Consider the following 60,948-nt stretch of genomic DNA (forward strand, 5'->3'; position numbering starts at 1 on the left):
AGCCCCCTCCACTCTCAAAGCTGGTCAGTCAGGCAGCTTGACTGTGAGGCCTTTCTTTCCAGGCCTTGAGGAAAGAACCAAAGGAAGCTGCCTCCATTCATGCCTGCAGTGTTTCTGAACAAAGGGGCCTGTGTGCGCGGCCACAGCAGTGTCTCTAGACCGGAGCACGGGCCTTGCGTGGTGCGTCGGGCTGGAGCGCCAGCAGCAGGGCTGATGGTGTGTGCTGGAATACAGATTGCCGCCAAGCCTAGGGGCAGTGCCCATAGTGTGGGGGGGCCCGGTGTTGGCAGCCTGACATTCGGCTGTCAACAGCTCGCAGGCCTGTTTGCTGCATGGCCAACATCCTGTTCGGTGATTTGACAAGAGTCCCAGGCCCTCTTTGCATATCAGAACTGGGGGCTCCGTGTCCCGGGCAGGGGATGACTGCATCTGGTCAACTGCGGGGTTCTCTGCCATTGATCAGTCACTTGCTGGGCTCAGAAAATGCAGCTGGAGACTCTGGGAGAGCCCTCTCCGTACTGCCCTTCAGCCACAGACTCTCCCTGTGAAGTGGGGGTTCATTATTCACGGACAGACTCTGGTATCTGTTACAAGACTCTGCCTCGAAAAGGGCTGAAATACTTCACCAGATTCTAATAAAGATAAACAAAATCTGATGGTATCTTCCTTTATTTTCTAAACAATCCCCACCCCAAGAATAATAATTGTGACATGACTCTGGGACCCAGTCCAAAGGGCCCTGACCAAGGTAACTGGCATGCATCTTACGTAGCTTCTCCTTTAATCCACCTTCAGTGGATTTACATGAGCAGCTTGCCTAAGGGAGCCCGGACTCGTACATGTTAGGGTTTGCTGTTCACTCGTAGGCCGCACTCATAAAACTGTGAGTGGGGTAAGTACGTCTCTTCTGATTACTTCTGTGGGTCCTTCCAGCTCTCTTGCATCCCTGCTTCCCCTGACGCCTCCGTCTTCTCCCCATTCATCAAACTTCCTTCATCTCCTAGCTGGACCCAGTGGCTCATAGGTCTCACCGGATCCCTCAGTGCCCCCCAACTCTGACCAAGCCAAATATGGACTTGGATGTACAGAAATTCTCACTGCTGTTGTCTTTGCTCTATCTTTGAGACTGAACACTCCTGGGGAAATGGACACTCCTGTATAGGCTACACCACCACAAGTTCACCGCCCCTGGCCTCCTCAGGCCCTCATGCTGCCCATGTCGCCTTTCCCTGTCCTTGAAGAGCTTGCATCTCTGGGCTCCCAGGTGACCACTCTGAGTCTTCCAACACTCTCACCAAAGCTACTCAACCTTTATTACGTCACACTAAGCAGATAAACTTGCCTCCAACTTCAAGGTCATCAAGCTCATTCTGCTACTTCCCACCTGCTTCGTACAAACAGCTCCACAGTGCATGCCCATCTTCACCTTCTGTGTCACAGGTGTGCCCCTTTCTGTGCCCTTTACTGTCTCCCTTGATGCCAACTCACACACTTTGATCTTATCCCTTGTTCCATTTTTTAAATTTCTTTCTTTATTTAAATTAAATTTAAAAAATAAAAGAAATAAAATAAAACAAATAAATTCAATTTAGGAAACACATAGTGTATTATTAGTTTCAGGGGTAGAATTTAGTGATTCATCAGTTGCATGTAACACCCAGTGCTCATTATATCACGTGCCATCCTTAATGCCCATCACCCAGTTACCCCTTCCCCCACTCCCCATGCCCTCCAGACACCCTCAGTTTTTTCCTGATTAAGAGTCTGTTATGGTTTGTCTCCCTCTCTTGTTTTATTTTTCCAACTCTTACCCTATGATTCTTTGTTTCTTAAATTTCACATATGAGTGAAATCATATAATAATTATCTTTCTCTGTCCACAATAGACAAACTATGGAAAGAGCCCAGATTGTCTATTGGCAGATGAATTGATAAGGAAGATGTGTTGTATATATGCAATGGAATACTATTCAGCCATCAAAAAATGAAATCTTGTCATTTGCAATGATGTGGATGGAACTAGAGGGTATTATGCTAAACAAAATGAGTCAATCCCCTGTGTCATTTTGATAAAATCTCTTCTACCTCCCTTTAAGTTTCTAAATTACTCAAGTTTCATACTGCATGTCTTCCTCCAGTCACTCCGGACTTCTTGCTGTCTACACATCCATTCATCCTCAGCTCTTTGTCCTCTGGTTTCCATTCCCACCACCACAATACTAACACTGCTGTCTCTGAGTGGCCAGCAACTTCCCTGACAGAAAATTGAAAAGACTAGCTGCAGTCTTTTCCTTACTAGAACTTTCTGAGGCATTTAAAAATATGGGGGCCCTTCTTTGAAGTGTCATGATTCCTTAACCTCCACATGTTACATTCTCTGTTTCTCCACTGTCCCTTGGAAAAGCCTCCTCCCCCTCCTCTGTCAGAGGTGCGTGGGTGTTCTCCAGGATTCTTTTCTGACTCATGGCTCATCTTGCTCTGCCACACCCACTCCCTGGTGAAGCTTATTCTCTCTTATGGGATGCACAGGGAACTCCCAAATCTCTCTTTATAACCAAGATCTTTACCCCTAGCTTCTATCTCTCACAGGCACCACTGATTCAGTATTTCAAGAGTGGCAATTGGGGGCAATTTTTTTGTTAAACCACCTCTTTCTCACCTTGCTGAAGGCACCGTGGCCTCCCTTGCAATGGTGGGGATGTTGCTACCCTACTCCTCTATACTCAGCCACTGCAATCATTAAGACCCTCCAGTATCCCTCAAACTTACCCCTTCTCTTCCTGCTATCCCTATTACCATTTTCTCACTTGGCCCAACACTACAGCCTCCTGGACGTTTGGCCCATTTGCAACCCTTACTATCTTCTACCTAGCTGCTGGAGTGACCCTTTTGAAAGGCAAAACTAGACTTGTCAAGTCCCTGCTTAAGACTCTTCCATCATTGCTCTCTGGTTTGGACTCTGCAGGTCGTAAAGAACCTCTGTCACCAGAGGGCTGATCCTTCTGTGCGGCCTTGAGCTTTCTGCTCTAGCACCAAACTGCAAGTGTTGTCTCTGGTTTCCGCATGTGTCCAGTCCACCTCCTCCTTTGCCCACTCATCATCTCTTCACTTGGCTGGCTCTTATTCCTTAGGACCAATTAGGTGCCTTTTCTTTATTCCTCCTCCATAGCCATGTCATATGGGTTCCCATAATACCCTGAGCCAACCCAATGGGTTGGATTCTGTGCCCCAAATTGGTAGTTGAAGTCCTAGCCCCCAGTTCCTCAGAACGGGATCTTATTTGTGAATAAGGTCATTACAGATGCATTTAGTTAAGATGGTATTATACTAGAGTAGGGTATAATCCAATATCACTAGTGTCCTTATAAAAAGGGAAAGTTTGGACAAAGACACACACACACAGGATGGAATACTGTGTGATGATGAAGGCAGAGATTGGGACGATGCTTCTACAAGCCAAGGAATACCAAAGATTGCCAGCAAACCATCAAAAGCTAAGGGAGAGGCCTGAAGCAGATTCTCCCTCACAGGCCCATAGGAATCAACCTGGCTGACACCTTGATCTCACACTTTTAGCCTCCAGAGCAGTGAAACAATACATTTCTGTTGTTTAAACGACCCAGTTTGTGGCACTTTATTATGGCAAGTTAAGGCAGCCCTAGGAAACAAATACACCCACCATCATACTATTGTATTGTATTGTCATTAACTGCTTGTGTCCCTCACTCCCCACTGTAAGCTTCCTAAGGGCAGGAGAATTGTCTTATTCATCCTTACATCCCCAGTGCCAAAAACAGCATCTTACAGCATAAAAAGACTCAAATATTTGGTAGAAGAACTAATGAAAGCACAACCTTCCCAGAAAGTCAGATGAGCTGCAGACTAAGAAGCTTTTTTGTACCTCAGTTCCTTACATTTCTTTTTAATTCCAATGGATTATTGTTGAACATCCATGTCTTCCTGTTCCCCATGGGTGAATATGCTGGTGATTCTCTGGTTGGCCTTCCGAGGAATGTTGTGCCCTTTACTGCCCATTTCATGCTAATGGCTTTAGGTCCTGTTGTGCAGTCATCTGTCCAGCTTCCAGCTCTCACTAGATTCTGACCACTCTTCTCTGTCCCCTCATCCCTTCAGGCCTAGAGATGATCAGGAACTTTATTTCTTGTTGTTGCCTTAATTTTGCCCAGTCCTCTGGAAATAGTTTCTCCATTTAGCTCTGGTGAACCATCTGTTTCCTGCCAGGACCCTGAGGAATACCATCAGTAGGCAGGCACGTGACAATAAACATGGTGCAAAAATAATTGCTTGGTTTTTAAAAAATAATCTTTTTAATCCCATTGCTTAATTCCCTTCCAGTTCTGTTTTTAAGGCATCACATGCCTAGCATTTTTACATAAAGCCTGCTATTTGACCTCATCTATGCATTTGACTAAATATAGAAAGTGTTTAGTTTAATTTGGCATTTTATTGAATACCTGCAGTTTTCTAGGCACAGTGATGGGCATTAGAAATCCAAAGTGGAAAAAGTCCTGTTTCTGCTCAAGAAGACCCAGAGGTTAGTGGGAGAGACAGACATGTCATTGACAGAGCATGGGGCTGTGGGACCACCAAGGAGAGCACTGTGCCTGGCATTGGGCCAAGTTTCCACACCTGCATTAATATTGAACTATGGATTATCTCCTCGCAATCTATACATTTTAGAATAAACTGGTCCTTTGACATCAGTCACTTTTCATAAAATCATATTCAATTTTTTTCATCAGAGAGATGCCTTCTGATGGCCAAATACACACAAGATAATCATTTATCATGTTTTGGGGTCAAACTTCTACCTTATATTTTCTCTTTACCTGACATTATAGGTCCCATGTATTAGAAAGAACTTTAAATGATCACCTGGAACCAGCAAGTCCCAATTCTGGATGATCAATGAGAATGACTCTTAAAAACAGAAGTTCCCTAGACTCATAGCTATTTGCTGAAACAGAACCCCGAGGCAGGAGAGGAAGCTGGGGGGAGAGGACACCTAGAGATCAAGACTTTTTCTCTTTGAAACCCTTGTAATGATTTTGATGTTCAATCTGGTTGGGAACCATTGTTTTGGATTAGCTCTTATTTACAAAAACTGTAATTTTAGATCAAGGATTTTCTAAATGTCTTGCTTGACCATCCAAGTGTATGGCACTGGCATACAAATGTATCAAAGGGATATAATTGAAAGTCCAAAAATAAGCTTTTACATTTATCATCAATTGATTTTCTACAAGGATGTCAAGACTATCTCATGGGGAAAAGAATAGCCTTTTTAAAAAATGATGCTGGGACAACTGGATGTCCACATATAAAAGAATGAGGTTGGATCTTTACCTCACACCACATATGAAAGTTAACTCAAATGGATCAATGATATAAATGTAAGAGCTAATAAAACTCTAAGAAGAAAACATGGGCATACATTTTTGTGACCTTGGAGTAGACATTGTGATCCTGGGTTAGATATGACATTGAATGCTCAAGAAATATAAGAAAAATAGATAAATTGGACTTCATCAAATTAAAAATTCTTACACATCAAAAGGCTATCAAGAGAATGAAAAGATAACACATAGAATGAGAGAAAATATTTGCAGATCATATATCTGATAAGATTAATATCCAGAATACGTAAAGAACTACATTCAACAACAACAAAATATCCAAACAACCAATTAAAAAAATGAGTAAAGCACTCAAATAAACTTTTTTTCCAAGGAAGATACATAAATGTTCAATAAGCACATGTAAATATGTTCAACATCACTAGTCATTACAGACATAAAAATCAAGACCACAAGGACTTATGACTTCACACCTAGTAGGATAGCTATAATAAAAAAGATGGAAAATAATAAGGTTGATGTGGTTATGGGGAAATTGGAACCCTCATACATTGCTGATGGGGAATGTAAAATGGTTAAGCAGCTGTGAAAAACATTTTTGGCATTTACTCATGACCCATGAGAATTAGGAACATGCGTCCATACAATGACATGTATACAAGTGTTCAAATCAGCATTATTCACCCTAGCCAAAGAGTGCAAACAATCCAAATGATCAACTGATGGATGGATAAAGAAAATGTGGTATATCCATACAATGGAATATTACTCAGCCATAAAAAGGAATGAAGTATGTACGGATGCATGCTACAGTATGGGTGATACTTGAAAACATTATGCTAAATGAAAGAAGCCAGTAACAGAAGACCATATATTGTATGATTCTATTTATAGGAAATATTCAGACTAGACAAATCCCCAGACCAGAAAGTAGTTTAGTGATTGCCAAGGGCTGGAGGGAGAGATAAATGGCAGGGTGACAGCTAATGTGGATGTGGATGTGGATACAGTTTTTTTTCTAGGATGATAAAAACGTTTTGGAATTAGATGGTGGTGATGGTTACACAACTTGGTGAATATACTACAAAACAGCTGAATTATACAGTTTTAAAGAATGAATTTCATTATATCTCAGTTTTTAAAGTTAATTAATTTAAAAAACTACCTGAGCATTTAGGGCCCAGGAATTTGCATTTGAAACAAATCTTCAAAATGATACTTAGGCACATTGAGGTTTGAAAACCACAGCATCTCATTTATATCACTTTATCTACTGAAAATTTGAAGAATCTAACTATTAAAAACCAAAATAAACAAAAAGCAAAAACCAGGGCATAGAAAGTGGTCACTTTATATTAAATATTAAACAAATATTTAGCTGCTGCCTACTGTGTAACAGATAACATGCTGGGCCCAGTGAGCTAGTCATATAGGTGTTTAGAGTCCAGGAGGGCAGCGGACCTGCAAACAGTTACAGTACAACAGGACAACCGGGACATCTGCCTTAATAGAGGTTTGTATAGAGTAGGGCAAGGTCAATAAGGAGCCCCAGAGCTGGCCTAGAGTTGTCAAAGGATGAGATAGTATTTGAGTTTAGGCTCAAGCTCTAGATGCCCAGAAAGGTGGAAGAGAGTATGAAAGAGGGACAGGAGGGCTTTCCAGGCAGAGGAATAGCACGTACAAAGGCACAAAGGTTTGGGGGAGTTTGGTATACAAAAGCAACTAAAATACCAGGTTAAAACAAAATGCCCAATAGAAGAGGCAGGAGAGGGATCCCTGGGTGGAGCAGCAGTTTGGCGCCTGCCTTTGGCCGGGGGCGTGATCCTGGGGACCCGGGATCGAGTCCCACATCGGGCTCCCGGTGCATGGAGCCTGCTTCTCCCTCTGCCTGTGTCTCTGCCTCTCTCTCTCTCTCTCTCTCTCTCTCTCTCTCTCTCTGTGACTATCATAAATAAATAAAGAAAAAAATATTAAAAAAAAAAAAAGAAGAGGCAGGAGAGAAAGCAGAGAGTTAATCAGTCAAGGAGGAGCCATTGGAGGATTTAGAAAAACAGGACACCAGTCCTAGTTTGGGAAGATCAATCTGATAGCAGGATGAGAGACTGGACCAGAGGAAACAGGGAGCTGAGAAGCAGGTGGGAGGAAAGCTTTGTCTGAAATGCTCAAAGCCCAAACTAGGGCAGTAGAAGGGAGAGGCAAGTGATTAATTCTATACTTATTTAGGAAGGGGCACATATAGACACTGGAGATAGATGAAATGCCTTGTAGGAGGTTTAGCAGCATCCCTGGCCTCTGCTCACTAGATGCTAGGAGTGCCTCCTCAGTTGTGAAAGACAAAAATATCTCCATAAATCTCCTGGAATGCAAAATCTGAAGGACAAAATCTGGTCCAGTTGAGAACCACTGGCCTAGGTTATCTGAATCCTGCAATGGGGTGTATAGTTGCATCAGCCTCAAGGTGAGCTTTCCATGCAAGGTGTTTTTGAGTGCCTAGTCGGTAGGAAGCTAGGCTTCCACTGAGCTTACACAACTGGCCGTGTGACCATTTTTATGCTTGTCTGTCAGTCAATGTCTGTGAGGCAGAATTTGGTCTGAGACATGCTCTGATTGTGAGGTTGTTGGGGAAAGGGACTTACAGCCCTTATTATCCTCTCTCATTTGAGAGATGCCATTAGCTACTCAGTACAGAGTAATTGTGACCAACGAACCTAAGTTTGGTCAGTTTGCAACTGAGTTGTCAAAGATGGTTTGCTGTCTTCTGGTTGGATGGGTGATGCCATTCGCTGATATAGAGAATCCCCAAAAGAGTGCTCATGGCTCAGGACAAGAAAGAAGATTCGAGCAGAGCTAGCTCCAGGATTGGGAAATTTTAGAATGCACAGAATGAATTTCTTCTGGGTTTCTCAAGTGATGGGTCTATAGGAATTCTCACCCCAAACCCCCATGGGCCTATAATCATCACAGTGTGACTCAAGCATGGCTCCTGCTAGCTTTCATGCCAGGCAGATTCTCTCAACAGAGTTCCACTTTACATTGTTTTAAAATTTCATTTATTTATTCATGAGAGACAGAGAGAGAGAGAGAGGTAGAGACACAGGCAGAGGGAGAAGCAGGCTCCATGCAGGGTGCCTGATGTGGGACCCAATCCCTGGACTCCAGGACCACGACCTGGGCCGAAGGCGGTGCTAAACCACTGAGCCAACTGGGCTGTCCAAGGGTTCCACTTTGATAGCCATGGTTCCCAGATTACAGTCACAGAATGTCTGAGTGTGAAAGGACCTTAGAGATATCTCAGCTGTCATCATTTACTACAGTTCTATGCCCCATATCAGCTAATGTGCAATCTCTCCACATCTGTCTGCCTCTGCCACCACCCTGATCCACGCCACTGTCATCTTCTACCTCCTACAAGCCTTGTTCCTCCATTGAACTCTAGTTATAGGGGCTTCTTTTTGGTTTAAAAGCTCTTTGGCCCTTAGAGCTTCCTCATCTGGAGGCTTTAGGACTTTGATGGTCTCTTTTCTAGGAATGCCTTTCTCCAGGTCTCTCCATGGCTGCCTTCTTCTCATCCATCAGGTTCAGCAGGATGATGCATTCTCAGAGAGGCCTCACTTGCCTTCTCTGCCTAGAGTAGCTCCTGGTAGCTGCACCCTCACTGTCATATCACCTTCTTACTCCTGTGCTACCACTTTCACAGTAGTAAATTACCTTGTGTGTTGATTGCTTGCTCTTCTCTCTAAAATGCAAGATCGTTGAGAGCAAGGGATGGCCCAGATCTTGGTCAGCATTTTATCTCACATGGCCTGACATGTGCCAGGTACTCAGCTGATATTCAATTGATATTTGGTGAATAGATGAGTGAACTTTATGGCTTGTGTCAGAATAAATCTATTTGACTTGTTAGATGCACATTGATGGCCAAAACAAGATCTCTCTGAATCCTTGTCTTCACCAGAAGTTGAGAACTTTGTCTTTACCAACTACGTGAAGGCCTACTTGTCAGTGTCCAATTATTTTAGAGCACCCCACCCATCCCACCACAGCACAAAAGAATGGAGATGTCCTTGGTTAAGGACTTCCAGTTAGACTTCTTAAAATTGTTGCTCCTGTCACTGTAGTTCTTCTTTTTCTCTCCCTCTCTTGCGCTCTCTCTCTCTCTCTCTCTCTCTGGCTTGTTCCTGAAAAGTTACGTGTTAATTGTATAGTTTAACATAGAATCCTTCTTCCTGTTAACTTCTAGAGTAAATTCAGAAGTTCTAAAGGCTCTGATTGGCTGCACTTGAGCTCTTGGCCTCTTTGTAAAATGATTAATGATCTGTAAACAAACACTTACATAGGCTGGCTAAAGTACCTGCTATTTAGAGGCCCCTTGTGGTGAATCCTTTTTGCAAATGGAAGAACTATCAGGTTTATCTCGTCTGTAAATATGGATTTTCCCATTTTGGAAGCTGTGTTGGCTATACCTGCCCCATTTATATGTATCCAAAACATGCTGCTTCCACCTCTCCCTCCTTTTACCTGATCATTCCATCCATTCAGCATGCTTTTATTGAGCACCTACTATGTGCCACAGAGATTCACAAAACAGTCCCTGCTCTCTGTGATGCACCATGTGTTAGGGGAAATGGACACAGTAATTATCACAATACAGTCTGATGTAAGGAAAGAGCCCTTAGTTAAACCCCAGGATATCGGGGAATACTTTCATGACAATCCTTGAGCTTTTCAGGGGAAGATGAGTGGCAGGTAGCCAAGTAGATGGAAGGTGAGGGTCAGCTAGGGCAAAGAAATTTTACATTCAAAGGCATGGAGGTGTGAGAGATAGTGTGAGAGAGAATAGCTCCATTCAAGTGTGAGTGTGGAACACTAAAGGGCTGAGCTAGGAGAATAAACAGCACCAACATAGAGGAATTTGCTCTTAAGGTGATGGAGGACCATCAACAGGTGTTACACAGGACACTTAAGAGGCCATGGACAAACCCGCACTGCTAAAAGATTACTTAGGCAGTGTGTCAGATAAAGGGCAATATATTAGTGGCAGAGGGAACTATCAGAGGACATTATTTTAGTCCACTTGGGCTACTGTAACAGAATGCATGGAGTGGTTTATAAATGACAAGCATTTCTCACAGGTCTGGAGGTCAGGATGTCCAAGATCAAGGTGCCAGCAGATTTGGTGTCTGATGAAAGCTTACTCCGTCATTGACCATTGTCTTCTCCATGTAACCTCACATGGAGAAAGAAGTGAGCTAGCTTTCCAGAATCTCTTTCATAAGCCACTAATCCCATTCATGTGGGCTCTGCCCTCATCACATAATCACCACCCAAAGCCTACCTTATAATACAGTTGCATGGGAAGTTGGGATTTCAACATACGCATTTTCTGGTGGGGGTGGGGCGGGGCACAAACATTCAGAGCCAAGCACACATCACAGTTATTCATGCAAAAAATAAGGAGTCATTGAGCCAGAGATTTTTACCTTTGGATATAGTGGCACTTGGGGAGGGACATCCATGCTGGGCTTTGGAAAATCTAAAGACTCTTTTATGAAGAATATGTTGTTTCCATGCATGTTTTCCTGAGAAGACGACCCATTGCTTTTATTAAATTTACAAAGGGATCCATGATACTGAAAACAAGGTCACAGCAGCGAAGATGGAGAAATTAAGTGCAACAGGAGAGAGACTTAGGAGGATACACTAAGAAACATGAAAGATGGGATATGGGTGGAGAGAATAAGTAGGGGATGCTTCAGGCCAAGCTTCTGGCTTGGGCTATGACTGGGAAAATCATGCACTTTTTACCTAGAATCCTGGAGAAAGCACAGTTAGGGGGCAGCAGATAAGAGAGAAGAAGGAGATAAATAAATCATTTGTTCATCAATTATTTATTGAGTTCTTACTTTGTCTCAAGTATTGTTCTAGGTGCTGGGGATTCAGCTAAATAAACTTATATTCTAGTGAACAGGATAAACAGAAATAAACACATTCATGTAATGTCATGGTAACTACTTTGAAGCAAAATAAAGCAGGGGAAGGGGATAAGGATATTATTTTGACAGGCTGGTGGGAGAGGCTTCTGTGAGCAGCTGGTATTTCAGTAGAAAACTTAGTGAGGTGGGGAAGAGAGTTTTGTGGCTTTTCCAGCTGGGTCAATAGCATTTCAGGCAGAGCCCTGTGATAAGTACATACTTGGCGTATTGGAGGAACTTCAAGTTTGTATTGAGCAGAATGAGTCATGAGAAAAGTCTAAATAATGGGGTAGACAAGGGAGCTAGAGGTTATTAGACCATTTAGATCTGGAAGACCATAATAATTATGGATTTTTTTTTTCTAAATGCAACGGCAACCCTTTGAAGAACACTAAGTAGGGGGAAAGATCCAACTTCATTTTGGGACATGTTGTGTTTGAAAGGCTCTGTGAGGGATGCCTGGGTGGCTCAGCAGTTGGGCATCTCCCTTCGGCTCAAGGCTTGATCCCAGAGTCCCACATCGAGCTCCCTGCGAGGAGCCTGCTTCTCCTTCTGCTTGTGTCTCTGCCTTTCTTTCTCTGTGTCTCTCATGAATAAATAAATAAAATCTTAAAAAAAAATGAAAGGCTCTGTGAGACATCCTGGTGAAGGGATGCAATAAGGATTGGATATGAAGCTGCAAGGACCATGGATTTAGGATATATTGGTGAGAGTCATCATCATGCAGGGGAAACCATGTGCATGGATGACTTTGCCCTAGAATGTTGTAGAATGTGAAGACATCAACAGTTAAGAGGTAGAGAGAAGAGAAAGAATTTATGAAGAAGCTTAAAAAGGAGTGGCCAGAGAAGATGCAAAAAACTAGGGAAGTGGGAGCGTTCAAAGTAATGAGGAGAGATTTTGAAGGTTGATAGTCTCAGATGCTGCAGACAGAGTAAAATAAGGCCCAACAAGTATGCTTTGTATTTTTCAGTCTATAACAGTGCAGAGGGATTAGAAGTGGGAGGATTACAGTGGGCTAAAGAATAACTAAGCAGTCATGACTCAGTGGAGACATCAATCCCAGTTGACAGGCCTGGCTCAGACACATTAATGTGTACACTTTCTTGGCCATGCCCATCAGGCTGATGGCCAAGCTGTGGGCCTGATTATCAAGAAGACAGAACCAAAATATCTCATGCCAAGTGGTGGACCAATAGGCAAATTAGAAGGTTGTAGTGATGGAGTATGGGTAGCCTGGGAAACACAAGACCAGAAAGCTTCTAATAAAGAAGAGTCAATGGAAGAGTAAGGGTCTAAAACTCTTTATTAATCTTGAAGTGTAGGTAAAGTGGGTGTAACAAGCTAGAGGACTATAAGAATAGGAGTCTGAGGTCTAGGGAGATACAGGAGTTACAGATTCAAAAGGTGACAAGGGGAAAAGCTGAGGGTGTAATTTTAGGAAAATATGGGAAAAATGGAGCAGAGATGAGGTTCCCTGGCTTCAAGGAGAGAAAAAATAATTCTGCTAATGTAGGCTGATGACTGTAGGCTAGTAGACCACAAACATAACCAATCTATGGTTTATCTAAACAATTTAGTAATCTCAAGGAGCATTTTTTTAATGGATTGAAATAGAATTAAACAGAAATTATCTGAATGCATAATTCTTAATAAAATAAAAATGTTTCAAGAAACTTTTGTTTTAAGTGTGTATGTGTGTGCGTGTACTGGATCAAAATATAAAATGTGTTTATTATTGCGGGTCGTGACAAAGAAAGATTGACACTAAGATGATATGAGCTCCAAAGCAGAACTTTCGCAGGAAGGTGGAAAAGTTGTGGAAGATGAGACAGGAAATCTCAGCCTGAGCTTCTTGTGGTCTGAGCCACATGGAGTCCAGGAGAACGGACAAGAATCCAGAGGTAGACCTACATGAATAGTGGATATTTGTCCTGGACATGCCAATAAAGGAAGCCATTTCTCTAAGCTCTGGAGGTTCTAAGAACTGAACGCTCCAGAACAAGGTATGATCATTACAGATAGTATGACTTGGTGGTTTAGGCTTGAGTTTACAATAGCCAGGAAACATAAACAATCAATTAAATGCTCTTATTTTGAGGAAGACTCAAGTTTTAGCTTAAATTTAACTGTGTCAAAACATCCCAAATCTGCTGATGCAGCTCTGTGAATGTTGCCTTGGTTTCTTAGAGGCTTCACCTTCAGAGTGTTGTATAAGCAGAGAGGCTGAATGTTGATTTTTCCCTCTTGGCTTAAATTTCGTTTGACTTTTCCCTTTGAGAGTCCTTAATATCTACCACTCTCCCTTTTATTCTATTTTGTCCCTGTACTGTGAAAATTTGTCTGTAGTTATGAACCTGGGGACCAAAGGACTAAATACCGGGGGTGAGTTACAAGAATGAAAACAAGAAAGAATGGGTCTTAGATTTCCCAAACATGGAATCCCTGGTGTTTGCAGGTGCACTGTGTAGCAGAAACTGACTGCTATTCCGAAAATCCATTTCCAGTTCCTGCTTAACAGATCGTTTTCCCAGCTTCCTTTGCCATTAGGTACAACCATATGACTAAATTTTAGCCAATGGAGTGTGGAGATAGAGGTGAGAAGTGTGCCTTCCTGCTTCCCCCATCTGTAGGCTGGAAGTCGATGCCAGGTCAGACTTGGGAGCTTCACGCTGAAGATGGTAAAGCCTCAGCCAGCCAGAGCCTGGAAGGACCCCTTTCACATCTCTTCCATCTCCAATTTTTTGGACTTCCTGTGAATGAGAAAGAAATATCTTCTTTGGGGTTTTTTCTGTTATAGCAGCTTGTATTACCTGGGCTACTCCACCTGGCTCTAGAGCATACTTAGTTGATCAACTCCGGTCAAAACTGGATATCCACGTTCATTTGTAGTTTGCCTTTGGAGCTGAAACAAATTGGTGAGTTCATTTTCTCTCTCCACAGAGGCTGAGCCTAGTGTTTTGAAAACAAGCTATCTTAGTTCAGTTTTTATTTTAATTTGAGTTTTTATTTTCTCTCTGTCATGGAAAAAGCAGGCAGTCCTCCCTGCCTCCCCAACCCCAACGAAGTCCAGAGCAGATACTCAGTAAATATTGCTCAGCTGTTTGTTGAATTTTGCTTTAAGACATTATTTTCCCTCACTTTTGGAAATCCTCAACTTAATTTACAACTGTGGGCCAAGCCAACAGTTAGTGGAAATGCCCAGGGATTATAAATACTAGTCACCACACAGTAGGCAATGCAAAATGGCAGGCGCTGCGCTAGACATTAGGCATGCATTATCATGAATCTCGTAGCCCTGCAAGGTGAGCATCAGTACTTCGTTTAGTGATTTTGAAACAGAACCTGAGAATAACTACAGGACTTACCAACATCACGCAGCCTGTGATTGTTTGGAGCCAAGATTCAGAATCAGACACAACTAGCTCCAAAGCCTATTCTTGATACATTTGAATTCCAATATGTGCTTTTCAGTGGCTTATCTTAAATGTCTGCTCATTCCTTTCTTCTTCTTTCCTTTGATACCAATTTTCCTGGCTCTGCTCATTGACTGGCTAACACAGTGTGCCCTCAATTCAGCCAGGGCCACTTAATTTTGACAGAGGAAATAGAACTCGAGCCATTCAGTGCCGGGAGCTTCAGGCCTGCCTTGCTGGGTATTAGGATATATAAATGTTTGTGTAATTCCTCTGGCAAACATAGGAGCATGGACTGCTCACTTTAAAAGAGTAACAGGCATCCCCTCTCGGGCTCCTCCATGTCTGTCTGGCAAAGTAAGCCTATTGGTGCAGTTCTTGAAGGTTCTTGAGGTCATGTACCACATTGGAGAAGAACTTTGCACCCCGTCCTCCCCTCAGGCCTTGCCAAGGCCTGAAACCCACCATGCATCTGTTGAATGAGTTGCCGAGCTTACATTTGATCACAATTTCTATTAAAAAAAGGGTGGGGGTGTGCAAGCTGAGTAAGCAAAAGCCAAGGCTACCAAGAGGCACACTTTGGTGGGAAGAAGGAAGAAGGAGGAGCTGATAGATTGCTTTTCTGAGGTTGAAATCAAGGCATTCTGGATTGCTACCAAATAGCCTTGGTCATGTTTCTGGACTACAGACATCTGGCTTTCTTTCCAACACCCCTTCTCACCTCAGGCAAGTTTCTTAACTCCCCGGGAATAACATTGTGTCCATGGGTGAGAGCCTGTTGGCACTGTGAATCCCTTCTGGGCTAAGACGCAGGAGGTACGAGTCCTGGCTCTGAAGGCCTTCAATCCAGGCTAAAGCCCTGGCCCACTTGCCAGCTGGCTATACATTTGGGGCATGAGGCTTGGTCCTCCGGACCCTCCTATTCCTCAGCATAGAAATAAGATTGATGTTATTACCTGTACCTCAGGCTTACGTTAGGGGCTAAATCGGCCGTGTTAAGCATTTAGCATGGTGCTTGGCACCTAGGAAGCACTCAGGGAATTAAGCTACTGCTAATGCCCATGTTTATTAAACTGGGCTTTTCATCCTGTGCCCTCACTGAAGCCTTAACTCATCCAGAGAAGGAAGGGTTCTGAACTGGCTGCTGGGATCGGCACAAAACCAAAAAGGGGGGTTTGGAGTTTATTTTCAGGATTTAAATATTAAGACTCACAAGATCTTGAGCAAGTGACTTGCTGCTTTTTGCCTGAGCTTCCACACGTGGAAGGAGAGAGTGGACGGGAAGGAATCTTCTAACCCAATGTGTCCACGGGCCTCAATGTTGGCTGGAGCTCAATTACAGACAGAGGAAAGAATGATTAGTCACCACCCTGGTAAACATAGGAAGGTTATCATCTCGTTTTATTAATAGACTCGGCTACGCCAGCCATAAAAATAGGGTAGCTTCAGATTTTAATTCTTTGAGTTTTAGTTTTTGTTGCATCTGATGAAATGTAAGAAGAGAATGGTGTTATGTATGGACTTTGTATAATGGTCTTCTATCTCACACTGCAAATCAATTACTTATTAGCTTTTATTGCCAAGGAAAGGAAAATATATTACTATTCATTTTAGCCTTTTCCTTATCGATTCTAAAAGTATACTGCTGGTTCTTTAAGAAAAATGGTTATATTCATTCTTCCGTTACAAAAAGATCTATACCACATTACATAAAATTAAAATGGGTAAAAAGCAGAAAAAAAAAGAGAAGCTTATCATGCTATTCAGCCACTGTTAGTATTTAAACATTCTACTTCCATTTTTCTTCTGCATAGTTACATCGACTATTACAGTTTTCACTAAACACTGTATAATGAGCATTTACCATGTTACTACATAAAGTTCATAACAATTTTTAATTGTGAAATAATATCCCAGGAGATATATCCTGGTTTATTTTACTATTCCCCATTCTTGTCAAAAGGCAGTAAAGAAGGAACATGAGACTTGGTGCCAGGGCTGGGTTGAGACGTGGCTTTGACACTTCCTAGCTATGTGACCTTGGTCAAGACACTTAATTTCTCCAGGCCTCAATGGCTGTGCTAGTACCAATCTCACCAAGTTGTTGCGTGGATGAGATGACATCACATTTGCAGAAGGCTCTCTGAGATCTGGAACACAGTAGGGTTCGGGGATGTCAGTGGTTGCTGCTGTTTTCACCTGCATTCCAATCTGATGAATGGTTTGATTTTTGTAAACATTGCACAAGACAATGCACATCAAGTATCAGGCCATGTCACTTCATCTCTCTGGGCCTGGCTCCGCATTTGCACAGTGAAGTGGTCAGACTACAAAGTGTGACCTCAAAGGCCCTTCCACGAGGAACGCTCCGTGGTATGCCGTCATCACTAGAAGTGGCTGTGACCACTGCAGGGAAATGACCCGTGGAAATGTTCAGCCTTGCTCAAGAAGAAAGAATCCTGCAAGGGCCTGAGGGCCTCTGCCCATCAGTTTCTCTTTTTGTCCAGATAAACATTTGACATTTTTGTTCTGTTGCCTTCCTTCTAAAGGCTCCTTCTAGTTCAGTTTGTGTACTCTTTAGATCTCCATTTTTCAAGTGGGTTCAGCAGCCAGAGCGCTCGCCAACGTTTTATTTATCCATTTCACATTTCTAATGTCACTTCGCTGCTGTGATCATTTTCCTATGTGGTCATTTAAGGAAGATAAATTGGACTACAAATCTCAGTAGAACAGGCATTGCTCTTAGTCCCTAAGGGACAAAGAAGATTTTTTTCCCCTACTCTTAACACCACCTGCTTGTGCTCTCCCTATAAAATCTCCTAAGAAGAATTTTTAATTTAAAAAAAAAAAAAGAAAATTCTGACACCAGAGTAGTGGAATAGGATCCCTCCCTGGTACGTGCACTGTTACTCCTAAAACTCCAAATTCTCTGATTCCCAGAGCCAAGTGCATTCACTTCACATAAGTATCAGAGGTGCCGCTGCAAGGGGAACAGACATTGTTAGCATAGAACTGCCACCTGCCACCTCCAACATCTTGTTCTCGGGGTATTTCAGCCTTCCTGCCACTCCCCGACAGTGCTTCCTGGGCAGGCACATAATTGCATTAGAAAGGAAACGTGGGATGGAGAGGAAACCTGGCCCATGTGAGGCAGAGTTATGGCACGAGATCAAGCCTGCAGGCTCTGGATCCAGACTGCCTGGGTTTGAACCCTGCTCTGTCCTCACTGTGTGACCTGAGGTAGGTTTTTTAATCTCTCTGTGCCTCCGTTTCCAAAATAAGAATAATAGAAAAGCTTCCCACAAGGCATGAGAGAACTAAAAGAGTTAATGTGTGTAAAAAATGTGGAATGTTCCAGCAGCTTCTACCATGGGCGACCATAGATGCTGTACTAAATGAATCTGACCATCATTTTAAGGGATAGTCAGTAACAGTGGAGAGTGAAAAGAGTAGGAGAAAGGGTTTTAGAGGCAGACTTAAGTTTGAATTCCACCTTCAGTTTGTATTTAACCTGCACTAAATTGCTGGACTTCTGTACCCTCAGTGTTTTCATCTGTTGAATGGGAACACTTTGTCTTGGAGGCTGACCATAGGACTAAATGGCAGAATGTGTGTTAAGCACTTAACACAGTGTCGGACACGTAATCGTGATAATGTGAGTTCCAGACGTGGCCCGGCCAGACAGGATCCAGAGGCCCACCAAGCTTTTGAGAGGCATGCACAGTTTCAGTTATTCCTGGCATTGGCTTTGCTGCTGCCAGCCTAGTCTTGGCGTTCCTGGGGCTTGGGCCATCAAAGCCATTGTGAAAGTGGGGGGATGCCTGCCACACACTAGGGCAGCTTATGGGATTCTAGGTTGCTCTGTAGTTGTCTAGTGCCTGGGTGGCTTTGTCCTTCTAAGGACCACCCACAGGGAGCCCTCTGTGCAAGCCCCCACTCCCTCTTTCCTCTCAGATGCAGCGCAGCTTCCTTCCACTACTGAGAGACCAAATATACTCTTAAAACCAACAGGGTCCTGTTTCTTATCCTCCTCTGGCTCACCTCTATGGAGGGTTGGGACTATGGAACATTCATTCTTTCCTGCGACTGTTTCTTCCAGTAGCTTCTCCTCCTATTACTATTTTGTTGTCTCCCCTTTTCTCTGTACCTGGCCATCTGCCCCACCCGGCATGCCTTCTCTGCCACCTCATATCCCATGTCCACCTCCTTAGTAAAGCCCTATCTTTCTCACAAAGACTTCCAGACCTCTCCAGGTGCCCAGGAGTTCTCCTCTGAACTTCCAGAAGGCTCACCCTTCATATTGCTCAGGAAGTCCTTGGGAGAATGGTTGCTGCATGTGCATACCTATGAGCAGTGCTTCTCTAGTCCTCTGGTTTGCAAGATCCTTGAGGGGCAGACACAGGACCTTCCATAAGAGTGGGGCTCTGCCAATATTGGTCTTAGTCGATATACTAGAATAGCTCCCATTTGTTGAGTGAAGCCAGGGTATGTACGTGTGCACATTGATCTATGCTAACAATGGATCTATTAACCTATCATCTACCAATATCTCTATCTCTCTCTACCATCTACCTTATTTGCTCGTCATAATATTCCCTGAAGTAGCTATGACTGTTGTTCATTTTACACTTGAAGAAAATGACATTTAGAGAGAAAAAAGTACTTGACCAAGGCCAAAGAGCCAGAAAAGGAGCTCAGAATTGGAATTCAAGCACATTTCTCAGATATATACTTTAAATAAGTAGGTCTCTAAATTGTATTTGGTATGTATGTTTCTTTGTCATTCATAAATGTTATCTACTTACCATAGTATTAATATATTATGCACATTTTTATTTTTAAATAGTTTTAAAGAATTTTTTAAAAAGGATAATCTAACCCTAAGTATAGATTGTGGTCTTTAAATACTATTTCCCACTAAAAGGAATCAGCTCCTTGGAGAAGTCTGGGAAGTACGCTTGGAACATCTTGTCATACCAGAAAACAAAGAAGCTATCAATTAGTAGTGGGGTCATGTCAAAAGGACTCAGGAACCAACTTGAATAGGTTTCCACTGGCCAAAAATTAGGGACTTTGAGTAACCACAATGGGTTAAATCACATTATATATGTGCAAATTCATATGCTTATAGCTACTGAAAGATAGGTGGTAATCACTTTTGGAAAATACTAGATGATGAACTTATTATTTTGAAAACTGGTCCAGGAAAAAAATCATTTGTCCTGCCTTTCCTATAAGAGTTATGCCTCGGGGTTAGCAGAAAGCTAATGAGAAGATTCTCCTTATAGAAGTATTCCAGCTAATAAATGAGGACAGATATATAGAATGTCACATTTTGTAATCCTTAGTGAGTTACAGGATTTAGCAATGATCATCACAGATTGCTGATATCACAAAAAAAAGAGAAAACCAAATATTATGTTCTCCCAATAGATGTCCACAGCACCATCTACAAAGTGTTCTTGCCAGAAATATTTAATTTGAACCTGAGAGAGCCTCTTGATTTTTCATTTATAGCAAATACAAGGGATAAAAGCACATGATAAATGATACCATGGGAATGTAATCAGCAAAATCCAACCTGTAGATTAACCAGGAAAAATAATCCAGGTTCTTCAACAAAATTTGCAAGAATAGAATAAAAGGTTGAGAAAGGGATCAATAAATTAAAAGGGATATAAGGGACATATTTATCCATCACAATGTATTGACTTTGTTTGTATCCCAGTTCAAACTGTAAAAAAATGGGACAATTGAGGAAAAGTAAACAGTGATTAGATACTCAATTATGTGGAGGGATTATCATTGATGCTTTCAGAATATAATGATGGTATTATGGTTATGTTTTTAAAGATGGAGGACTTGTTTAGATCCATATATTGAAATATTTATGGCCATAATGAGAGAGTGTACAGCAAAACACAGAGCAGCAGTTATCAGTTCTAGGGAGCAGAACACTGTGCACTGGTTACCAATCCAAGGATGGACTCCAAACTCTTCAGTTCTTTTTATTGTGGTGCTGGAATCACCAAGGAAAATGCAAGGTGGAACATTTTCCTTACATAGAGAAGAAACATAGATTGGTCTCTCATGGCTGTTGGGTCTCACCCAGCAGCCAATAAAGGGCAATTGATCTATATGTAGGTCCTCTCAGAGTGGAAGGACCCCAACTTCTCTCCCATGAGGTCTGAAATACTGAAGACTGAGGACCTGTGACCCATTGATGTGCATGCTTAAGCAAAGGAACATCCATTGAACCTAAAATAGGGAAAGCTATTCCCACACAAGGCAATAAAACCCAGTACAGGCTGTGTGGGTGCTTTATCTTTTGGTAAGAAATGTTCTACGGGGTGGTGAGGAGTGTCCAATGACTGCATGTACAAGACTGCTTTTCCCAATGTATACGGTGGCATTTGCTTCAAAGAATGTGGGAGGAGAAGAGAGTGGAGCAAGTAGGTGGATGAATAGTGGAAAACAGCCTAGCCACGAATTATTGATGATATTTGAAGTCAGATGATGACTACATGGGTACATGGGAAGTTCATTAAGTTATTCTACTTTTATATATATTTAAAGTTTTAATAACCAAAATGGTTTTGTATTGATAACATAAAAAATAAGTATAAAAAGTGAATACTTTCTTCACTTCAAATGAATTGCTTGGGGATAGCACCCTCTGGGTATGACACCCCACCTTGGAGACCACTGCTCTAGTCTGTTATGATGCATCATCTCTCAACCCAGGGTCCAGCAGGGACATGTCCCTCAAAGGATCTTTTACCCCTAGGAACCAAGGTCTGCATTCCATGTAAAGGAAAGCCTTGGTGGCACCCACCGTGCCAAATGAGCAGTACTTAAAACCTTGTCATGGGGATCCCTGGGTGGCTCAGTGGTTTAGCACCTGCCTTTGGCCCAGGACGTGATTCTGGAGCCCCAGAATGGAGTCCCATGTTGGGCTCCCTGCATGGAGCCTGCTTCTCCCGCTGCCTGTGTCTCTGCCTCTCTCTATCTGGGTCTCTCATGAATAAATAAATAAAATCTTTAAAACGAACAAACAAAACAAACAACAACAACAACAAAAAGCCCTTGTCATCAGGAATCCCTTCATTCTGAGGATCCCGAATCCCTTTTATAACAATGGAAGGAATCTGCTCTTCAAGATCCCTTTGGAAGGAAAGATTTGCATTGTTTAAAGGAGAAAAAAAAATCTAATGTTTAAAGAGAAAGACAAAACTCTCCTTCAAGAAGTAACAACCCTGCCAGCTTGCTCTGGGTGTGAAATAATGCCATTGGCAATGAGATTGGGGCATTCTATCATAGTCTCAATAAACTTTCTCTCCCCTGGGTAGTATTTTATAGTTACTGCTTCTATGCCCCATTGGCACAGGCATAATTTATTATTTGTTTACATGTTTCACATACTCGGCTAAGGTGGAAGCCTAGTGATGCATTATTACTGAAAGCATCAGTGTGTGTGTGTGGTGCGTGCACGTGTGCGCCCGCATGGACACACACGGAGAGATTCAAGACCTGCCAGGTTCTGAAAGTGGGGAACCATCTACTTTTCATAACACAAGTGGCCTCCCCAGGACTACAGGAGCCTGCCTCCCTGGGCTTTTGGCTTAGATCAAACGTATACTATGTCCCCTCCGTCCTTTCTCATTCTCTGAGAAGGAGCAGGACAATCCCATGAATCTGCAAGCTCCCGGGGACTGTCCAAGTCCGCTACCACCTCCTTTGACTTACCTTCCTGTATGAAGATTAGATCTCCCACTTCTGGGCAGAACGTAAATTGGCACAGCACTTCCCTGGAGACAACCGTGTGAAGGAAAGAAAGCGGGTGTAAGTATCTGCCTTATGGCTCCATATGAGACCCAGCAAGGTCAAGGGTGCTTGGGAGTTCCAACAGCTGGAGAGGACTCCAGTCTGGGCAAGCTCTGGTGGGACAGGTATGACCATGCTTGTCACTCACCGGCTCTCTGACCTAGCGCAGGTCCCTAACACTCGGGTTCTTCAGTGTTAAAAGATGGAAATGATAGTACTTCATGCACAGGATTGTTCTGAAATGCTGGATTATTTTAAATGTTCAGCAGAATGACTGGCATGTCATAAATATGCAAGGAATGTTATCAACACTAGTGATCTTTGCAAAGCATTGTTGGCTGTAAAAGCTCCGGGATCTCATAATAAGAACAACAACAACCATAGGTAACCCATAGAATAATAATAAAAATAGGCGTCTTGGTACACACCGGGCACCATCTGAAGCCCTTTTAATGAACTGACCCATTTATTCATCACCACAGACCTACCTAGTAGGTAGGAACCTACCTCATCATATTATGGGTGAGGAACACACAAGATTGTCAGGTTAAGTAACCAGATGATATCCTTGCCTTTCAAAAAGAATAAGCCCACAATTGAAGTGTTTCCTCGCTCTGGCATCTTCTGGCATTTTCTGTCATCCTTCAATGGGCATGGACCTGTGCCTGCCACTGGGGCCTCCAAATCCCCCCTCAGCACCTGCTGAGAGCCCTCCGTGGCATCCACCCCCTAGCTTCTGCGAGGTAGTGATAGTAGCAGTTTCATGGGCCAGGGTTTTCCCAGGGAGGAAACCAAAGCTCAGTGGGGAGCAGTGATTTGCCCAGATCCCTTCGGTGAGCTCTGAGGGTCAAAGCTGCATCCTTAGCGTCCATCCTTTTCCCTCCAGGCTTTAAGAAAGCAGCCGGGTAGAGCTGCCTGCAGCCCCCAGGCCTTCCTACAGCCTCCCTGGAAGGTTGGCCTGCGCCTCTGCAGGCGTCAGGACCAGAGGGCCGAAAACATGCAGTAGGGGGCACCTGAGAGCGCAGCTGGCCCCAGAGCCAGGCAGAAAGCGGCTGGCTCCCCTCCTTTGGGGCCAGCCGACTGGGAAGGGCTCGGAATTTAATCCTCTGCATTCCATCCAGGGTTCCTGTGACATAATAAAGCCCAAGGAGGGATCTCGAGTGACTTGTCAGCAGAACCCCCAGAGGGATTTTCTATAGATAGCCTGGGCGTGTCTCGAGCTCTGTCCCTCTCTGCAGAAGGGGGGGTGGTGGTGGTGGAGTTCTTTTATGCTTGGGCTGGGCACCGCCTTGTGCAGCAGGTGGGTGGGGCGGGGGGCCAGCCAGGCACTGAGCCCCCAGGACTTTGTAAGACTAAGACATGCATGACAGCGAGGAGGGGCGAGGAACCCAGGGCAGGGGAGGGAATTCCAACTATGGCGTTTTGGAGAAAACTATTTAGTTATTTGCCCTCACTGACCTCACCCCACGTTGGGACTTGGGCTGCAATGAGATGTCCCACATACTGGGCCTCACGCAGCCTTTGATGCTGGCTCTGAAAAGATTCCGTGGCATGAGCCAGGCTCTCTTTGGGGAGAGAGGCGTGTTTGGAATGTTGGTGTGCCCGGTGCTGTGATTGGAGGTTTGGGGTTTCAGAGTTCCTTAATTTGCATGGCCATGCTGCAGGGTTATTACTTTCCACAATAGAGGGTTGGAATTTGAAACTCTGTTTACCTTCCAGATTCCAAACAAGCAGCATTCCTATCAATAATGGCACATAAATACCGGCGTGATAGCATAGAATCCGATCATTGCTAATATTTTTTTCATCCTGTCTGCTGGTGGAGAAGAATTCTCAGAAGCCATGCATATATTTTACATAAAATAATAGCTAAGCTGCCAAGGACTTTAACGATATAATTTCATCATGGGATTCTGGGCTCTTTGGTTTATGCTGCCATCAGAACCCCAAGACAGAATTAATTCATGTAACTGGGACAAACCCAAGTGCTGTTTTTCCATTCCCCTCATCAGTGAACTCAAACTATCTCAATTGCTCAAGCATTTGGTGGGTAGCGTGTGAGATGGAGAAAAGCTTGTCCGATATATTCGTTAACCTCACAGTAAATTCATGGGCAGCAACATACTGTTGTTAAAAATATGAACATTCAGGCCAAGCAGCCTGGGTTTGAACCCCAACTTGGTGGAAAAGCTGTGATTATATCTGAGCCTCCATTAATTCATCTCATATAACATGTGCCGGCTAATATCTACCTCTCAGGGTCTTTGCGAGGACTAAGTGCTGTCAGGATTGCCAGATGGATGCGTCAAGAACCTGCAAAAGGTCCTTCGTACGGTGCCTACGACACGGTAATGTCAATACAGGGCTGCTGTATTATTAGCTACACAGCAAAAGCAAAACATCCCTGGACCACGAAGTTCCAGGAATCCTAGCCACTTCCAGCCAGGAGCTTCTCTTTTTTAGCCCCTAAATTCCCCAGATGCTCCACATTTGTGAATTGTATTATTCCCAGCCGGAGAGAGCAGGGCGGCAGCCCCCACCCTGTCTGGAATCCCAGAGCACCTCAGAGATTCTGACCAAGCACAGCTGCCTGTTGCAAATAATTTAGGAAACATGAAACAGAACATAATGCAGTTTCGCAGAAAGGTCTGAAGAGTGAACTTTCTATGTCTGGCATAGACCTGCTTTTTTTTCTGCAGAGGAATGAAAGCAGGGCTCTGCCCTTTTGCCCCACGAGGCAGGAAGCAGCAACTCCTCAAGTGCAAAAGATGGGGTGCAGGAGGGTCCCATTTCTCCTTATCTTCTGCTACGATTCTACTTTGTCCAGAGTGTCTGGAGGGGCTTCGTGGTTGAGATAAACACACTTCCTGCCTGTAAGTAAGCCTCAGCTTGATAATAGCAGATTATGGCTTCCAATATTGCCTCCACTATGTGTTAGCTGTGTGACCTTGGGCAAGGAACTTCATATATCTGCACTTGTTTATTCTTAATATCTGCAAGAATAAGAGAATGTTAAGCCCCTCGCTGACAGGTTGGGTAGATTAAGTGGCTTATTACATGTAAAATGTCCCATATAACTCCTGGCACATGGCAACTCTCCCACGAAACTTGTTTCCCCTTCCAAATAGCAAAGACCAAAAGAGAGAGGCTCACCCCTATCCCTTTTCCCAGGGTGGTATATAAGCCTCAGTTACCACTCAGTTACCAGGCTATCTTGGCGTCCCATACCTGGGATGGGTATCCCAGGGGGATGGGTATCCCGGGGGGGGGGTGGATGGATGTACATATGTATGTAACTAAATTCATTTTTCTGGGCTGCCTGGGTGGCTCAGTCGGTTAAGCATCTGACTCTTGGTTTCAGCTCAGGTCATGATCTCAGGGTCATGAGATCAGGCCCCAAGCCAGGCTCCACACTCAGAGCAGAGTCTGCTTGAGATTCTTTCCCCCTCCTTCTCCCTCTGCCCCTACATCTGCTTGTGCATTTATGCTCTTTCTCAAATGAATAAATAAAATCTTTAAAAATTTTTCATTTTTCTTCTGTTAATGTGTTTTTATTATAGGGGATCTCAGCCAAGAATAAAGAATGGTAGAAGAAAAAAATATATTTTTTAAAGATTTTCTTTCTTTATTCATGAGAGACACAGAGAGAGAGGCAGAGACACAGGCAGAGAGAGAGGCAGGCTCCATGCAAGGAGCCGGATGCAGGACTTGATCCCGGGACTCCAGGATCACGCCCTGTGCCAAAGGCAGATGCTCAACAGTTGAGCCACCCAGGCATCCAAAAAATTATTTTTGAAACTATTTTTCCTCTCCTACAATTTCACCTGCCAGCATTGTTAGGTGGTAGGAACGTGAAAGGTAGCTGAAATGCACTATCTTGCAGCCCAAACCCGAGCAAGCTACAGGACCGTTGCCACCACAAGTAGCTTAGTTATCGCTACCACTCTGTCCTTTTCTGAGCACACCAACCTAAATGATGGGAGGAAGAGTAGTTTAGAAATCCAGATTTTGCTGTTAGTTGTCAAAATGAAAGGAAATTTTATCTTAAAGAAATTTGTTTGGGTCACTCTATTTCCTTGCTGTGACCTCCAGAACTGGAGTCCCAGTTCATTGGGAGTAGAGTTTAGGGTCTTTAAATATTCCCATCTACTGTACTTGCCAAGCAATGGCAACCGGTAGCCATAAATGGAGAAGGGGAGTGACATGCCCATAGGTTGCTGGCAGGGTCCCATGTAGGATGCATGTTGAGATTTTTCTTCATAACTGGAGAGACTGCTACCTCCTCACAACCAACAGTTTGTGTTGGATTTATGCAATCTCAAGCCTTTTCTACTTATTTTATGTGACTTTTTCTCATGTACCCCTGCTCTCTCTGAAAATATTTTCTTCTCACCTTTGTGACTGAACTGGTCACAGTCATTTTTAGGAACTGTGAATGTAGTCGAATTTATTTGCAGGTCAATTCAGCAGCTGCTGAGTACCCAGAATAGATCTTTAGAGAGAAAGAACCCTAGTGACAAAGGAAAATAAATGTAGACTTGCTTGTTTTCCCCTCTAAAGCAAGTACCATGCCTGGTAAGTCCTATGTATTTCCCCAAAGCACCTAGAATAGTTCTCTCTGGTGATTGGCATTCCATAAATAGCACAGTCTAGTTTCAGGCTCAGGGGTACTTGGGAGTAAATGGACTGAGGAGGGGGCTTCAGAAAATGGAGTCCCTTCCTTTTAGTGATCCCTTGTTGGTGACCCACACTATCATACATCCTGAGGGAGCTAAGTATATAGTTTATGAGAAAGCATCAACATAAACATTCCTATGTAAAATTTCCACTGGACACTCTTTTAGATTATAATCACTAAAGAGGCTGAGCCTCTGCTTGGTGTGCTTTGAATCATGTCCAGCATCACATTACTTACAAATAAGCTCAAAAATAAATGCTATTAGAAATTGGCAATGATACTAGGCAGATCCCTGGGTTCAGATTGCCTCCATATTTGCAGTGAACCAACCTGTCTCTTTGGTAACTCTCCTGGCTTGCTGGGTCTTGGTTATATTTGTAAAATAACCAGATCATTGCCTCCTTTAATAATCAGACTTTTAAATCATCAAACAAATAATTATTGAACACCCTCCCCCAGCCCTGCCACTTCATTCATTTGCGTAACAAATATTTACTGAGCACCTACTATGTGCCAGGCATTCTGCTAGGAGTTTGGAATACAATTTGTGAGAAAAACAGATGCATTCGTTGCCCCCATGAAGCAGATAGTCTAGCGGGAGAGACTGACATGAAATAAACGGCCACAAAAACAAAAATGCAATTAGAAATTGTGTTAAGTGCTTTAAAAGAAAGCAGAGAGATCTGACTATAAACGTGGAAGCCTAATAGAGCACAGAAAAGGCCTGTGGTTGTACTTTTAATGTCTTTTGTGAAACCACATAATGTAAAAAGTTACTGTCAGTTGAATAACGCTTTAAAATTATTTACATTTAAAAATAAATAAAATAAAATCATTTGTATTTTACTAATTACAACACATGTGTATGCATATGGAAAAAGGTAGTTTGTATGTCTACAATCGTTACAATCCATGCCTGCTTTGCATATGAATGTGTACATGGACACCTGATAGTCTACAAACTCTCCAGTCTCCCAGAGGACTGACGGCCACTTAACCAGAATACCCCATGGGATCTCCTGGCAACAAGCAGGGCTCCTCAGGAGAGATCTTAAAGAAAATCCTGGTTTCCCAGTCAAGACTCATATCAACACTCAGTGAAGGCCAGGTCAGCTCCCTCCTCTCCCAGAGCCCCAAACATCCATCAGCTGTTGGCCAGAGGTGAACCACGTCCCCACCCCCTGGCAGAATTTATTTACCTCCAGGATGGTCTGATCTACTTCAAACTCAACATTCAAAAACTACACCAAATCTTTTCAACGTTCAGGAAAGAGGTTCCCTCCTTCCAAACTCCGACACTGTCAGTCTGTATTTTATTTCTCAGGGCTCAACTAGGTGATTGTATGTTACCTCCTAGGAATTTGTATTTCTTCCCTAATGGCCTCCTCGCAATGAAAATACATACTTGATTTATGTTTCTAGATTATAGTCTTTAAGGCTTTCTGTCAAGCTCTCCATTGGAAGGGGAAGTTCTCAATATTCTAATCCTTCTTGCTTAACCAGGAAGCAATGAATGAGGTAAGAAGCTGGGTCCAGGATGGGAATGATTCCTTTTAAAAGGCAAAACCACCAAAGGATAGATGAGGAATTCAAATTCTACCTGTGACTGATGGTCTATCTTTTCCAGGAGGAGGAGACAAGAGGTTTGCTGTGTGCAAGACTCAGGACTGAGCTTGGGGGCTGACCTGGAGCAGACACGTAGAAGAGGAAGGTCCTTGTAGAACTGGTAATACCTCATTTAGACCCTAAATCCCTGGATAGCAGAGATGACATCTTTGTCATATGGGCCCAGTGGTGGCTAGCCCAGTGGATATATAGTTGCTTTTGTCCAAATTCCAGATCTCCCATTTCTTAGCCATGGACCAGTGTGAATTGTGTTAAATCAGCTTCTCTGCTTTCTCTCATTTTATTGTGAATATTTCGTTTATTCTGTAATCAGTTTTAGTATTTTGATGATGTGGCAGTGAAATGGGTCTCCAGGACTTAAATTCAAACTTTATCAGACTGATTTATGCACATGATTAAAATATCAAATGGTCCAAAAGGTTTTGCCATGTAAAGAAACAGTACCCTGACCCACCTCTCCTCACCATCATTCCACTTCCCAGAGACGACAGCCTTTAACCAGCTTCTGTTTTTAGTTCTGCTTGTGGTTTCTTCTGCATCTTCAAATAATATGTTTACCCGGCTATGTCTTGATCAACAACCTCAGTAGACATTATCCACTTCCTTTTAGGGTAGATAAGGTTTTAATTTGTGTCTCCCCCACTCCTTGCTAAGTTTTGAAAGTTTTAGCTATTTTAGTTTCTCTGTTACTGTTGTAACTGTAGACAAACCTCTAATTCTTGTTCCATCAACAGTCAATGATACCTTTGACTGCTCATTCAGTAAGATGAAGATAGAAGCCAAATGTCTCTTTCTTCCACCTTCTACTCCTTCTACCTCCCAAACTCCATCTATTCTGTAACCACAATTAAGTTTCCTCTGCTTTGTTTATAGGTTGATTCTAAAAATTGAAAACCAGAAAACAGTGCTTACAATATGGCTGTGTAAATATTGTTACAGAGCTAAGTAGAGCACCATGATTGCATTTCTTTTCTATGGTTCCAATGTCACGACTCCACTAACATTCAAAGAAAAATATTTCAAGAACAAATAGCATCTTCTTTCTCACACTCATCCAATTGCTCAAAATACTGCTACATTTTAGTTTAGTTCCTATTTGTGCAATTTTTTGTTTTTCCTGGAGTTACTGATTGTATTTTTTTCTTCCGGTAGAAGAAACATATGCCTCCTTTATCATATTTAGTCTTTACTCATCTTACTCTGTTGAGGAGGAGGATGGGGGAATCCATTCCATTCTTCTTGAAAACATTTTTCTTAGAGCCTGTTGATATTCTTTTAATTTGGACAAATGATTTACTAGGTCACTGACAATTGGTATCCAGGGATTTTTTTTTAGTAAATTCTATGATTTCTTCTATTTAAAAACTTTCCATTCTAGGATTTTTGCTTTACCTTTGCTGGACTTGACACACTCAAGTAACCTCCCCAATAAACATGTGTGGGAATACATTTCTTTCCTTCTCGAATATCTGAAACAGACTTCATTAGATGCTCATGCTTAAATATTTGGTTTGATATAGATTTCTAGTTTTAAAATAATTTGCTCTGAGAACTCTAAAAGATTTTTTTCTACTGCATTTTGGCATGGGTGGTTTTGGATTAGAAATCTAATACCAGTTGGATTGGAAAAATAAGGAACTTACTTTTTTTCCCTTTGGAAACTCTTAGAATCTCTGGCCCTTGGTGTTCTGCAATTTCACAGTGAGTATGTAAAAACAGAAACATTCTCTTTTTGTTGTTGTTGGTTACTCGATAGCCCTTGAGTTTAAAAAATTCTGAGTCATTTCTTTTAGCATTTCATTTATTATTATCCTTTTTTCTTTTCACTGCTCTCTGTTTTGAACTCTTTAAAAAAAAGCAGGTGTCCAGAATATAAATATTTATATTTTATATATCTTTGTCCCCCTTTTCTTCATATTTTCCATGTTATTCTCCTTTTTCTCTATGTTTTGATGATTTTCTCAACTTAATATTCTACCATTTCTATTAAACCTTAAAATTTTACAATCAAATATTTTAATTTCTGAGAATTCTATCTTGGTTTCTGATTGTTCCTTTTTCTTAGCGTCCTGTTCTCATTTACATATATTATACCTATTCAGATCTTTCAGGAGTAGGGTGATAGCTTTAGTCATGCTACAGACTGTGTAGCTAAGACAACAAACATTTATTCCTTTTTTTTTAAGATTTTATTCATTCATTCATGAGAAACACAGAGAGAGAAGCCAAGACATAAGCAGAGAGAGAAGCAGGCTCCTCATAGGGAGCCTGATGTGGGACTTGATCCCCAGACTGGAGGATAATGCCCTGAGCCAAAGGCAGACACTCAACCACTGGCACCCAAGGCATCCCCAAACATTTATTTCTCACAGTTCTGGAGGCTATGGAGTCCAAGATCAAGATGCTATCAGATTCAGTGTCTGGTGAGATCTCCACCCTTATGGCCTAATCACCTTCCAAAGAGCCCACCTCCTAGTACCACCACATTGCTGGATAAGATTTCAATATATGAATTTTAAGGGGACACAAATATTCAGTCCATAACAGCAATCGTCTATCTTGGTTTGTTGAGGATAGTCATAGTTTATACCTGTCTGTCCTGGCATAAATATTAATAGTTCACTGTATCACTCTCTACATTGTCCCAGCTTGAGTGATAAATAACATTATTACTCTCAAGATATTGATGAGAATTTCTTTAAAGTTTTTTTGTGTTCTTGAGTTATTTTTGTTTCATCAGGGTGCGATTTTCAGATAATTGTTTTTTGTAACCTTGATTGTCCATTGATAATTAAGAATGAGGAAGTAGTAATTAGTAGCTCTGGGTATATAGGGCTTGTTGACTAAATGAGCTTTGTTCTAATGGGGTGGATAGGGAACTGACTCCTGTTCTGGAGACTTCTGAAAGAAAGAATAAGAAGGATTGTATTCCGTGCTACTAATAATCACACGAGTTAAATTCGTCTCATGCCATTTTTAGAATTTCTATAAGATATATAAATCTTTTTCTTTTTATCTTTTCTAGTGGTGATCACATCATGTCCTGGCAGTCATGCAATCTATGTGTAGATATTGGGAATAGGGGTGGGTGGGAGTGGGGAGCAATTGTTTCATATATGAACCTTTAATCAGTCCTCATTTTTCAGTTCCAGTTCTCAGTCTTCTCTCCTGCCTTCCCTGCCAATTCAGGCCCAGAGCTTCTCCCAAGTTCTAGATGATCGAATCCATTCTCTACTGTGAACCCTACCAAACTTTCTTGCATGTACTTTCTGGCTGCAAGAAATTTGCTAAAACTACTCATCCACTTATAGTGTCCCCTCTCCATGTTCTTTGCTGTTATGTGTTTATGGGTTTTTTCCTCTCTCTCTATGTGTGTGTATGTGTGTGTGTATGCATGTGTGTGTGGTAACAGGTAGAAAATGTGCTCAGTCCAGCATCTTGAACAGATAGAAAGTTATTTTTTTATCCTTTATAATGAGAATACCAATATTTTTCCCATTTACTTTTTGGCAGATTCAGACTGAACCCCAATATCCATTCTCCTTAATTTGTCACAGAATCCCAATTTTTAGCAGGCACACAGTAACCCGGAACAATTCTAGCCTCCCTTGCAACTTGATGTGACTAAGTTCTGGTGAAATGGGTTATAAGTGGAACGGCCTTAGAGCAACTCCCTAGAACTACCTTAAGTGATAGGAAGTCTTTGGCACTGTCTTGAGCCATGAGCTGAGGCTACATAAAGAGCCTAGGTTTCTGACACCATGAGCCCAATACTAGTCCTGGACCACTCACCTAGACTTTTATGGGACAGAAATTTTGTTTTGCTAAAGGCATTGTTATTTTTATGTTTTCTTCACCAACTAATACAACCTTAAAAATTATCAGATACTATTTTTTAAAATATTTCATTCATTTATTCATGAGAGAGGCAGAGACAGGCAGAGGGAGAAGCAGGCTCCCCGCAGGGAGCTTAATGTGGGACTCGAGCCCAGGACCTGGGATCATGACTCAAGCCAAAGGCAGATGCTCAACCACTGAGCCACCCAGGTGCCCCTAGATACTATTATTATATCTTACACTAGATTGTATTTTAAACTGCACTGGCCCAGTGACTTTTTGGAACCCCTCGTCTTTGTCTTACTCATTTTTCTCATCAACAGCTGGCATAGAGTAGAATTCCTTATATTTATTTATTAAATAAATTATCTCAATAGTTATTAGTTCTTTAAAATAATTTAAAGCCATAAAACCACAAAATAAAAGTGTTAAAATGATTTCAGCTCATTAATGTTTCTAATATATAAAGGGCTTCTAAAAAGAGAAAAGACCAAAAACTCAATAGAAAAATGAGCCTAGGACATGACACTGAAGGTAAAATGCAAATTGTTCTGAAATATACAAAAAGGTGGTTGGCCTCACAGACAACATAAATACACATGAAAAATTATGTGAAAATACCATTTCTCACCTATCAGATTAGTAAAAGTCTAAGTATGACCCCATCCTCTGTTGGTGAGGCTGTGGGGAAACAGATGTGTCATGCACTTTTGGTGGGAATGCAGCATGGCACTACTTTGTGATAGGGAATCTGTCCATAGCTACCACAATGTAGAATTATTTATGTATTCACTCAGCAATCCTACTTGTAGAAATCTCTTATACATGCTTGATATATATATATATTATATATATAATATATATATACACATATATGATTATATATTATAGCAATGAAATAACAAAATATTGGTAACAGCCCAAATATTCCTTGGTTGGGGAGCTAGTCAAATAAATTATGGTCCATCATGCAATGGAATACTATGCAGCAATACAAAATGAAGATCTTTGTAGTTTGATATGGGAAGAGTCCCAGCATGTTTTCTGAAGTGAGAATAGCAAACAAGGAACTAATATATTTAAAGGTTGCCTTTTATGCAAAGAAAAAGAGGGAATTCAAAATATTAATTGATAACATAAAGAAAACTTGTCAGGATAGATAAGACGCTAATAAAAATAGTTACCTAACTGAATGAAGAGAAACAAAGATAGAAGTGAGACTTTTTAAAAATTTCCATATAGTTAACACATAGTGTTACACTAGTTTCAGGTGTACAATATAGTGGTACAATTCTATACATTACTCAGTGCTTATCATGATAAGAAGTGAAGCTTTTGTTTTAAAGGTTTATTTATTTGAGAGAGAGAGAGAGAGAGAAAGAGAGGATGTGGTGAGGAAGAGGGATAGAGGGAGAGGGAGAGAGAGAATCTCAAGCAGAGCACAGAGCCTGATACAGGGCTTGCTCTCACAACCATTAAGATCATGACCTGAGCTGAAATCAAGAGTTGGATGCTTAATCAACTGAGACACCCAGGTGCCCCTTGGTTTTGTTTTTGATTCGTGTAACTCAAATGTATATTTGAAAAAAAAAAGAAAATATAAGTAAAAAATAAACAAGTATGAAAGTTTAAATAAACATTATAATTTCCTAAAATATAGCCAGTGCCTGAAAGGGACTATAGGACCCACTAGAATTCACAGGCATACAAACATATTTATTACACTAGCTTGATTGTAGGTTTCAGACTTACAGAATCGAAGACATTAAAATTAGTAAGGATCTGGATATTTGCTTGTTCCAATCCTCTCATTTTGCAGATGGATAAAATGAGTCCCAGAAAGGCTTAGTTACTTGACCAAGGTCACACACTTATTAAACAAAGCCAGATTTTACTATAGTTGGCTGACCTCTAGCCAAGTGTTCTTTCTACTATTCTGTGTTCTCTAGATATGTAAAGGATGAGTTAAGTGACACATAATCTCATACTGCACCATATTGCTTAAACCAGAACCTCAAAAAACTAATCAATTTGTTCCAGTATTTATCATGCCCCTCTATGTCCCAGAGCCTATGTTAGGAGCTACAGTCAAGTCAAGGAGGTCCTGCCCCCTCTGTTATCTGCACTCTAGCTCCTACAGAACCTGGTCCCCAAATGAGATTAGGACAGTTAGTTGTGATAGTTCCTATCTGAGCTCACTCTTCTACCTCCCAGGAGATGTCAAGAACTGCCTGGCCTCCAGGTCCCTCAGGTTTTGGCCTTGGCCATGGTCAACCTTCAGAGAGCAGATGCCAGAAGTCTCACACTGAATTTGCTTGGGTCAACCAGAACAACAAAGCCAAATCCCCTGATTTCCTAAGTCTTGAGGCAGCAGAGTGAAGAGAAACTAAAATGTGGATTCAAAGTGAGAGGCAATTAAGGAAATGGGAAAAGCAAGAGAGAGGAGAACAGAACAGGGGTGGTTTGGAGCCATCGTGGAGACAGAATTATATTAGTCAGCACAGGCCATGGTAACAAATAATCCCCCAAATCTCAGCTGCTTATGACAACAAAAGATGATTTCTTGCTCATGAAAAATCTTCTCTGAGTTCAAGTGACTGTTCAGAGCAGCTCTCCTCTCTTCAATGACTCAGGGAGCTAGACTTTTCCAGTATGTCTCCAAGATTGAGTCTTTGGGTTTACATGGTGACAGGGATTGGAGGAGGGAGAATTGGAGGCAGTGGGTATGGTAACTAGCAGCCATGAAACTCTCCAGCCCAGAGTCACATACACCACTTCTGCTCCTAGCCCATTGGCCGAAACTAGTCACAGATCTCACGGGCCCTACAAGGCAGGCTGAGAACTGTGGAAGCACATACGGGGTATTTGGTGAGCAATACTGTTTGCCATGGAAATTACCAAGATCACAACTTTCGTATTGTCCCAACTGTCAGTGGGTTGATTATTTAAAAGTTGCAGAGTAAGACAAAAATAGGGCTGAAAGTGATCCCTCCTTTTTTTCCCTTAGTACTCACACATTATTAACATCCATTTTTTAAACTCAGTTTTTATTTAGAGTTGGACCAGGACAAATTTCGGTCCTTTCAAAATAACAAAGCAGTAGAAATTTCAGGATGCTAAGAGACTTAGATCATTGAGGAGTTATTCTATTATCCTTTTAGTCTCCAATCCCAAGCATTACTAAAAAAACAAACAAAAACAAAACAAAAAAAAAACAATAATCAGATGTTACCTACACAGTTTGGGGCTTCTACTGGTGAGATTTGTTCTCCTTTTTATTGGTAGAAGTTTGAGTAGTTCGAGATTCCCCAGTTTTTGAGGGAGCCAGACACAGAGAGGAAGATGTATGGATTCCTTTATTATAACTTCTCTGGAGGCAGAAATGAGGGACTGTGGCCAAAAGCCAACTCCATATTCTTTACCAGCAACATTCAATTGTTACTCAACATAATTTGGATGCAGACTATCTCATCTCCCATACTCCCCTGTAAGTTCCTTAGAGTCAGAACACACAAGATAATACACACACACTTAAGAGTGCATTCATCTCTCTCATGGTACCCACCCACAGTAGGTGCTTGGTCAGTGAGGGTCCATGAATTAAGATCTCTCAAGTCCCCAGGGTGCAGGATGCACTTGCAGTCCCATGGGCTGGAGGCTGTGCTGCCTTAGTCTCTCCATCTCTTCTGATCACTCGGGCGTGGTGGCCCAGACTGGTTCACCCAGTGCAGCTCAGGGGGCCCCATCTCTCCTCCAAACTGTCACTGCATTCACTGAAATGGCTTATGGTATCTTCACTGTTGTGCCAATCGTTGTGTCACTGATCTGTCACCCTTTTTATTACTGGTAATACCTCATTTATTCAAATATTTTTTTGTAGAAATGAGACATTTTCATTGTTTTGAAAATGTATGTACAATTGGTCCTTGAACAACACAGGAGTTAGGGGGGCCGAGGTATAGAAAATCTACGTATCACTTTTGACTCCCCCAAAACCTAACTACTAATAGCCTACTGTTGACTAGAAGCCTTACTGATAATACACAATAACAGCACCAATAATAGTCAATTAACACATATTTTGTATGTTATATGTATTACCCACTATATTCTTAAAGCAAACTAGAGAAAAGAAAATGTTATTTAGGAAATCTAAGAAATATATTGAAGAAATCTAAGAAGATACATTGATGGTACCGTGCTATATTTATTGGAAAAAGTTCATATATAAGTGGATCTGTGCAGTTCAACCTGTGTTGTTGACAAGGGTCAACTGTATTCAGTTGTTTTAACATGCATATATGTTTTGCCTACTATGTTAACCAGGCTCTATTTTAAGTACTCTACGAATATGAACTCACGGAATTCTCGTAACAACCCTTTATGCACTCAAAAAACACAATGAGAGCACTATTCCTAACGCTGAGGCACAGAGATGTTAAGTCATTTACCCAAGCTCACAGCTAGTGAGTAGCAGAGCTGAGATTTGAACCAAAGCAGGTATTCCCTAATCCTTAGTAAAATGTCTGCAGCAAAGGGTTTTGTCTTTTTTTTTTTTTTTTTAATGATCTTTTCACTCGGATACTTCAAACCAGATAGTGACTTCAAGTCATTGGGCGAAACTACTATCCCAGACAGAAACCCTGCAGAACCCGAAGCCATTAGGGCAACTGAACTCCCACTCTTGTTTGTTTCCCAGAGGTGAGTCTCCTGCAAAATGTGCACTGAGTAGATTCCAATTATGCTCTCACCCTTGTGCCCAGATTGCAGATCCACGGCCACTTCAGTTTCCTGTTATCTTCCCAAACCTTCACTCACACCTCCTGCCCCATATTTTTTTCAAATGGGCAGTCTGCTGAAGGGAGAGATCCAACTGGGGAGCTCCTGCTGGACATATTGTGGTTTCCAGTGGGGTAGTGCTGCCCCTTTGGGGCGTTTGGAAAGCAGAGAGCAGTTTCCTGGGTGGTCACAGTGATCCAGTGACTCTACCAGCATTGAGTGGACCACAGCCCAGGACTGCTGTCACAGCCAAGAATTGTCTGTCCTACATAACTTTGTCCTACTGGACAATTACACAGATGAGAAACCTGTTTTATTTTCATTTAAATTCAATTAACTAACATATAATGTATTATTAGTTTCAGAGGTAGAGGTCAGTGATTCAACAGTCTTACCCAGTGCTCATCACATCACGTGTCCTCCTTAACGCCCACACCCAGTTACCCTGTCCCCCCTTCCCCCTCCCCTCCAGCAACCCTCAGTTTGTTTCCTGTGGTTAAGAGACCTGTTTTTAATCATCTGATCATGGAACCTTACCACAAAGTTTTGAAGTTTTGGAGTTTGGGGAGGTTTTATTTTGTTTACACTATAACGTACACTTAATTTCCAAGGAATTCGACTACTGTGCAAATCAAGGAAAGGCTGTTCTTTATTTTGTTTGGAACTTTATCAGAGGACTATTGACTATTCCAGTAAACACATCACTGACAGTGATCCCAGTCAGAGTTTCCAGTCACCAGTTTACTAATGTATTCCCAGTCTGCATCCGTAAGCACATGCAAGCAAGCGCATCCATGAGGATTTCACATGTGCAGGCATGGAGCACTTCCCCAGAACTAGTAGTACATCTTTTGCATTGAGATACACATGATTTTATTGTGAGTTACCTTCCTTATGTAGTCTGGCCTATTTCTGGGTTTTGGAGGAATGATGATGAAATTTGACACCCCTGACTTGACCTTCCAACCAGAGAGATATTCCCGGCCAAACTCTCATCATCATCATCATCATCATCATCATCATCATCATCATCATCAATTTTTCTGAGTGCCTGGATATTACTATTAGGCAAGATACTAATTTACTTGAAATTATGTGTGCATATAGGTTACGTTGTCTGTGGATTTCACTTTGGGAAGATAAGGGGGCATTATAAATGGTTTTAAAAAACATCATCAGGACTGATGGATCAGAGAATAGCCTCTCAAGCACCCACATAGAAGGAGGCAGGGCATGTACAGCAAACCCTCAGTACTGTAGTGAGGGAGCTAAACAGGGACAAAGCCTGCCCCAATCACAGCCCAGCCTAATTACCACGTTGCAGATAATGATCAGCTTGCTGCCGTACCCTGCGAGCAGCTGCAGGAAATCAGTCTGGCTGAGGGCATGCTTTACCCTGGGTTACTGGAGTCAACTTGGCTTTGATTCACAAGAGCTGGCAATTGCACTAAGTATATGACAGATCAACAGAAGTCTTTCCATTTGCAAAGCACCTGGGAAAACCTCCTAATAGGCCTACTACACGATTGGCACTTAATGAATATGTAACAGAAGTACAATTTGATTGAAGGAGGAGATTCTGGCCTATTTTTCTGGGTTTTGGAGGAATGTTGATGAAATCCTACACCTCTGGCTTGATTTTCTAACCATAGAGATGTTCCTGGTCAAACACATCATCATCATCATCATCATCATCATCATCATCATCATCATCATCAACAACGGCTCCTGAGTGATCACTATTCAGAGCCGCAGTGCCTGAGACTGCTTGCTCATCTTGATAGTGCCGGGTGTGATCATTACGACTTTTATTATCCGACGCACTTATTCAACATTCAACAAATGTCTGTCAAGCACCTACTCTGTACCAGACGGTGCCAGATGCGAACAAGATGTGGTTCCTACTGTCAGGAAAGTTCACAGATTCAGGGAAGAAATGGATATTAATAAATAATTATGCATTTATAGCTGATTTAATTATGAAAAAAGAAATTATTTGAATACCCCATGGGCACCTGAACTCATCAGTCTTTGCCTCCCACAACCCAGGTTGCTTCTCCCCAGAAGTCCTCATCTTAGCTGGATTTTTATCCAACCAGTTCCCCACGTCAGAAAATAGTCATCTTAGCAAATTGCTTCTTTCTCACTTCTGACCCCTGACACCCAATTAATCACCAAGCTTACTGCTACTTTTACCCTCCAAATGTTTTTCTAATGTGTCCCTTCCTCTCTGTCCCCCATGGCCCTCTTTCTCATCAGCCTAGACACTTGCAACAACCCTATGACAAGTTTAGTCTTGTCCCCATATTAAGCAGAATTCAGGGACAGATAAAAGCATCTACTCCATCCAGTTTGGGTGGAAGGGGATTGGTTAGAGGGCCTTAAATGGCTTACAGAATTGTTGGAAAGCTGAATAAACAGGTTGAGCTTTTGAAAGTGGCTTTTGACAGCCACATTTCAAACCTGGACACCAAGGGAACTACTGCCTCTTTTATAATCACAAAGCTGTGTGCCAAATACAGAAGCCTGAGCTTCAGCTGCCAGCTCCAGAACCACGCCGCCACTGCCATAATCAGGATTCCAGTACAACCAGGAAGCCATGACAATTAGGAAACAGCCATGATGAGAAGCAGCCATGACCGGGAAACCACTGCCGTAAACCCCAGCACCTCCATGAGTGAGTTGGCAAGCAAACCAGCACAGGCCCCTTGCCTCATTTCCACCTTCCAAATCTCAGGCGAGTACTTCTGTGTAATATAACCTAAGTCGTACCCAGAACCCTAGTTTCAGTGGAGTCCTGCAAGTGCACTTGGAGCTCTCTAGCCACCGCAGAGCTGCAGTGTAGGAAGGCTCTCCAGGAGATTAGAATAAATGTGCAAGCCCACTACATCTACCATTCCTTCCTGAGTGAAGTATCTGAAACAGAAATCTGACCACATTGCCCTCCTGTTCCTCCCTCCTGATTCTCCACTGCTCACAAAATAAAGTGAGTCCAAGTTCTTTGGCTTGGCTTCTCTTCCACCATATGCCGCCAGCCACTCACACTCAACCCGCTGGTAGCACCAGGGTGCATTCTCTGCTCTTGTAGGACCCCATGTCTTCATTCCTGCTACCCCCTCTGTCTGGAATGCACTTTCCATCTTGTCTGGCTTTTACTGATCCTTCCAGACTCTGTTCAGGTGCACCAGGAAGCCCTTCTTGAACCTTAGGGGCCATTCGCTACCATTGCAGGTTTCCTGGGCATGCCTAGATCTTGAAATTATCTGCTCATATTTCTGCCTATGTCATTAGATATGTGTTCTCCTGGAGCAGCAATGAATTCATTTTTTGTACTTTCAGTGCCTAGCACAGTACCTGGCCCTAAGTAGATGCCACATAAAAATGTGTTAGACTGAAAGGAATGGGAATGAATTAAGCATGTCTTCAGTTGGGTTCTCTAGGAGTCAGACTCTGAGGCAGGGTTCACATGTAGGCAGTTTATTGAAAATTTGTTGGGGATCAGTCTCTGCAAGGGGGCAAGAAGGTGAATGGGGACGTGAGGAAAGCAAGGTTCGATAGATGGAGGCACTGAACAGTGGTACAGTGGTAATAGACCTCAGCCAGCCCCACAGTGAGTGCAAGAGCTGGAAAGACCCTCTGAGTTGTCCCACCTGGAAGCAAGAGGGCTGGGCCTTTATATCCCCATATTAACTCATCATTCAATGTGGAAGACAGGGTGTTGTCTTGGTCTCAGCAACCCCCTTCCCCTGAGGGCAACTTCAGAAGGTGGCTGCATCAATCAGAGTTTGATCAAGAAGGAGAACCACTATGATAAATAGGTGGATGGAAGGATGGAGGGATGAATGATAGATAGCATTTGTAGCTGATTTAATTATGAAAAAAAGAAACAAGATGATATGATATGATATTTACTCATTTATTAAAGGGATCTGGCTTTATGCTATCATGGGAGCTGATTACACTGTTTCTGTGAAACTGTTGTTTCTGTGTCTGGGGTTGGAGCCTGAAGTCTGCAAGACAGGTGGTCAGAATAGAAGATGAAAGTGAAGTGGGGGGAGTAGGACAAACTGGAACCTATGAGGCTATGCTGGAACCCAAGAGAATGGGCTAGAATCCATGTCAGTCTCTTTATCCAAGCCACCATCATAGCCAATGGGTGTGTAGAGAAGCTGGCACCCTCCATCAGGGAGCTAAGACTTGTCAGCTGCCAACACTGCCAGATTCTGGGAAAATGAGTGCCTCAATACTAAAACAGGGACCTGGACAGAGATCCACAGCAAAGTGCTGTACAGAGAACACCACTCGGCAAGATTCCTGCCCTCTTGGGCCTCGCTACCCAAGGATGACAAAATCTGGCCTGGAAAACTGGTGAGTCATGTATAGTCAATGTACAGTAAATGAAATAAAAATTAAACCAGTTAACAAACACCTTACCTACTATCACAGACTGTGAACTTTGAGATGAAAGAAAAGAACAGAAGATATCTCTAAGGGCCAGAGGGGATTTTTCAAGGGTTCGCAAGATTAAAGGTGATAGTGGGAGAGAGATTGGAGCTGAGAGATAAGGACAAGGAAACAAGTTATAAACATGCACGACATGTTGTAGTTTTGATGAGGAATGTGGGAAATGGGATTTGGAGGATGAAGGTCTGGGAAATATTAATAGAAAACAACATATAGTGTCAGAAATCTATTCATCTATCCCTTCTTCCAGCCCTCCCTATTCCTTGGCCATCGTCTTAGTCAAGGATGGCACTCTGTAGTTCCTTCTCACTTCTTGCCCAAGAAATCACTAATTAATGAGGGCCGTCTTTCCTGATGTGCCCAGATATGGTTTCAGAATTCTTCTGAGCTCAGCTCTCCAGGTAGCCATACCACCCAACTGGATGGAGCGCAGCAGTCCTCCTGGTCTCTATTTCATTCTATTCATTCATACTCACTTTACCATTTCCCCTAAGGATGCCCGTGTCTCACACCACCTTTAGCTACAATGACAGAGCTACAACCTACAATGCTACTTTCCGCATCCCTGGCCTTAGTGGCAGAAGGCAGAGGGGAAGGACTGGAGGCCTTTAATGCTATTTCTCCAATTTCTCCAGCACAGCACAGTCCTGCTTCTCTGAGATGTGGGTTTAGGAACCAGGATGAGGATTAGTGGGAGCAAAGACAAGTGTTGGGGATAAGCCTGTCTGCTATTTTCTGAATAATTGTTCTTGAGAAGCAGGCATTGGAAAGAAATTGGAGGAATTCTGTTTTTACTAGTAACAATTATGAAGGAGATCTATTTAGAGCTCTACCTTGCTTTTAGCAATGGGTAGATGTTAATTGAATGTTTAAAATCAACCTATTGGCTTAGACCATCATTGCAGAAAACTTGAGTTCTGATTTATTAACTTAATATTTTAACAATGCATTAATAGTGCATTCCTCTGGCCCTATTCCCCAATTAATTTTTTGTAAGCAAGCATTTAAATGTTAAAGAATGTTAAGGAATCTCTTTGTAAGGCAAATGATTGCTTTGTAGTGTAAATAACTCCCTCAGTTTATCTAATATTGATATTACCTGCTGCTATTATAGAAATTTATATTTTTCAAAGCACTACCTTACTTAAATGTATTTGATCATCCAAATGACTCTGTAGGGTAAGTGTGGGGCTGCTGTTACTCCCACTCTCTGAAGAAGAAACAGGAAGTATACTTTTAAGTGTTTTGCTGAGCTAAGTTTACATGGTTTGAGTTGTTAGTGACAGTTAAGACTTGGTCCCGTGTCGTCTGACTTGTGGCCAAAACTGAGTGCTTTCCATTGAAGTGTATTATGTCAAGTTATATATCTGCTTGTTTGTTTGTTTGTTTTTATTTTTTAAGTAGGCTCCACACCCAGCATGGAGCCTCATGCAGGGCTTGAACTCATGACCCTGAGATCAAGAACTGAGTTGAGTTCAAGAGTGGGTCATTTAACTGACTGAGCCACCCAGGTGCCCCATCTGCTTATTTATTTTTTAAGGTGATAACAGCTGTATGATGTTCTCTGAGTTCAAGTATATTCCAAAATGATCTCCTTGAAGAGGAACTGAACTATGGTCTCATTGAATGATTGCAATCTTTGGTCTAGAATTTTCAAGCTGGACTCCTCAGGACCTCACTGTGCTTTGACTTATCTCAGATGTTCTTAAAAATGCAGATTCTGGGTCCCACCTCAGACCCATCAAATCTGAATCTCTGGGGTGGTAGGAGGGAAAACATCTGCATTTTTGACAGGGTTTTCAGCTAATCCTAAAAGACCTCAATGTTTGAGAACCACTCATTGAACGTACCTGTCTTAAGATGAGCACACATGACCATCATAAGCTTTGATAATGCAGTAGCCAGACTCAAAAAGCTAACGTGCAGCCATCAGCTATAGATCATATTAAATGTACCATTACGTTCATAATGCATGGACTGATCTCAGTCTTCGTCCACAGAAATATGGTGATCAGAAGAACCAAAAGAATTTGTATTACAGCACCGTTTGCCACCACAAAACCATTAAATAGCTTTTCTGTGTGCTCTTAGATATATGCCAAGGAAAAGGATGAAATCTCCTGGGACTTCCTTGAGACCTTCACCTAGTAGGTTTTATTAGCATTTGAGGAAGGGCTTGGGGATCAATTTTTGGGGAACCCAGAAGTTTAATGTGACAGAAACAATACCACAGGCTCACTGAGCCTGCTTCTCATTTTCCTGGCAGCACCAATATGCTAAAGCCTAGTATTTTTGCAGTTAGGTGAGTCTAAGGGACTAGTTCCCACTCTGGAATATGAGAAGGAGTATGGTGTACTGCCCAGGTAATGATAGCAAGGCTGTCTTATTTATGAGATCTCTCTTTCCTCCTGCTGGAGGCAGAGGACACAGTGAAGAGCCCCCAGCCTTGGGGGTAATGCCAGAGACACAAGGTAGAGGAGCCTGGGTCCCTAATGACTAGGTGGAGCAGAGAGCAGAGCCTACCATCCTCCCCTCCCCCCCCACCCCCAGCCTCCAACTCACATTGGGCTATGTAAGATGTCAGTGATGCCAGAGAAAAAGAACGTTTGAGACTACGTCACCACCAAGCTTTGGGTGTCTGTCACAGCGTACTGCTGGCTCTGATGACATGGATAGATCCTCCAGCATTTCGTCCTCCTCCCTCTTCTCAGCTTCCCAGAGGCAGTTCTGTGACCTAAAGAGTACATGTTTGTTGTCTTCTCGCCACTTTCTGCACCATCCCTCTTAGCACTTGGAAACCAGGCCCTTCCTCTCCACCCCCCGCCCCCCCGCTCCCCAGAACCTACACTAGTTTTCTGGTCTGCAGTTAAATTTTGCCTGGAAAATGTGGACTGCAATTAACCATCAATGCAAAGCCTATTTATTTTCCACCTCTCTGCTGACATTTAAATTCAGTATTTAATACAAAGGGAATAAAGTGGGGACAGATCCCTCCAATATGAGTTTCCAAGGTCTGGTTCCCCAAGGTGGCTAACGGTAGAAGCCAGGTGTCCCAGGGTTGTCCTGTCCTTCCCAGAACCCAGCTTTAGCATTAGGTGGCCTGAAAGAGGTTTCCATAGGCCAAATATCTATCCCCAACTGGGGGCAGTAATTGCATTTAGGGAGGTTGTTCTAGTGATAACCCCAACTTTACCTTCTCTGGAGCTCTTGGGTGTGCTGCAGCGTCAGTCATAAGTTGGAAGGGAGTGTGCTTGGTGGACAGAGGGCGGCGAGAAATGCCCCAGATCTCTATCACTTATGAGCTATGTGACCTTGAGTGAGTTCATTCACCTTTCTGGGCTGTGGTTGTTGCACCTGCAAAATTAGCACTTAACTAATAAGTCTGTTTAAGAGACAGGACTACAAAGGGCTTAGTGCCTGGCACTTAGCGAGTATCCATAAATGCTAGTTGTTGCGATGGTAGCCATGCTTGTGGTAGTTATGATAACATCTGGATTTCTTCTGCTTCTGTTTTGGTGGCTGTCCAGTTGCTCTAGAGGAGACTCTGTCCCCAACTAGAGGCAAACTATGACTTTCTAGAATTTTAAAGAAAGAAGGGACCTTTGTGAAACCCCTCATTGTACCGGTGGGTGTCCTGTGGCCCAGAGCGGTGAAGAGATGTGCCTAAAGTGATTGATGTCAGCAGTGGAACTGAGGCTTCGCTCCCATGTGCTTCCTGTCCCCCAACCCTTGCATAGAGCTTTCCCTACAACACTCAGGTTCTGAAAGCAAGACCTCCTGGATTGGAATACTGCTTCCTGATTTGAATACTGCCGAATACGGGAAAGATCCCTGGTTTCAACATGCCCCAACGTGTCCTTGTCCGCAAAGTGGGGAGAATAATTGCTTGTATGTCACACAGTTTTGAGACTGGAACAGTTTCTGGTTCATAGAAATCCCTCTGTTAAGTTTAACTGTGCTTAGCGATCCAAGCCCGTGAGATGCAAGCTGAGCCTGCCTTCACATCTAGAACAAGAGAACTTAGCACTCCCTAGACCACAGCTCCGCTAACGTGTTGGACACCATGGGCCACGGCTGACCCATAACCTCACAGTCTTTATCACTTCTAGCAAGTTTTCCCTAGCAGCTCTGCCGAGTGGCATGGTCTAATCCTGCCTGCCAGCTTTACAAAATCAATCTAAAACGACTTCATGAGGATGACAGGCCAGGATTAGGAGACATTTCTGATGGACAAGAAAATGGAGACCCAGAGAGAGTGAACCCCGTGTCTTTCCTCATGTGTGTGAGTCAGTGACAAAAACATAGTCAGGGCTGAGCCCTCCTGGGCCCTGCCTGGGAGCCTGGGGCCTGTTCCTGTAAGCCCCACTCGCCTCCCCACACATGTCTGCCCTCCCACTTTTCAATCTTGGACACCCCGATGAATGTGGGGCTAGAATTCTAAGCTGAACTCCCCAGGATCTCACCTGGCATTGACTCGTCTCAGACAAAATGTGCTACAGTCAAAAAAACAGCAACGGAGTCCCTAGAACTCCCAGTCAGCAGAGAATCTTCCCTCTGCCAGAAGTGGGATAAATGGAAGAGAGGCAAAAATACTTCCACAAACACTCTTAAGCCCTATTTGATAATGAGAAGAGGAAAGGCACTGGAGGTAAGACATGTCCGTTAGCTTCCCCCGGGACCTGACCTTGATCAGAGTAGCCTTAGACTACTTGCCCAAATCATAAAAGAAATCACAGTGGCTACGGAGCTGGATTTTTCTAAAGAGGAAACCACAGACCTCATTTCCCACTGCTCTTGCCTCAGCCCTCTTTCCCAGGCTCCTTCTTCTCAGTAGCCAGCAGCTGGCCAAATTTCCCCTTGTCACTTGTGTGATCCCTTCGGGGAAGGCATGGGGGGCCAGGGGCTCTAACCAGAGCCACCTAATTTTGAGCAATTCTGCTGTTCCAGCCCCCAGCCCCACCAGCACCTCTCTCAGTTTCAGCTTTTGCAATGGCATGGGCCGCCTCTTTCTGTGGCTGACAGCAGCCCCCTCCTGAGCCCCAGGACCACTGTGCCTCGGTGAGCATTCATGCACAGGCTGAGGAGACCGTGCTGGGGGACAGCGCTTCTCAGTGTCTAGCAGAGGCATCTGTGGCCTGTGTGGTTGGGCCACCATCATCACAGACACTGCTGATAACAGCCAGCGAGTGCACCCTGAGCACTGAGACCCGACTGTCCGGCTGCATAAACGAAGCATAAACCCTCATCACTTATTTTCAACCTCATCACTTCATCTTCCTCAAAGGAAATTTCAGCCTCACAGAAACAGCCCTGCAGTTGCTGCCTCCTGCTTCCCCTACCCTGAAAGTGGGGGCTCGTTCAAGGTTGAGACTACAAGGTGGCACTTTGGAGACTTTAATGCAAACATGATGTTCTGGACCCGACTCTGGTGACCCCCCAGGTCCTGCCCCCCCGCTTCTTAATCAGTGAGCCAGGATTATGGTCCTGGTGAGAAATGATATGAAGCCCCGTGGCCAGCATACGGAAGCAGCCCCCAGGCTTCGATGCCAAACAAAAAGCGGACTCCGAGGAGGCCTTGCAAAACGGGGAGGCTCAGGACGTGGGGTGTGACCCACAGGACACGCTCCTGCCCACATTGCGGGCCACTTGTAAAGGACGAGGGAGAAAAGCCACGACAACGCCGGCATTGTCTCGGGTTTGTTAGCAAAGACGAGATAAGCAAAACATTCTCTCTCTAAAATTCAATTAATTTTTTTTTCCAGGCTAATTCGTTTAGCCTGGTTTATCGCGAAGGCTGAGACGTCAAACCTGGGGGGGGGGGGAAGGGGGAGGCAGCCTGCCCCCACTGCCACGTGGTGCACGAGGAGGAAACAAGGCGCCCCCGGGCCAAGGTCACCCATCAGTCATGTGGCGCCGCTGGAGCTGCTCCTGGGGGCTGCAGGGGGGCTCCCCTGACACCTCCCTCCAGGCTCCCTCCAGCTCACTTCCCGGCTCACACCGGGCCCCTGCTCCCTGACGCCCATCTCTCCTCCCGCCCAGCTGGAGGGGAGGGCCTCTCCCCCACCCACCTTTGCATTAAAGGATCTTTGCCATCGAAAAGCTATATTCTCTGAGCGTAGAATTCTCTGGGACTCTTGTAGCATAGGCCCTCTTGCCCACGGCAGCCGAATGTTAAAGAGATTAGTTAATTAAGTCTCAGAACACTGTCATCACTGTCTTTTTCCTCTCCAGGCCAAGAGACAAAAGAATAGGTACATCCAGTCGAGGCCAAAGGACAAGACAGTGGGGAAAGAAATTCCTCCAGCCCTAGTATTTAGCAGAAAAGAGTAGATTCCAGATTGTTTTAGGCATCTGAGAGCGAGGCTGCCTTGAGTGGAGTGGGCTGTACCCTGGACCCGGTTCAGGAGGCCTGACAACAAGCCAGGCTCTGTCCCTTCCGAGCTGTGAGGCTTTGGGCAAGTACCCTCAGGTCTTCGAGCCTCTGTGCCTACCTCTGAAGGACAGAGCATTCAATACCTACCTCATGGGGCGTTTGCTGGAAGAACTACCTGTAGGAAGATCTAAGAAAGCGCTGCAGACATGTTTGTACCCGTTGGGTCACATGTGCCTTGAAGGGGCAGGTGACTTGCTGAGGCTCCCCCCAGAGCCCCGGCGTCCAGCCAAGCATACCCCAGAAGTCAGGTGGAAACTCCAGAGCTAGCCCAGACGAGAAGTGTTCACCTCATAGGATGTGGCCTTTCCTTTAGAAAATGCCACAGACTTCTGGCTCGTGTCTTAAAAAAAAGAGTGACTTTCTAACATATATTCAGGTAAGTTTCTACATTTGTTCCTCAGATTTTAAAAGCCTAATTTCCGAAGCTGACTTCTCATTCTGAAGTCACTGGGCGTGCTCGAGTGTGTCCTCTGCGCCGCCCCGACGCGCCTCTGTGGAGCCGACGGATGCCATCAACAGTGGGCCCCGAGACTGCGGGCAAGCGACAGGGCCGGCTTCAAGGTGCGCTAAATGAGAAATGTGCAATTTAGGCAAAGCATTCACGTGTTTGAATGAAGGACAGGAACCGTCGAAGCTGCTGCGGCTGACAGGAAATTGATGTGGCCGTTGCTATTTACTTAGCAGAAATTAGTTCTCAGAGATCGACCTCCGGGAAAGGCACGGAGGGGCAGGTGGTTGGAGGAAGAAAACCAATTCCACTGAAGGAGTTTCCTCCTTTGTCATTTGCATCTCCCCCCCCCCCCCCAAGCCTCCCTTCTGGTAGTTTCCTCGTGGTTCTGTGCTGGTTACCTCAGTAAATCTGAGCTGACCTCCAATGCAGAGCATAAAGTAGCAGAAGCATTAACAAAGGAGGGCAGGGGACACCCAGCAGAGACCCAGATCTCTCATGAGAAACTGCAATCTGGGAGCAGCATGAATGTACCTTGAGCAGAAGGGCTTAGTGGTGACTGTTGGCAGGACAGATCCCCTCTGCTTGTATTAGGGCATTTGTCCCAGCCACGCTTGGCAGAGGAAGCGGAATCACTAGGGCTGGAGGAAAGCCCTTGGCCCAGTCCGGCAACCCCTGCTTCTCACAGTCCACATCCTGGGACATAGGAGGACCCAAGGACTATGCAAGACTGCAGGGCCCCTCTTGGGGAATGGCTGAGGCCAGACATGTCCCGGATGAGGCCGGGCTGGAGGGCTCCTGGGTGAGACCCCTCATCCCTCCTCAGGGAAGCAGGGAAGCAGACAGGCGCTGCTGTGATTACCAGGCTATTCCTCTCCTCTCTGTTTCAGCAGCAAAAGAATGCTGAGCCCTCTCTCCCGGCCTCATGCTTTCACTGGACTCCAGATCCCTTTGCAACTACCTCTTTCTTATGCTGATTGTTTGCTTTTTTTTTTTTTTTTTAAGATTTTATTTCTTTATTCATGAGAGACACACAAAGAGAGAGAGAGGCAGAGAGAGACACAGGCAGAGGGAGAAGCAAGCTCCCCGTGGGAAGCCTAATGCGGGACTCAATCCCAAGATCCCAGGATCACGACCTGAGCCAAAGGCAGACGTTCAACCACTGAGCCACCCAGGGGTCCCTGATGCTGATTGTTTTTACATCAATTCCTCACATACCAGAAATTAGCACCACAGAACAAGCAGACCTTTATGAAAAAAAAAAGTGTCCCCAGTAAATCCCATATCATTGTTCAGACATCATAACTTCTGGGTGTGTATTCATTCAATAGGTCTTGGCTTTTAGTGGTGGAGTGTGTGTCAGGTGGGGGGGGGGGGTTGTTCATAGACCCCTTTGGGAATCCAATGAAAGCTAAATTCCAGCTACAGAATAATGAATACACATGCTAAAATTTGTATATAATTTCAGGGGGCTCGCACATTCTTTGAACTTCAGATTAAGAACTCTAACTTCAAACAAAAAGGGGAGCACCTGGGTGGCTCAGTGGTTGGGCGTCTGCCTTTGGCCCAGAGCATGATCCTGGGATTCTGGGATAGAGTCCCACATTGGGCTCCCTGTGGGGAGCCTGCTTCTCCCTCTGTCCATGTCTCTGCCTCTTTCTCTGTGTCTCTCACGAATAAATAAATAAAAATAAAATCTTTAAAAAAAAAAAAAGGAACTCTAGCTTCAGTTATTTTCAAACTTAGGAAGGCGCCTAGATCTCTGCACTTGTGCAGCATTTTGGTAAAGGCAGTGATTATCCAAGGACTCAACCACCTCGGGCTTGGGCAGGGAGAATGACCTCTTTGATGCTTGTCTCCTTGCTCTTTAGGGAAACAGTGCTTTTACTGGTAACAGGAGCCTCACCTAAGAATGAATGGAGCCAGACCACAGAGTATGTATATGTAGAGAGGCATCAGAATTAAAAAATCACTCCTCTCACCCACCAGATAACAATGTAATCTGATGGAAATTGTTTTTTCTATTGACGTAAGGGTTTAAAGATAAAAATATAAACTGCATTTCATGAACTACTTCTTAAAAGCTCTCCAAATGGTTTTATGCCATGATTCAACATCATCCACATCCCACCCACTGTCAAATACCTACTATAAGATTGTGCCTTTTTCTTGAAGGTTAGTTCCCAAGGGAGCTATAGAAAAACATTCATGAAATACCTCAAGGGGTTGGGATTTATGGTCTAGAGAAAAGGACTGCCCAGTGATTTCTGACCTGCCCTTGTGCTGGTTCAGAGGAGAACAGGGATTTAGCAACTCTAGTTACTTGGCTATGGAGTCAGAAGTCATAGAGGTCAGGGGACTCCAGGGCTGATGGCACCATGCTAGGGCAACTGTCTTAGAACTGGGTGCTAAGGAAGAATGAACAGATCTGCAGAAAAAAACAGAGGCAAGTGCCAGGTAGACAGGGAGGAAGAAAGGTTAGCCTCAGGACCTGTGGCTAGCTAGGAAGATTGTCCGCAATTACCTTGTCAACAATTCCTCCCATCTTAGGTGTGTACGCTGCTTTTTCCAGCAGGAGGTAAGGTCTATCTGCTCTCCCCTTGAAGTCCAGCTGGCTTTCTGACTTGCTTTGATCAGTCACAGGTGTGGAGATTGATGCTGTATGACTTCCAGAAGAGGTCTTCAGAGGCCTTGTAGGTTCTGTTTCAATCCCCTTAGAAGCCAATCACCATGGAAAGATGCTTGGACTAGGTTGCTGCATGATCCAAGCCTGTGAGCCAGAGACAGGTTATGTGAAGGGCAACATACAGCGCCCAGTAAGCCCTGGACCTGTGAGTGAGGCTGTCTTAGATCCTTCAGCCCCAGTCTAGCCATCTCAGCTGATCCTGCCATACTAGCCTGCCCAGGTCTGAGCCACTCCAGCTGAAGCCCTAGACACTGTAGAACAGAGACAAACCATCCATCCTGAGCCTTGTCCCACAAAGTCAAGGGAAAATAAAGTGGTGTTGTTTTACGCCACTATGTCTGGGGTAGTTTGCTGCACAGCAGGAGATAACTGCTACCCGATGTCCCTTCTTCCCTCATCTTTACCAGCAGGAATCAGATTGTACTCTAGGTAGCAGTATGTCTACAAAACACACACACACACACACACACACACTTAGTCCTCTTTCTTTCAGTTGACTTTTCTTTTATCTGTCTCTCAAGGTGACCACCAGTAGGTAGAAACTCCAGGCTAAGTTTTCCAAAAGGTTAAAGGTATACAGTATTCCTTTTTCCTAGAAGCCCTTTGCTTCTCTACCCCTCCCTCTTCTTCCAGACTAGGATGCAGATGCTATGCTTGGATGGGCAGCAGCCACCTTGCACCGATGAGGACAAATGTCCCACCTCTGGATACCTAAGGACAGGAATGATTGACTACTTTGAAATTGTTTCATGAGAAAAATAAGCCTTTTGGTCATTTAAGCCAATATTATGGTTTGGCTTTTGGTTATTATTCTGTTGGGTTTTTGTTGGTTGTTTGTTTCAGTCACTCATATCAAACACATTTGTAATTTACAAGTTACAAATTCCTGGCCTTCCTAAGACCCATCTATATTTCTGCCCTTGAATCCCATGAGCTATCTCTGTATCTTAAATTTTTTTATATCTTGTCTTTAGCTAGCTTGCGTAGGTTTCTGTTGCCAATGATTAAGCAATCCCTTGCCAGGACAAGGATGCTTGAACTAAGGATACGAAGGAAGAATTTTGAAAGGACAGTGTTCTCTTTCACTGATGACAAGGCCCAGAGACTATTTGTCAGTAGCAGAAGGCTGTGAATAGTTTAGGTCGTGAACCACTGGAAAGGTTGCCAGGGGTCTTTGACCAACCTCCTTTCTTAAAAATCATTTGAGCAAGATAGGCAGCTGCCTTTAGGGGCTGGGTTAGTTCAGTATGGCCCTCCCTGTAGACAAGGACATCAAAGCTTAAATCTCGGATGTGTGAGACGTGGTACCTTTGGAAAATCAAACAGTCAGATCAAGCAAAGAGTTAAAGACATCTCTTGGCCCTCAAAGGAGAAATCACCAAGCTGAAGAAAACCCTGGACATGATCCCTCTATTCATATTCTATGTCCACAGGCTTCAGTGCTCTGCTTCATGGCATGGAATGGAGTCAGTCCATTGACATTTATTAGTTCTGGTTTCTTGGAAGCATCTTTTCCACAAAATCCTCCAACTGCAGGTTTTTTCTTTTCTGCTTTATTGAAGAAGTGGTATAAGATTTTTAGATCAGACTCTTGCCACCTGCAGGGGAGATTGATCCTGAGTAAGCCTTGTCAACTCTGCTGTAGAACATGTAGACTCTGAGGGCTCTGGCTCTGTTTTGATGTGGTTTCTAGGTAGCACTTATTTCAGCCTTCCTGCTATGGTCAGGGATGGACTTCCTAAAATTCAGGGCCAGTCCCCATCCTGAAAGGCTGGTAGATCCCACGTATGCTGCTTCCTGTGAGGAAAGGACACTTTCTCCTTTCTAATTCAGAAAAGACCTCCAAGAAAAACAAGCATTCATTTCCTTCATGGAACAGCTGAAAGCCCCCCTTTTTCGCACAACCACAAACTTCCTTCCAATGGATCTATCAGTATTTAAATGTCATCTCAATGGTAGCAGGAATCTTTAACTTCTTAGTTATTTGAGGGGAGGAGGATGGGGAAGGAGGAGTAGAAAATTTGATAGTTCTTTTTAAAATGCCTTATGTAAAAGCATTTTCTGAAAGATGTTGGTTTGTTACTATCCAGCATTCGACCCCAAGAGAAAATTGCATCCTGATGGAAAACTATAAATTCATTTCCGAGCACTAAATTGTAGACATTTATCTGAAAAGATGCTCAGCATGTATTTTTAAGTGAAAAAATGTGGGTTACAAAACTGTGCATAGAATGATATTAATTTTGCTAAGAAAGAAAGAAAGAAGAGGAAAGAAAAAAAGAAAGAAATCATTTTAAAGATATATTTATTTCCAAAAAACACTAGAGATTTTAAATAGTAAAAATCGCTATAATACTTATTGTGGATGGAACTATATATACTTTTTTAATTGCTTTTACTTACTTTCTCTACTTTTTAGATTTTCTATAATAAACAAGTATTTCTTTAATGTTATTAAAAGTGTTATTTTAGCTGACATTAACTAATCTCTTACACAATTTCTAAAAACTTTATATTGTTGGTTTCTTAGAATAATAATGTATATATGTGTTGTTAGTGTATTTTCTAACTATATTAGTTTTGTTTTTGCTACTAAACGGAGCAAAGAATGGAATAGATAAAATAAAGCACATCAAGAATTCAACAATATTATCTTAGAGTCCTGTCCTCCAGCCTCCAAGATTATTTGCTTCTATCACCAGTCATGGCCCATTCTCTTAACAAATATTTTTTGAGCATGGGGTGAACTAGAGCAAAACTGTGGCTAGGAAACACAGTCTCTTTTGGGTTTACTCAATAAGTAAGTTCCATCCAGAAAACCAGCTTCCTCTGTTGGTCAAAGGTTGCTGTAGAGCATGTGGAAGAAATGTTCTGGGACTACATATGAACTCAGGGGAAAGAGTACCATTCATGATCAACAACTAGGGTCTGCTGTGACTGTAGGTAGGAAAAATGAGGGCAGGTGCACTGGAGATTGACTGTACCCAGTTGCTTCTGTTCAGATCACAGAAGCAAAAAAAAAAAGCAGGGAAGAAGCAAAAGAAAAAAAGCAAACAATCTGCTTAACCTATGTAAGAAATAATCCATTTGCCTAAGACAGAGCCAGCCTTTGCCCTGTCTGCACTCCACCCCCACCCAGTGCTGCTGGTTTTCCAATCTGCTTTTCGTCTACATGAAAGCTGAGAGCCATGTCTAGCTAAAGTATTTTCACCTTCTCTTCCATACCCCCACCCACAGGGAGCACCTTCAAAGACAACAATCCTACCAGAACCAGGGTCCATTGCATCCCCGCTAAGATCCTATCTGCACCTCAGATGGCATGGGATGCCTGCTAAAATCTTATTTCTTTTCCATTCAGAAAGCAAAGATCAAGGTCAAGTACTCCATTTTGACAAAAATAAAATAAATTTGAAAATGCTAGAGATATGTGGTTTGTTGGTTCCCACCTCAACAGCCACAACCATTTACAAATCTTTCTAATGTTTTGTCAGGTTCTGGATCCAGTGCCTTGCAGTCATGCAGAGCTGCCCATAATGGTTATTTATGTGCTTGGTGAGTTTATGTCCTCCATTCTGCTAGGGTCATTTATTTCTATGGGAGGGTGATACATACAGTATTGGCTTCCACGAGGTGCCGCACAGGCATGTTTGTACTGCAGGAGCAATGGGGGTTTGGGAAGGCCGACCAAATTCAAGGATACCCAGCTCAGGAACAGATAGGAGCTGAGCAGTCTACGATTTCTTGTCATTCCCTCAGCCACATCCTCTCCCCAAGTTGGTGTGTTGTCATCATAGTCGTGGTCGTTTTGTTTTTGTTTTTGTTTTTTGACAATTCTGAGCATTGCTTTTGTTTTGTGTTTTTAATCATTTGTGCTTCCTAGAGTGGGGTCCCAGGAGTGCCTGATTTAGAGAGGAATTCGCCTCACTGCCGTGCTTGGTTCACCTAGGCCTCCAATACTAACATATGAAATGACAGAAAATTCACAGGCCCGGGAATTAATTTTCCCAGGGAAGTGAATCAGTTCAGTGAATCAGCTTAGTGACTTACAGAATTTCTGGGGAGAAGTGCAAAAGCCACATAGCTCAAGAGAATGTAGACAGGGAAAACCTCTCCCTGGTGTGGGGCCACACCCAACTGAGTGCATTCTACCTCAGGCAGGTTCTTTAAAAGCTGGGGCACCTGAGGAAAAGGGGAGTTTTTTTCTTTCGTGGAGTAAATAAATAGTGTAGGTTAACATTTGATGGGTTGTGTGAAATCCCCAGAAGTCTCAGGGCATTAAACAGCACAGTAGATTAAATGACACCAATTACCATTATATTACCGTGAGAGAATGATTAAAGTGTAAGCCTTCACAACGAATTTGAGTGATCTACATGACTCAATCAGCAAAGCAACCACACCATGAGAAGCCTTTGATGCTAATGGAGAAGCCTCCCTGCATGTCAAGTAGCAAAATGTCTAAGTTGCAATTCAACGTGCTCCAGGAGCTCAGGTACTTTCAAGCCACTCCACATAAGTATATATCAATTCCTAAAAATTAACGCTATGGTATTCTAATAACTTACATTGGAATAGCTCTTTGCAGACACTCAATATAGTAGTTTTCATTAAAAAGTTGACACATATTATTGCAGAGCATTTCTCCTCCAATGACAATTCATTATACGGATAGAAAACTCACAACAGAGAAATATCATTATTATTAATAAGCATTTATTACATCCCCACAGCATGCGACTTGCTGAAGAGGATATACACGTAGTGAGGAACTCTACACCCAGCTAAATTAAAATCTAAATAAAGGAATATTAACAAAAATTATGCACGAGGCTTGGTTGTATGGGTATATGGAGCAAGCTCTGGTTATGAAAAATCCAGCGGGCTTTCTGGCAGGTGAAGGGAGAATGAACCAGAACGTGTACTTTCCCTTCAGTTGACAATGACAGTGAACAAGAGGACATTACCCTCCTAGCTTATTTACTTCCCATCCTAGTCCTGCAGAAATAGAATTAGAAATGCAACTGCATATAGAATTTTTCCCCTTGTAGGCAGTTATTTCTAGGATACTCTCTGTCGGCCAACCTGTCTTGGTGACATTTCATATAGAAACTGTAAATGTCCCTACTTCAGTAGAGACTCCTAATATCACTTAGTTGAAGAGAAACACTGTGGCATCATTGTATTCTTTCCATCTTACTTTAATTCCCTCAGTCAAACACAGCTCCCAGTAAAGAACCACCTATCACTCTGCCCAACTCTCTGACCTACTTTGACCAAATGAAATAACATCCAGATTTGAAGTGGTTTGGTTTGTTTCTTTTTCCTGACCAAGCAAATTCTCTTCATAGATGATGCTAGTCTGCACCATAATCTTTCCGTATTTTTCATGCTATAAGCTATGGTCATTCTTGCAAATTAAGGGTGATTTGGTCTAGGTGGACATACCCTCTGGGACAGTTTTCCCCTTTCTGCCTGAATTTTCCCTCCACTGTTTCAGTGCTCCTTATAAGAGAGAATGGCTTGGTGTAGAGGATCTGAATTTTTGAAGGCCAGTGGCCTTGGGATATAAGTTATATAAGTCAGGCTCTTCCACATACTGGCTATGTGGCCTTGGGCAACTTACTTTACTTCTCTGAGTCTAGGTCTCCTCCATGTAAAATAAACAAGATAATTCCTCCCTCAAAGAGTGGCTATAAGGATTACATGAGATAATATATGCCAAGTTGTGGACATTTGATTGATGATCGACGTTAATGTGCTGCTTCTATGGTAATTCTGGAGCTCAGGACCTGGTTGCCTCATGCTCACTTGGCTTCATCACAATTAATTGTTGAGGTTGTCTTTTTTGGTTTGGGGTGTGTGTGTGTGTGTCTGGGTGTGTGTCGCCCTTAAATTAAGAATGCAACACTTTAAACTATATAAAGGATAAGCAATGCAAAATGTGATTGTATCATTTTATTTCTCCATTTTAAAATATTGATATATTCTGTTTAACTATATATTAGAAAAAGTGAGTTCTGGAGTAGGCTGAGAACTTAGTGACTACAACATTTTTTTTTTAACAGAAACTAATTTGGATACTGAGCCAGGACTGAAAAAAATGGTGTCATCTAATATTACAGAGAAAAGACTGCTTTTGATGCTACATTTGGCCAACAGGGAGTTTTAGAGTGATTTTTACCAGTGTTTGTCAAAGTTTGGTGTACATGGGCATAACCCTGATATCCCCGGTGGGTGCTGAACAGCAGCTTGCATTTTTGACAAGCTCACCATGTGATTCTGATGTAGGAGAACCACACTTTGATAAACACTAACTCAGAAGCCCCTGATTAGAAAAAGAGATCAGCAACATAAACCAAGTGCCAAAAATATTTCTTGTTTCCTTCTTATTATTATTTGCCTCCTTCCTCCTTGTGGTCTTCCTCCTCATTCTGTCTGTCTCTGTGTCTCTCTCAATATGACTCAGCCATGAGGCAGGAGAAGAAATGAATATGTAATTGTTTCCCCCATGTAAACAGCTGAGGTAGGAGTAGAGCATTAGGAAGAAGTATTAGCAGCACTGCTGAATGAGAAAACCTATGGTAATCAGAAGATTCCTTTCCGGGGGGGAAAAGTTAAAATCTGCAGCAGCAGAAAAGTTACAAAAGTTAACTATTTGATGAAACTCCTAAAATTCCTAGAGTCACAATCAAGTGTAGAAGGTGAGCATCTAAGAAGAAGCCATAAATAAACCCTAGCCCAACCTAAAACCACAGAACATGAGACTGGATTAAGAAATGTTTAAAAAGAGTTAAAAGTTAGTGAAGAAATCTAAATCTACATCACCATTTAGATAGCTCCAAAATGGTTATTTTCACACTTGCAAAAACTATGTGTATCAGTCAGGACATGCTGGGTTATACTGCAGTAACAAATCAACCCCAAAATGTTAATGGCTTCAGATAACAAATAATTTTTTTTAAAAAGATAACAAATAATTATTCCTAGCTCATGCTGAATAGTTTGAAATGGCTGAATGCTCTTCTCTGTTATCCTCCTCATTCTCATCCTGGGATCCATGCTGATAGAGTAGCCACTACATTGTAGCCATTTGTCTGAGTCTACACAGGCTGCTATAACAAAATACCACAAGCTGAGTGACTTAAACAACAAATTTTTATTCCTCACAGTTCTAGAGGCCAAGGAATTTCAAGATCATGTGCTGGAAGATCCAGTGTCTGACGAGAGCTCTCTTCTTGGTTCATAGATGGTGTCTTCTTGCTGTGCCCTCACATGGCCTAGAGCAGAGAGAAACAAGCTCTCTCTTGTCTCTTCTCATAAAAGCATCAATCCCACCATGAAGGCTCCACCCTCATGATCTAGTTATTGCTCAAACTCCCATCACCAAATAGTATCACCTTGAGGATTAGGGATTCAATATCACTTTTGGGAGGACATGCAATCCATAATACCACGGCAAAGAGAAAAGGCAAAAGTGGAGGTGGTCTGGAGGGTCATGCATTGGGAATTGAATGTTCCAGGCCAGGATCATACCCTCATTGGCCATAATTAGTCCTATGGCTCTATCCAATCATCAGAAAGTCAAGAACTACAACTCTACAAATGCTGATGGGGGTGGGATGGGAGGGGAAGAATCAGAATATTTGGTGGACAACAATAATGTCTCCACACTATGGAAACTTTTTTATTCAAATAAAATATTATGCAGGACCTCAACATGAGATTTTCAGCTAGAGCTGCTCTGAACAAAACTGGAGGGCTGAGGTCAAAGTTCATTCCTCACAGACACCTCCTTGGTGGCCTTGACATGCATTCAGAGGACCCAGGATTCCTGGGGACAGTCTGACAACCACTGCTCTAAAGCATGCACTGCACTGAATATCTTCTTTAAATAGTGTTCTCTATTTATTGACAATTGTTTTACTAGATTATTTTATTTTAATGGAAAAAAGTAAAATTGAATGGAAAAGTACAGCTCTGTGGCAAGCCTCAACCATTTGAACAGGGTGGTTGTAAACAAAGCATTATTTTTACACATCATAAATGCAAACAGAATGCTTATGAAAAAATAAGCATCTCTAAAAATAGTCCTGGACTTTACATCCAGCCTAATCAAAGGAAGCAGGCACAAACACTGGTTTTGAAAAGTGTACCCAAGCTACAGCAGGGGTGAACCTTGAGGACATTATGTTAAATGACATCAGCAAGGAACAAAAAGACTCATACTGTACTGTTCCTTATTCCACTCTATGAGGGATCTGGAGTAGTTGAATTTGTAGGAACTAAGAGTGGAATGGTGGTCACTGGGGGCTGGGGGAGGAGCGAAAGGTGAGTTGTTCAGATCCACAAGATGAGAACATTCCAGAAATTGGTCGCACAATAGCGTGTATATACTTAGCACTATTGAACTGCACATTTAAAAATGGCTAAGATGGGGGCCCCTGGATGGCTTAGTCATTAAGCGTCTGCCTCCAGCTCAGGTCATCGTCTCAGGGTCCTGGGATCGAGACCCCGGTTGGGCTCCCTGCTCACAGGGAGCTTGCTTCTCCCTCGACCCCGTTTGTGCTCTCTTTCTCTCTCTCTCTCTAATATATAAATAAAATCTTTTTATAAAAAAAATGGCTAGGATGGTGAATTTTGTTATGTACATTTTAGCACATACAAAAAACTTTTTTTTAAAAAGTGTGCCAATAGTTCCAAACCCATTCCTTAAAAAAAATTTGCTTTGTTCTCTCTCTTCACTAGCTAATATTTAAAACACTTTTCTTTCTCCTCTACATAGCTTATCAAAATTAAACATTAAATGTAACCTCTTCACCATAACAATGAGAAATCTGCTGGCAGTCCAGGCTTTATTTGCTGAACTCTTCACCCTCCACTCTGGGTCGAAAGAAAAGGTTGCTCTCATTATTCCCAGCCCTGTCTGATAGGTGGCTCACCTCGTATCAGGCTACCCAAGGGTACGGTGAGCTTGCACCCGAGCCTTTGGAGAATCTGCACTTTCTGAGCTTTTCTGGCCCAGATGGGAAAGAGATGCTGCCGTTTCTGGAAGTTCTGCCTGACGATAGCTGGCATCCGAGGAATTTGCTGAACTTGCTTTTGTGGAGGCTGGCGCGCTGCGGAAGCCCTCCGCCTGAACACACGGGTGGGCAGGGGAGCAGGTGTGAGGTGAGGCCCGGAGGGGCCCCTCCAGAGGGTGCTGATGGAATGCTAGTCATTGTCATGGGTGGGAGCATGTGTTGGGCTTCGGAGTGACCAGCCCTGTGACTACAGGCTGGTTGCTTAACCTTAAACTTCAGTTTCCCTGCCTATAAACTCAGATTGACTACAAATCTCAGAGAATTCATTTACTTACTCAACAATACCCTCTGAGTACCTTATAATGTGCCAGGTGCTGGTACACCCAT

At 43.0% G+C, this 60,948-nt stretch overlaps 1 long non-coding RNA gene across 5 annotated transcripts; it reads left to right on the forward strand.

The window, feature by feature from the left end:
• Positions 1-23,769: 23,769 nt before the first annotated feature.
• Positions 23,770-59,159, forward strand: LOC112654594 (uncharacterized). Of its 5 annotated transcripts, none has more exons than XR_003133143.3 (7): positions 23,770-23,890; positions 24,850-24,938; positions 25,290-25,463; positions 28,896-28,994; positions 48,809-48,968; positions 55,033-55,093; positions 58,711-59,159. It is a non-coding gene; the product is annotated as an uncharacterized LOC112654594 (long non-coding RNA). The 5 variants fall into 5 exon arrangements; XR_003133142.3 differs by lacking the exon at positions 25,290-25,463 and adding an exon at positions 50,727-50,789; XR_004805001.1 differs by lacking the exons at positions 25,290-25,463; positions 58,711-59,159 and adding exons at positions 50,727-50,789; positions 56,272-56,344.
• The last annotated feature ends 1,789 nt before the right edge of the window (positions 59,160-60,948 follow it).

Source organism: Canis lupus, chromosome 15 (genome assembly GCF_003254725.2).
Source record: "Canis lupus dingo isolate Sandy chromosome 15, ASM325472v2, whole genome shotgun sequence".
In the NCBI taxonomy this organism is placed as follows: Eukaryota; Metazoa; Chordata; class Mammalia; order Carnivora; family Canidae; genus Canis; species Canis lupus.